This window comes from Oncorhynchus gorbuscha, linkage group LG15, assembly GCF_021184085.1.
Source record: "Oncorhynchus gorbuscha isolate QuinsamMale2020 ecotype Even-year linkage group LG15, OgorEven_v1.0, whole genome shotgun sequence".
Taxonomy (NCBI): domain Eukaryota; kingdom Metazoa; phylum Chordata; class Actinopteri; order Salmoniformes; family Salmonidae; genus Oncorhynchus; species Oncorhynchus gorbuscha.
The window spans coordinates 39,216,751-39,288,839 of NC_060187.1; the positions used below are offsets into that span (position 1 = coordinate 39,216,751).

A 72,089-nucleotide genomic window follows, 5' to 3' on the forward strand; every position below is an offset into this window, starting at 1 on the left:
TGTCTGGTACAGGTATACCCACCACACTTACCCTCTCTGTTCACCGTCTGCCCTGGTTGTCTCCCCCTGTCTGGTACAGGTATACCCACCACACTTACCCTCTCTGTTCACCGTCTGCCCTGGTTGTCTCCCTCTGTCTGGTACAGGTATACCCACCACACTTACCCCTCTCTGTTCACCGTCTGCCCTGGTTGTCTCCCCCTGTCTGGTACAGGTATACCCACCACACTTACCCCTCTCTGTTCACCGTCTGCCCTGGTTGTCTCCCCCTGTCTGGTACAGGTATACCCACCACACTTACCCTCTCTGTTCACCGTCTGCCCTGGTTGTCTCCCTCTGTCTGGTACAGGTATACCCACCACACTTACCCCTCTCTGTTCACCGTCTGCCCTGGTTGTCTCCCCCTGTCTGGTACAGGTATACCCACCACACTTACCCCTCTCTGTTCACCATCTGCCCTGGTTGTCTCCCTCTGTCTGGTACAGGTATACCCATCACACTTACCCCTCTCTGTTCACCGTCTGCCCTGGTTGTCTCCCTCTGTCTGGTACAGGTATACCCATCACACTTACCCTCTCTGTTCACCGTCTGCCCTGGTTGTCTCCCTCTGTCTGGTACAGGTATACCCACCACACTTACCCTCTCTGTTCACCGTCTGCCCTGGTTGTCTCCCTCTGTCTGGTACAGGTATACCCACCACACTTACCCCTCTCTGTTCAACGTCGGCCCTGGTTGTCTCCTCCTGTCTGGTACAGGTATACCCACCACACTCCCCCCTCTCTCCCAAGCTTTCGCTCGCCTACAGCACACAGGCACTTTTGGTGCAAGTGACTCTGAACTCACAATGGCTAGCCCCAAGTCGTTATATATTATATATTGCTATTTGCCTCATGACTCCTGCATGCTTTGTTGACTACGAACGTTCTTTACCCAACCATGGGACAGACTATGTTTGTTTTCACACTCGGGACTCTGACTCTCTATTGGTTACACAGCCTCCCATCCTATTCTAACCACCTCTCGCTGGCTTTGTATTCATGTTAACTGATGAAACTGCTGTACAATATGATCTTGTTGCCATCTGATGCACATTCAGTTGTCATAAATCAACACTGCAGAGCTCTCCCTGTACTATGCTGTGCCTTGATTGTATTACTCTTGATGATATCTGGAAATGTGCATGTACACCCTGGACCACCTACTGTTGCTAGCCCCAATTCTGACTTGTGCTCTCATATCTGCTTCACTGATTTCTGCTCTCGTAAAAGCCTGGGTTTTCTGCCCGTTAACACTAGAAGCTTATTACCTAAAATGGATCAGTTGAAAGTGTGGGTTCACAGCTCCAATCCAGATGTGTTGGTCATTACTGAGATGTGGTTAAGGAAGAGTGTTTTGAATACTGAGGTTAAACTTTCTGGTTATAACCTTTTTCAGCAAGACAGATCTTCCAAAGGTGGGGGAGTGGCAATATTTACCAAGGATCACCTCAGTGCTCAGTTGTCCATACCAACTCCGAGACAGGATTGTGTCGAGGTACAGATCTGGGGAAGGGTGCCTAAAAATGTCTTCAGTATTGATGGTCTCCAAAAACACAGTGGCCTCCATCATTCTTAAATGGAATAAGTTTGGAACCACCAAGACTCTTCCTAGAGCTGGTTGCCCAGCAAATCTGAGCAATTGGGGGAGAAGGGCCTTGGTCAGGGAGGTAACCAAGAACCCGATGGTCACGATGGTCACTCTGACAGAGCTCCAGAGTTCCTATGTGGAGATGGGAAAAACTTCCAGAAGGACAACCATTTCTGCAGCGCTCCACCAATCAGGCCTTTGTGGTAGATTGGCCAGACAGAAGCCACTCCTTGGTAAAAGGCAAGGAGTGGCTTCCTAGAGGAACTCTGGAGCTCTGTCAGAGTGACCATCGGGTTCTTGGTCACCTGCCTGACCAAGGCCCTTCTCCCCCAATTGCTCAGTTTGTTGTGGCACAGATCTGGGGAAGCGTACCAAAAAGGGTACCAAAAACATCAGGGGAGAAGGGCCTTGGTCAGGGAGGTGACTGTGTTTCGGTTCCTGACTTCCCTGAAAAGTTGCATATTGCGGGGACCATTCGATACTAGTGCAGTACGCCACAGGGTCTTTTTGTGCTGGTCAAGGGCAGTCAAATCTGGAGTGAAGCAAGGGCTATATCTGTTCTTAGTTCTATTTTTTTAAAGGGACATGCTTATTTAAGATGGTGAGGAAAGCACTTTTAAAGAACAACCAGGCATTCTCTACAGATGGGATGAGGTCAATATCCTTCCAGGATACCCGGGCCAGGTCGGTTTTACGGTTTCAGAAGTCAGCAAATGAGAGTGCCTGGGGGGGACACAGGGGTTAACCTCTACATCACCAGAGGAACAGAGGAGGAGTAGGATGAGGGTACGGCTAAAGGCTATAAGAACTGATTGTCTAGTGCTTTGGAAACAGAGAATAAAAGGAGCAGATTTCTGGGTATGGTAGACTGGATTCAAGGCATAATGTACAGACAAGGGTATGGTAGGGTGTGAGTACAGTGGGGGTAAACCTAGGCATTGAGTGACGATGAGAGAGGTTGCATCTCTGGAGGCATCAGTTAAGCGAGGTGCGGTCTCCGCATGTTTGGGGGGGTGGGACAAGGGGGATATCTGAGGCATGTTGAGCAGGACTAGGGGCTCAGCAGTAAACTAAAACAATGAGAGCTGCCCTAAACAACAGTATACAAGGCATATTGACATTAGAGAGAGGCATAAAGCAATCACAGGTGTTGATTGGGAGAGCTAAGACAAAAATGGGTCCGATTGTCCGATTAATCGGACAATTTAAATTAATTTTTATTTGTAATAATGACAATTACAACAATACTGAATGAACACTTATTTTAACTAAATATAATACATCAATAAAAATAGCCTCAATTTGGTTTAAATAATGCAAAAATAAAGTGTTGGAGAAGAAAGTAAAAGTGCAATATGTGCCATGTAAAAAAGCGAACGTTTAAGTTCCTTGCTCAGAACATTAGAACATATGAAAGCTGGTGGTTCCTTTTAAAAGGGGTCTTCAGTATTCCCAGGAAATAAGTTTTAGGTTGTAGTTATTATAGGAATTTTAGGACAATTTCTCTCTATACAATTTGTTTTTTATATACCTTTGACTATTGTATGTTCTTTAGTATTGCCAGTGTAACAGTATAGCTTCCGTCCCTCTCCTCGCCCCTACCTGGGCTAGAACCAGGAACACATCAACAACAGCCACCTTCGAAGCAGCGTTACCCATCACTCCACAAAAGCCTTGCAGAGCAAGGGGAACAACCACTCCGAGTCTCAGAGCTAGTGACGTTTGAAATGCTATTAGCGCGCACCCCGCTAACTAGCTAGCCATTTCACATCGGTTACACCAGCCTAATCTCGGGAGTTGATAGGCTTGAAGTCATAAACAGCTCAGTGCTTGAATCACAGCGACGAGCTGCTGGCTAAACGCACGAAAGTGCTGTTTGAATGAATGCTTACGAGCCTGCTGGTGCCAACCACCGCTCAGTCAGACTGCTCTATCAAATCATAGACTTAGTTATAGCATATTAACACACAGAAATACGAGCCTTAGGTCATTAATATGGTTGAATCCGGAAACTATCATCTCGAAGACAAGACGTTTATTCTTTCAGTGAAATACAGAACTGTTCCGTATTTTATCTAAGGGGTGGCGTCCATAAGTCTAAATATTCCTGTTACATTGCACAACCTTCAATGTTATGTCGTAATTACGTAAAATTCGGACAAATTAGGCGGCCCGAACTGTTGCATATACACTGACTCTGTGTGCAATGAACGCAAGAGAAGTGACACAATTTCACCTGGTTAATATTGCCTGCCAACCTGGATTTATTTTAGCAAAATATGCAGGTTTAAAAATATATACTTCTGTGGATTGATTTTAAGAAAGGCATTGATGTTTATGGTTAGGTACAGTCGTGCAACGATTGTGCTTTTTTCGCAAATGCGCTTTTGTTAAATCATCCCCCATTTGGTGAAGTTGGCTGTCTTTGTTAGGAAGAAATAGTCTTCACAGAGTTCGCAAGGAGCCAGGTTTGCAGGCAATATTAACTAAGTATGCAGGTTTAAAAATATATACTTGTGTATTGATTTTAAGAAAGGCATTGATGTTTATGGTTAGGTACATGTTGGAGCAACGACAGTCCTTTTTCGCGAATACACACCGCATCGATTATATGCAACACAGGACACGCTAGATAAACTAGTAATATCATCAACCATGTGTAGTTAACTAGTGATTATGATTGATTGATTGTTTTTTATAAGATAAGTTTAATGCTAGCTAGCAACCTACCTTTGCTTCTTACTGCAATCGTGTAACAGGCAGTCTCCTCGTGGAGTGCAATGTAATCAGGTGGTTAGAGCGTTGGTCTAGTTAACTGTAAGGTTGCAAGATTGAATCCCCGAGCTTACAAGGTAAAAATCTGTCATTCTGCCCCTGAAAAAGGCAGTTAACCCTCCGTTCCTGGGCCGTCATTGAAAATAAGAATGTGTTCTTAACTGACTTGCCTAGTTAAATAAAGGTGTAAACAACAACAAAAATATTCTGCCAAATCGGTGTCCAAAAATACCGATTTCCGATTGTTATGAAAACTTGAAATCGGCCATTCCGATTAATCGGTCGACCTCTAGCTGAGAGGGTCAGTAAGCTACACACAGGGCTTGAGTTTGAGGCTGGGGCCGACAGATAAACAAAATGAAGTGCTGTGTTAATGAATAGTTCAGCAGGTGTCAGCTGTGTAGCCGAGTGATCATAGGGTCCAATGAGAAGACCTTTGGGGAGAGGGCCATTCTTCTTACCGAACCACATGATCTTTGTTTTGAAGGTGTTCAGAGCAAGGTTAAGGGTAGAGAAAGCTTGTTGGAGACTAAGAAAGCTTTGTTGTAGAGCATTGAACACAAAATTCGGGGAGGGGTCAGCTGAGTATAAGACTGTATCATCTGTGTATAAATGGATGAGTGAGCTTCCTACTGCCTTAGCTATGTTGTTGGAGCTAGGTTTGGGACAACTATGTTTTGGTTTGTTCAGGTAACACTTGGACTGAAAAGTTGAGTAAACAAAAAAAAGGCTGTGTAAGCAGTTACTTCTTAATAATTAGTTGAAACAGCTAGATTTTATTTTACAGTGCAACAGACAGTGGTGCTTGATTCTCATCCTCCCCTCTCTCTCTCAGTCCCCCTTCCCCCGATTCCCCCCACCCCTCCTTCTCTCTCTGGGCTGGGAAGAGGCTTACTCAGCATGTTGTGATGTGACTGAGTCGTGATGTTTGGGACTGTGACTCCCTCAGAGTCATCCCACCAGCGTCTACGCCTGTGGGTACAGGTTCATCATTAAAATGCTTTGGCCTCACTTGCCTCAACAAGACTAGTGAGCATAATAACAACACCCTGTTTTTAAGAAAATAAGGCGCATCAGGTATATTGAATCACACAACTGTGTTTTAAACAACATTGGCATTTTTGTACAGTGTGCTCCAATACTTTATTGTTTTAATGTGAAGTGTGTTGCGATATTATATAGGCCTACACTTTAAATAAAGTTTGATTGGATTGGATTTGATACTGAAACAACACATGAATGAACAACAATACCTTTTTAGCCTACCATATACTGACTACACTGCAACTTACTGCATCAAATCTACTGATGGGCTTCATTTAAAGGTTTATTGACAAGTCTGCACACAAACTGACATCTCCACGTACCACATGAACAACGAGGGACTTGTATTCATGTATATTGAATGTGTAATGACTGTGTCAAAATCCGATTCCTGGTATAGGATTGCCATTGTTTGATGATTGCCAGGTATATTATCACCTGCAGAACTGGTCATTTGCTGAAATAACTTTTGTTTATTTTGTATTCAGGTGAGTTTGTAACCATGCACTGTGTTTTCCTACACTGGTTGCCAAGAGATTCTTTCTTCTTTGACTGTTTTCTTTCTTGTCGTCAGTGGAAGGTTACACCCCTGAAATCTTTTTTGTTAAAAAAAAAAAGACCTTTTTGTTAAGGTCGTAAGTCAGTTGAATATGATTTATAAGGACCTTGTCCTGAGAGGGGTTAAAGTTCTTACCTTTGTTTAGACTACCGTAGAGGCACTCCCACAGAGACCCTACCAATCCCGTGAAGCGATTTAAACCTTTGTGCAAAGCACATTCTTTCCGATAGTGGAGAACGAATCAGGCAGCAGGTCTTGGAAAGGAACTCGCATGTGAGGAGGAATTCCGTGGCTACCTTAAATCACATGCTGACATATCAAGAACCATTACTCTCCACCCATATCCGAGACCTAGAGGGCTAGGACAAGAGGTCCCTCATCTTCCGAATTGTGCTTGTAGTACAAAAGACACCGAAGCGCAAACATCACACGGAAGTTTTAAGACACTCAAGTGGTGAGCAAGAGGAATAGGCTACAGAGTGGTCCTTACTACAGTGAAGACTCGCAGATTTGTCTGAGAACTTACTGTCACAGTGGATGCTAACTGGACATACCTGTGTTTCTCAGTGTGGGAAGATTTACATGCCAAATCTGGGGAAACGTGTTTGAAAAACAAAAGCTTTCAAGTTCTCGCCACAGTAATTGGTAAGTTCCATTCCGACTTTGGAATCATGTCAAACCTATATAATAATTCATCATTTGTATAATGTGGTAAACGATGATTCTATAGTTTTAATAACTTTGACTCAAAGCGGCAATCTGCAGTTGCTACATTCATTTTTGGACTTGTAAATTAATGTGTACACATTGATTCTTGAGGAATACAACTTATAAATAAATGCCTCATAAGCTCAGTTCAACTGTCCAACCTCATCAGAACCCCAAATAAAGACAGTAACTGTAAACAAACACAATATAGCTTCAGAACATGGTTCAAACTATAACTGTGACATGGATGGTCAGTCCTTGCATCCAGAGCTCTGTTTATGAATTTGAGATTGGTTATATTTCTCCAGCCCCGTCAGATTTATACTGAAACAGGTGTGGGGAATGGCTTTGTTCATGTTTCTTACCTCACATTGGAGGTAAGTTACCTTTGGAAATGTATAAGCAAAACCATTTTTTTTGTAACGTTATAAAAGGCCACCTGAGGCACGTAGACATTAACTGAAACGAATAGCCGGCATTGCGTCACAGTTCGGGTTTGTTTTAGGCTACATGCATCACATTTCACTGTTGTTTTTGCCAACTTTTAAGAGTTTCAATATTGTACAACTACATTTAGGCTATTCAAGACTCAATTGATGTGTCCACTGATGCTAGCTGCCATCTGCAGACAATAACAGGGGTGGTTTATCCCTGACCTATAGGATAGCTGATGACAGCACCCGTAATGTCAATATAAGCAATACAGCCTATCTCTCTTTATAGACATCAAGCGCAGTCTGTGATATGATATCATTAGGCCACACCGACTCTGTCAGCTGTACCTATACTCAGAGGGTCATTATCGGTAGGCTAGCTTACTTCTATTGTCATGGGGCGGCAGGTAGCCTAGTGGTTAGAGCGTTGGACTAGTAACTGAAAGGTTGCCAGATCAAATCCCTGAGCTGACAATGTAAAAAAAAAAAATGTATATATTTATTTTTAAATCTGTTGTTCTGCCCCTAAACAAGGCAGTTAACCAACTGTTCCTAGGCTGTCATTGAAAATAAGAATTTGTTCTTAACTGACTTGCCTAGTTAAATAAATGACAAATTTGTTTTAAAAACACCTGCAACAATAGGCAATGTGTGCTTCAACATTGATTCCTTCTTGTCTTCCCTAAACACACTTGCCTTTCCTGAAAACAAGATTAAGTTCTTGTGGATTCGATGTTCTAACCAGATTATAGTGCCAAAAACCTGTTACAACAGGTGTGAAGACCGCCTAGGTCCTAGGGGTCAACAGGGTCGGGATTCACCTGTCAAATCAGCCTCACAAAGTGCCCACATTGACCACTGGAGGGCGAGCGAGTATCTGGTTTTATTCAGCGCCCTTTGTCGATATTTGCCCTACATAGAATACACATATACATATTTCTCCCTTTACTGTACATAGGTTAAGGTACAGTGGTGGCCGGTGTAAACATTCTCTCTTGTAGCTCTTATGGCCATGTAGCCCAAGCCAGTGAGATTTTCCAGGAGGAAAAATTGAGAAAGCACTTCTCTGAAGTAACCTGATGTCTGTGATATTTAGCAGTTGACACGCATAACTGTCGCCCAAGTATGGTATGTGAGTTTATGTTGCAGAAAGAAGGGTATGGGGCTTTCAGAGAAGTCCAGTGGATAAACATATGGATAGTTTCTAACCAGATGGCAATGCGCAATTACCTGTAGGCCTACGCACGGAATATCCGGTGGATCTGAGTAGCAAACATGGGCTCTTTTTCTTGTAAAACTGATTGTAGGGAATGCATGACGTAGGAGCCGAGCCCTGTTTGCCACCAGTGTCCATATTCCTTCCCGAGAATATCCCAAAGATCTGATGCCGAACCGCGCTTCCTGAAGAGAATACCCGGTTTATTGTGTTATTTGCATTCCGCGCGCGATTACCTCCTAATGGATTTGGATGCAGCAGGTTAGAAGGAAGGAAATGACGTCAGCACTGTACTATAAATGATGACGATGAAAGCCAACATGTGAAATTTGAGATTGCGCAACATTGAATATACATAACATAGTTATAGGATATGGACAATGTGGCAATCTACATTCATTGCGGCCATTGTAGTCTGCATAACCTATAATAAAACATCATCCTACATTTACATTTTACCCACATAAAGCATCTATGTAAGAATATTACATAGCTTGTTTTCATTACAGCAGCCTTTAGTTTAGGATTTGAAATTCCACCACTTATAGGGCTATATGTTGTGATTGTAATATATTATGAATGGCCTAAAATTGCCTGAGTGGGCTGGAACTATCGTATTATTGCGTGACGCTCCAAGGCCTAGCCCCCTTCAAACCGATTGGTTTTTGTGATCAAAATGGTGTGGAAGAGAAAAAACGAGACATCTGTCCTCCACGTGGGTGTGAATCTACTTTTGCCATTGGTTTAGATCAACAGCGTCCTAAAGGACTTCTCTTGTGATTGGGTAGAATGTCTGCGGACTGTAGGCGTGTTTTTGTCGTGGTGGAAGTGAGCTACTTTGTGACAATGCTCAGTGTCGATTTTTCATTGGAGCTGCGGTGGGCATGGGTGCGCAGCAGAGAGCTTTACTGTATTCATCTTATGAGGCTTATGCTTTCTGTAGGTCTTGTATTTGGCTTCAAAGGCAGTTTTCAGTCCCATTCATTTAAAACAATAAGGACAGAGAGGTATAGCCTATATTGCGCATTTTCTCTCAGAAAGGCAATAGTTCTAATTGATGGTCCTTGGCATATTCCCGTGATGCTAGTATAGCTGCCTGGCATTCATCCACCTCTGTAGCATTTAAAAATCTGGAACATTTGGAGTGGAAGTTGGAACATCTCTTGAGCAAGCCGCATTCACAAGAAAAGCGAAACAAAGTATTTCTCTATTAGACTCGTTCGGGGAATATTCTCATTATATAATCAGAAGAGGGAAAACGGGTTTATTCAGACTCGGTATACAGTGACAGAAAGACACCGGGAGAGAGATTATATTTCTGTCTTTTGAATGCAAGCAGTTTCTCTCTCTGAAAACAAGGGACACTGTGTAAAGGGTCTGCTCTTTCTCCCCAACCCCGCTCCACTCGCCTTGTCTCCCCCCTGACCACAAGCTATCGAATGGACCAACATCCTAGCGCCCGGAGCTGCACCAGCCGCGGGGCTCCGTCTTGCGAGGCCGTCCCGAGTGAACCCTCCATGAATTTGTACATCCATTCCACAACCGGCACACGCTTCGAGCTCTCTCTTCCCCTGGAGGAGACTGTGGAAGGACTGAAGAGAAAGCTTTCTCAGAGACTCAAAGTACCAAAAGAAAGACTCACCCTTCTACATAAAGAAACGTGAGTACATCTATAAACATCAGCATATCCTACGGTCAAATGTTATGTGCATACATGATATAGTAGACTACATTGTACACACATTTGCTCTGTACAAATCACGGATTTCTATTGATGTCTATATTTTGCACTTATTTAAACTGTAACACATTGTGTAGATCAAGAATGGCATAGGTGTCATGTCAGCAGCACTGTATTCAAGCTAAGCAGCTATTGCCCATTAAAGCCGGCCAGTGCGGCAAGTATCGAATTGCGCATGGGAGACGCACATTTGTCAGTCAAGGTTTGAAGCAGTATGTGTGAGGGAGTCGTGGGGCACATTGCATTGCCTCCTTCAGCGTTCATTATACATACCATTCCATTAATGATTAAATATATTATACAAATGATTAACAGCTGAACGAAATGCATACAGTGCATGTTTACTTTATTTATCCAGCTGCCGTTTGTCTGAACATAGGATTTGGTCTTAATTAAATACACAATTATTTAGAGGCTTTGGGTTTAGAATCGAATTGATGCCATATGTAAGTGGGGTGCACAATTGCATTTATTCCATTGTTGGGGTTATGGGAAGATTAGATGTGGGCGAAGCACAAGGAATCTCTTTAATTCCTCCTCTTTCATGATCTATGGTTACACCCAGCTTTCTACAATCTCCTCTCACACCAGGGAACGCATATGCACTGGTTTATGCTCACGTTTTATTACAAGGAACTCCCCTGGAGAAAATTGGGAGAACACGTATTTGCCATTTTGAATAGGGGAGCACTCGAGAACAATGGGGATAGTTTAACAACGCGTCACAATCTACAATTTATCTGCACTGTAATTATTGTTTTATTTAAAGCAAACGGAAATTGTAATATTTGCTGGTTTTCAATTGAGTCTGATTTTCGTGCGTTAAATGACAATGGAGGGGAGGGGAGTTGGTATGTTAAAGGTATCTTTGTACTTTCAAATCAACCAGTCGAATTGTTGTTTTTTTGTGTGCTTTTAAATAACACCCGTCCCATGTCTCCCGGTGTAATCGCCTCCAAATCACATCAGGCCTTAAAACCGAGAACATTTTTAAAATCCTCTCTCCAAATATACGTTATGCGCTGCTGACTGCCTTTCTCCAGCTGGAGGTGTGACTTTTAGTTCACACTGTACTTACTGTACAGTAGGCTTCTCACAACGCTTCCGCTTCCGCTTGCCTCGCGTTTTTTCCGCCTCTTTTTTTGACATGATGAGGTCCTCAAAAACGACCATTCAGAATGACAAATGACATGGCTGTTCAGTAAATAGGCCTAGGCCTACAAGTGTTCCTAAACGCGCGTTAGTTGTACAAAAATGCATTGTGCAGAAACAAATGCCCTGTTATGTCCAAACATTTCAAATGCAAATGATCACCCTATGGTTACATACCATTTCAATGTGTTGGAAAGTCTTTCCGGTCACTGTCATCGGAGAAAACACATAAACCTGTCTCCAGCCAATGATGAGTAGGGCATTGCATGCTCATGGTTCTCCAGTAGTGAACATGAATGGACCAAACTATGCTTTTTTTAGGGAAGTCAAATAGTAGGCTGTTAATTGAAAGATTTTCTACAAATGCAAACGCTTAGGTCTATTTCATGTGAATAAACACACATTATTCATCATTTCAAATGGAACATGCAATGTTTATGGAGAGTTCATAACCCTCAACTATCAGATTTTGTTGTCCTCCAAGAAGTTGTCATAACCTCCTGTCCAGCATCATGAGAGAAAATAGTCCTCTCCTTCAGGCAATGGCAGTGGGGTCAAATATCCACTGTTAACAGTTGTCAAGCCCCACTACTTGAAATTGAAATAGTGTATGACAGCGGATCAATATGCCGGCTCTCCGTCAAGCAGACTTTCGTACAGGTTGTTTTTCTAAATACATGTTGAAGACTCACCTAACTGCACAAAGGTTGGCACTTCTGAAATGTGAATAGAGTCATGTCAGTTAATCAGTTCAAATGCCAGTTTGACTGTAAACTAATATGGTTATTTATTTCTCCCCCTCAGGCGTTTGAGTTCAGGAAAACTCCAGGACCTAGGGATCTCTGATGGGAGCAAGTTAACCCTTGTACCTACAGTTGAAGCAGGCTTAATGGTAAGGATAATTATACACCTCATCTGTGTGTGTTTTGCTAAACGCCCTGGGGGGTTGTTTGGGTTCAAGATAATACATGTTAATAGCATCAGACAGATTAATGTAGGTAATTAAGTCTGTGTTGATCTCCTCTCAGTCATCTTTGAATGCACAAAGCTCAGCCTTTCTCCTTTGTCTACCAAGGCTTACCAGTAAATAATGTCGTTCTTCTTCTTCTTTCTTTGAAGTCTCAAGCATCAAGACCAGAACAATCAGTGATGCAAGCTTTGGAGAGTTTAACAGAAACTCAGGTAAGAACTCTCTCAAATAAGGGTATTTAAGGGACCTTCACGAGAAGAGCGTTGAGTAGCCCTGCGTTGAAGATCATCTAATGATTTCAGAAGTGCTTTGACATACCGCTGGTTTAACCTAAACGGATTGCCCCTGAAAAGAAGCAGTGTGTTTTAAAGTGCATGAGACCTGTTTGCATGTGAAGCTGGAGCAGTATAGAGAAGACCTCATATATGAGACAGGCTGCTGCTACACCAGACTCTTCCCATGTGTAATCTTAGCCTCTTAAACAAGCAAGCCCAAGCAAACCCCACCCAACATGGGCCTGATTGAGAGTGAAGTCACCCCCCCTCCCTCTCCCCCTCTTTGTGCAAAGCCCTGACTGGCTCTCCCTTCTGGCTCTCCTCTCACCACAGAGACTCAGAGAGATGTTTCCAGGAAGCCAACACATCTATACACTAAACTCATAAACAGAGATTCAATTGACAGATAGGCATTTCAATCAATATTAGCCTATCGTTCCTGGAAGCATAGAATGTATGCACGAGAACAAAGTGGCCAAGAACTCTATGTACCTCTCTGGAACTGTTGAAATACAGCATGACTATGAGTCACTGGTTTGGTCTGAGTCACTGATATGATCAATACTGAATGTAAAGTGATGAGATCTGATCTCACCTCACCTCCTCAACCTCAGAGAGAGAGAGAGAGAGAGAGAGAGACAGCGGTGACGTATCGTCTCAGCAGCTGACTGACTCAAGGTGTGCTGTGTCTCCGTGATGCACGTAATAGTTGCAGTAAAAAATATGTCACCAATGTTAGATACGACCTCAATAAAATGGACTGGTTGCACACCTATATTTTGAGGTTTTGTGTGACATTGAAGTAGCAAGTTTTCTCAAGTAACATCACGATGATAAAGATTGAGAACATAAAGCCTTCCAGCAGGGCTGCTGGTGAAGTCAAAAACATTAAACACATGTCAAAACCTCAGTGTGGCTTCTCTCCCGCTGATATTTTTACACTGGAAATCCTGGCTTTATTGTGTGTGTGATCTCAGCGCCTCGCCTGCCTGCGCACAGCACAACGGTGACGACAGATGAGTGAGTGTGTGTGTGTGTGTGTGTGTGTGTGGGGGGGGGGGTTGGTTGGGCTGGAAGCCTTTATCATAATGCGCTACGACTTTGCCGGGTGGCCAACACTGACTGTTTCCACTAGGCAAAGGCTTTCCCATAATTCAACAGTGCCAACATCAAACAGTCTGTGCCCTGACTTTCCACAGCTCTGTAGTCAAGACCTTTTGCCCTCGCCTCGGCTCTCCTCCCCTCACGGGGCAGGCAAGCAGCAGGAAAGGGCATGTACAGTAGTTAGGCCCTACAGTCATTATGAGTCACTTTGGTAGGACTTCCTTCTTCATCAAGCCTGCCCTTTGTTTCTCAAGACTTTACTGTAAGAACGTGAGATGGTGGAAATATTCATGTCTCCTTCGTGAGTCATTCAATGTGCTCATATGCACAGCCAACAATGAAAGTTTAGTAAAGGAAGAAACCCGTATGAAACAGATTGAATGTGGTTTTTTTTTATCTAGGAGAATTGATTCCCACTTCATAATTCATGAGGCGGAATGGGAAGATATAGATTGGGGAGAGATTACAGATACCGGGTAAGATTAGAAAATAGGAACACAAGAGCTTTCCTATTCATTTCCTCCTCCAACTTGGAGGCTATCAAAAATCAATCAATGCACTGAGCTCTTAAATGTGTCTGATAGGTTAACAGATACCCCTACGATCCCAAAAATAGCCATAGGGATAAGATGTTGTGGCTAGTTGCTGGCTAGTAACATTAGGAAAAGTGGTAGGTTAAACGTCCCCCTATGTCGCACTCTTCCCTCCCCCCAACTATGTGTAGTCTGGTCGGTATTGGAGATCAGGTTTTGTACCAGGAAGTTCAGTGTGTTCATAGAAGCCCAGCTGATAACGGCTTCCAGTATTCTCTTGCTTCATACTGGGATTCAGAGGAGTATGCCACAACCTGCCCAGCCAGGTGGCTTCCAGGGAGAGATCTATTTCGGACTTCCGTAGAGCGAGAGGGAAAGTGTTTCATGGAAAGGGAGGACCTTTTTTCTCTCTCTCTCTCTCTCTCTCTCTCTCTCTCTCTCTCTCTCTCTCTCTCTCTCTCTCTCTCTCTCTCTCTCTCTCTCTCTCTCTCTCTCTCTCTCTCTCTCTCTCTCTCTCTCTCTCTCTCTCTCTCTCTCTCTCTCTCTCTCTCCTTTCTGTTTAACAACTCGTCCATAGCCCTATCATTTGAATGTGCTGTGGTTTACAAGTTTTGTTCTCTACCTAATGCCTGCCCGCTGGTTCCAGTAGGCTCCTGCTATATTCAGACGGTGACAGAATAGGCTGGCCTCTATCAAGGGCACTGACTCCCTTAATTCGTCTTCTTGGCTTTCCCAGGAAAAATTTCTCCTGACATCTAATCTGCATTAAGCCACCACCTCCTGACAGTCCATCAAGACTGGGCTGGTTTTCTCCCTCTGTCTGCCAGAGATAGGTTTAGGTTGAGCCTGAGAGAGTGTATGTCTGTGCAGCAGGCTGTATTTAAGAGGCTTGCTTCTGTTGATGGAAGAATGAAAGCCCCCTTCGAGCTTGGACTCAGAGCGATGTAGCTACTGGTCTGTTTGTGAGAAATATGATAGCTATCTAGGGAGAGGAAGAGGGATGCTTACCGTGGTTGAGTATAATCAGCATCGTCAACTGTTACTGCCACTTAACCTAACCATCCCCCATGCACTGCCCTCCCCTTCCCCCACATCTCCCTTTGTTCCACATTTTAAAGAATAAACCCCATTCCAGTCCACAGAACCTGCCAAGCTGACCAACCCTCCAATACAAAAACAATGACTGAGAGTCAAGCCTTAGGTTAAGGTCTCCCCGATGACTCTGTTTTTCATGTAGGCTGGAGCCAATGAAGTAAAACTGTGCTATGATGCCGTTTGAAAATCAATGTATAGCCCAGCTGGAAGGATAGAGGGAGGATGGCAGGGAGGATGGCAGGAAGGATAGAGGGAGGATGGCAGGGAGGAGGAGATTGACATATTTTCCTGGAGTAAGAACACAGCTTGTCTTTGGGGAGGCTGTATGTTGGCCAGGTCCCTGAGGAGTACGTTGTTACATTTCTGCTGTACCTTTTCTCTCTTCCGTCCCTCTGTCTCCCAACACCCTCCTCCACCAGCCTCCGCTGGGCTCTGAAAAAGATTCAGAATTGTCATTGTGTCTGAAAACCGATAGATGCTAATAGTGGGATCTAACATTATGTGGAGGATCACCTCTGGGTCACCCCTCTCATCATTTCCACCAGCTCCCCTCCTCCAGGGAGCTTGGTGGGCCAGGCCAGGCAGGGGGGATGTGGGACGGAAAGGCGGGAGCCATAGGTGGCCTTGGTGAGTCACGGCGATTTGTTTTAGGGCGTTGTGGCGTGTTGTGTACAGGTTGTTCTGAGCCACGGAGGGAGGATGTTTGGAAGGACAGGCGTGACTCAAAGATGAGGAGATGAGCAGAGGGAGGGAGGGAGGGGGAGAGGAGAAAAGGTCACCTCTGAGGTAGAGGAGTAGAGAAGTGTTCTGAGTGCTGGTGATGGAGCTCCGATAAGGCCTTGTCTTGTCAAAGGGCTATAACTATATGGTCCGTTCATGCACCTCCACCTTATAGTCAGATGGTCCAAGTTCTTTTCTAGATAAGGTATACTGTTCATGTGTTAGAAGTACATCATAAACTGTGTGTGTGTGTGCGTGTGTGTGTGTGTGTGCCTGTCCGTGCCTGTGTGCCTAGCACACTGCTCAAAGCAATTGGTCAACATGTGTCTTTTTCCAGACCCCTGCTCTATACCCACCTCATCAAGATGGTAGTTAATCAGCCAGTCAGACACTACTGGAAATCATTGTTCTTTAATTGTATTGAGGATTTGGGAGTGGAAAGAATTGAAAAATGACTGACTTGCCATGTCAATATAAGAGCATCTCCCCATCTATAAAACCGGCCTGCTGTCTCCCTGTGTCAAATCAAAGCTTTTGTATACAGGCCTTCTCGTAATTGGCTCCATAAATAAATCATTTCGGAGCAGAATGTGTAAATCGAATTGTATATTATAAGACTGAAAGACAATAGTGAATAGAGGAACTATTTGTTTCTGTGACCTATAAATCCTATAGCCTGGGAGCGCATTAATCCGGTGGACTGTTTCTGCACCTTTGTCATCTCTTTCTGATACAGCCGGGCACATACAGGAGGGGTGCCAAGGTGTGTTTGAGAAACGGGGGAGATGGATTTGCAGATATGGTCTTTGTCCTATTGTTTCTGTGTGTTTGTGTTTGTGTTTGAGAGAGAGCGACAAAGATTGTGTGAGTGCGTGCGTGTGTGTCCAGCGAAAATAAAGTCTGTATTGTGTCGTGACCGTCATTGTTCTTCATCCGCTGGCCTCCTTTGCGCTTCAAGTGCCCCTGCAGCATGATGATCGCGACTTACTGGGCTAGCGTGTGGGAGGCGGTGGAAGCCAGGAATATCACAACAGATAGAAAAAATAGCCCAATGTCACATGTAGGTAATTAGCACAACACAACTGTACAGGAGGTGTTGTTTCTCACCGCCGGTCAAAGGCATCAAGCCTGCGGACTATGTCACGATCGGCCCGGCCCTCTGATGTACTCATTCTAAATCAGATGGGTTGAGACCCGTTGGACCTAGTGTAATTGTCATGTTTATTTGCTATGATGGCATCGCGTATAGCTTTCGTTTTGTACTCCCTCTGTGTAAATAGTACACGCAAACTCTACCGGCTGCCGCATCTCAGCGATGCCGAATAATAATGAATGGGGATCTACTCCAAATGTTGTTTTATTCATCTACGTTCCTTTCAATGTTGTGTCCTGTTGTAGAGCCAGCATGTGGTTAAGCCTGGCCCTCGTTCTCTCTCCCCCGCCACCCTTATCGCAGAGACTAGTCAGAACGTATTCATTCAGTTGGAATCAAAGACCTTGTGCATTGGTGTTGCACCATCTTTGATCTCCTAGAGAATGGAGAGTGTGTATGAGAGAGGGATGCACCCGCGATAGCAGCAGGAGGTGTAATACGGCAAGGCGAGCGAATAGACTGGATTGCTTTGCCTCTGTTGCCTTAGAACCTTCAAAGCCATTGTGCTTGGCTGCAAGCAGAGGTAATGTAGAGGGCCGGAGGGTTGGAGGGATTGGGGGGGGGTTTGGAACCAAGAACCTTATCATTATGAACTTTACCATTCTGTCTCTTTTTTTTCACCCAGCTGGGCAAATTCGCTGATAGCCAGCTGGTTCACTGTAACTCATTCACCCTCTTCGCTTTATGTTTTGATGGGTTAGCCATTGATGGGTCCTTTGAAGACGGGGCCTGCTTTTTAGGATTTGTGGCATGATTGATTTTTTCTCCTCTTTTGAGAATCGTGTTATTGCATCTTTACCCAGTGTCTGTCTGCACAAGGAGCGTATCAATAGTTTCCCAGTGCGATCAAAACATTTGGGTCGATAGGCAGGTTAATAAGCTGGTTTGTGACCTCCTCTTCCCCCCTTCACCTATCTGTTTGATAGGTTGACCAGGACCTACTCAGCCATAATGCAGCTGAAGGAGAAGGGCGATTCCTTCGCTTGAACCCTTCCACAGATCCCTGTCCTCTCTGGGCTCTGACGCAAATGCTGCTCAGTTGTTCATGAATGTCAGCTCAGTCCTGTTCCCAGCTCCCTCTCTCTCTCCCTCCCTCCTTTCATCTGTCTCTCCTTCTCTCTCTCAGTATGCTTAGTGTGCAAAGGAAGAACGCCTGCAAATGAGTTCCTTGAACCACAGGGACCCCAATAAATAAAACTGTCAACTGCAGAGTTGGAGAAAAAAAGAGAAAAGGAGGCAGAGTCACACTCTCACTGAATATTTCATCACCATCTCCTCTCTGACACCCTACCCCCATCCCCCCTTCTCTACATCCTCTCTTTCTCCCTCACCCCCCCCCCCATCCATCCCCTCTCCCTCCTCCCCAGTCTCCGCTTATCATATCCTCCTGTCACTGCATAGCAACCGAAGCCTGCTGCTACAGCTCCACAAAATGACACCCCAACAACAAAAACAAAATGGCAGACGGAGGTCATGTTGATCTGAACAGAACCAGGTGTCTCTGTATCGTCTTAAACACCCAGTTAACAGATAGGCTGTCATTGACTTATCACGGCACCGTTTACGAAATATACCGTTCAAGACGACGCTTTTGTCAGACAAACGCCCGCCTTGTTCTTATGGTTTGTCCTCGCTCTTCGCTTCCACATGCCACTCTCGCTGAGTCAGGGTGAGAGGAACAATGAAACGGCCATTCCTGTCTGTCTCAACGTCACGCAGGCTCACTGCCACCCCCCACTACTGGAGTGGCTGTCTTCCTAGGGCTTTGGAATTTGTAAAGACACCAAGGACGAAGGAAGGTGGAGGTTGAAGACTTAAGACTCTGACGGAGGCTCTTTGTCTGCTTAGTTATTTTTTTCGTCCCTGACATCAACCTCACACAGACTTGTCTCGAGAGAGCAGAAAGGCGTGTATGGACAGGGATGTGCCGTAACCACCAGTTAGTGAAACTCTATCTGAGCTGTTTTTACATTATGGTTTCAACATCCTCTCCTGTAGTATGTACGCCGCTGACTGTAGCTGTTAGTGTTACCTCCTATCTCTTAGGAGACTGACCTATTTCAGGTGTTCCAGTTCACAGCCCGTGGCTCCACCCCCGGCTCCACCCCTGGCCCCACCCCCGGCTCCACCCCTGGCTCCACCCTCGGCTCCTATATGCAGCCTGCCCCATTTCTCACCCTGACCTCCCCTTTCAATCTACCAGGAGGGCAGAATGACTAATCAGACCCAGGCTGAAATTCTGAGCCCAGGGGCTTATTTGGGTTCCTTACTTATTTCTGGAGGGGAAAATAAGGCAGGGACCACAAAGACCTGAGAGTAAGAGGTTTAAAGGGCAGGCTGAGAGTTCTGTAGCTCCTGCCATTTCTTAGGTCACTTAATGCATTTGTTTATGTGGGCTCGTGGCCTTTATCATTTATCATTTGATCTAATGGGAACATTGTGGTGGGCGGTTGGCGGTGTGTAAGCAGATGGTTAAAGAGGGGAGGTCTCCACACACACGGTGTTACGTGTGTGAAACACAGGCTGGGTCATGGGGTTTAGGTGAGAACTTCAGAATTGGCTTTATGAGTCAACCAGTGAGACACCAGGGCCAGGAGTGACACATGTACAGAGGGAGTGACGGAGTGAGGGAGTGAGGGAGTGACTGAGTGAGGGAGTGAGGGATGGAGAAAAACAGAGAGACAGAACAGGAGAGGGGAGTTTTGCGTATCTGACTAATTTGAGGTTTGCCATGCAGCGTTGGGAGCTCGGTATGAACGCATCATCTATCTCATTTTGGTGTGTTTTTTAATAATCCACACTTGTCTTTAAACGGAGATGGAATGCCTCTCTATTCATCTCTCTCTCTCTCTCTCTCTCTCTCTCTCTCTCTCTCTCTCTCTCTCTCTCTCTCTCTCTCTCTCTCTCTCTCTCTCTCTCTCTCTCTCTCTCCCTCTCTCTCTCTCTCTCTCTCTCTCTCTCTCTCTCTCTCTCCCTCCTCTCTCTCAACACAGCCACACTGATGTGTCATCCCCCGTGCACACTGCCATCTCTGCGCTCTACCCCCCCACCCCTAATCAAACACAGCTCTGTGACTCCCTCAAGGCCTTTGGCTTTGTGTGTGTGTATGTGTTTTGTTCTCTTTTGTGTGTGTGACAGGGTTTTGCAAACTGCCTAGTCATTCTCCTGACAGCTGTCAGTGAGGGACACAATCAACTACCCCTCCTGCCGTTCGCTCCCGCTCTCCTCTCTTCCCTCTCTCTTTTCGCCTGTCCCCCTTGGTTGACTAACAGGTGACCTTTGTGTGAGGAGTTTCCTAGAACCGTCTCACCCCTGTTCCTGTGCCTGCCCTTACCAAGAACAGCACCACAATGGTTCAGTGCTTGTATTTATTTTAGTCGTCATCACCATCATAGTCAGTCACTGTGTTAACATGGCATGTGATTAGGACTTGTGAATAATCTTGGGTTCATATTCCTATGGCAGTTCAATAGTCGTTTTGCTTAATTGTGAGATGCTGAGAGAAAGAGGTGTTGTGTTGGGTGACGTCCCCCCACCCCCTTTGTCCTCCCCCCTCCCTCGCTCCTCTCCTCCAATGTGTGTCAATACCAACGTGCAAAGGTCACCGTGGCTGCAGAGAGCCGGCGGTCGATAGAAAAATAAATAAGCAAAAGAAAGAGGGGAAAATGATGGAGGGCAGAGCCTGGTGATTCAGAGGGTTAAAAACAGGTCAGCACACACAAGCACATCCCAAAGGCTTATGGGTCTGGAGGGAGCGCTCCCTCTGTTCTCTGTGCTCTGTGCTCTGTCTCTCTCTCTCTCTCTCTCTCTCTCTCTCTCTCTCTCTCTCTCTCTCTCTCTCTCTCTCTCTCTCTCTCTCTCTCTCTCTCTCTCTCTCTCTCTCTCTCTCTCTCTCTCTCTCTCTCTGTCCCTCCCTCTTTCTCTTAGGAATGCACACAGGGCGTTGAAGTTTTTCGGAACCTAAGTGTCACATTGTCCTGATTGTTCTCTTGTTTCTACTTGGGAGAACCTGAGACGTCATTACCTCAGTGTACTGAGTGGTGAGTGGAGCTCTCTGACCCTTCAATGCTCTCCCATCATCACCACCACAACCCCCCATGAGTGGCCAGACCAGTAACAAGGCCCTGGGTGTGGGAGGGTGAGACACCATGGAGATTGTTGGAGCAGTGTGGGACGAATGTGTCCTCCAGTCCAAGTGGTGACACATCTCTCTGTGGTGTGTGTCCTGGAGTGAGTGGGTCAGTGCCTCCATGCTTGGCTCCGGGGCCCGTTCTCGGCGCTCCTAAGATGGGCAGCCCTTCCAGATCCGCCGTGGCCCCCGAACAATCGGGTATTATGAGCTGCGGGGCGGGTGGGTCTGACTTCCTGTTTCGAAGGTCTGAATTTTCAGGCCCGGGGCCAGACGGAAGGGTGGCCTTTGTATGTCTGGTGAATGGTAACGATGTTCAGACTCTGGATTATAGGGACAGTTAGGACAGGAGTGTGTGGGAGGGACAGAGTGTGGGTGATGGGGGAGGGGGGGGCATGAGTGTGTGTGTGTCTGCGTCCGTCCGTCCGTGTGTGTTTTCCAAAGGCTCCCTTCATCCAACCAGCAAATGTAAATAGCCCAGTGTTTCAGTGTTCAGGGCAGTGATTAATTACAAGATGGGATAGTGTGTTGTATCTGCTTCACCAGCCTCTCTGAGGAGGAATTCAATGCAGCTCAATGTACTATTATGTCTCTCTGTTCACATATCCATACATGTGCTTTTGTTAAACTCATTAACAAAGCCCCAAGCCTCGAAAAAAATGATAAAGAGCTAACAGACCTTCTCTTTTGTCAGTATGTGCACATGTACCTATATGTGGTATACTGGTATATATTTAGTTAGTATGCATTAATGTACTGTACGTGGCATTAGCATTCGATGTATAATGTTTTTGTTGTTTGTGAACTAGGTGACTCAACTCTCTTCTCTTCTTCCTGTCTCCAGGTCAGTGACTTCCTGTCTGGCCGCTCTCCTCTGACCCTGGCGCTGCGAGTGGGGGATCACATGATGTTTGTTCAGCTGCAGTTGGCAGCCCAGCAGTCTGGAGGGCAGCAGTTACAGCACAGGCACCTCATTGCCCGTGGGGGAGCAGAGGGCACCATGGGACAGTCCACAGGAGCATCTGGAGGGTCCACCAAGCGGGCATCACCCCCGCGTCCCCACCCCGCACCACCACCACCCTCATCCACATCCCCACCCCCAATCCCACTCTCATCCTCACCCCCACCTGTCCCGGCCCCATCCAGTGCCACCGCCTTCCACCAGCTCAGCAGCCTTCCCCCCTGCCCCCTCACACCAGCCCTCTCCTCCCATGTACCCCTCCTCCTCTTCCCTCTCTTCAAGTCACTGCAACACCCCTCCTGCTCCTCGTCCCTCCCAGCTGCCCGGCAGTATGTTTAGTCGCTCCCACCAGCCCTTCCCGGGCCGACCCAGCCCCAGCCCTGGCTCCGTCCCCCAAAGCACCCCCACTGCAGTCCCCTGCCCTGAGGTAAGACCCTTACCTACCAATCAACCTACCACTGCATTCTTAATGCTGTATTACTCACAGCGTACCACGGTTACACAAAGGAGGGCCAGAACACAGCAGGAAAGATGAAAGGATGAAAGATAGAGATTGAAGGAAGAGAGAGAGGAGTTAATGTGTTAGTCTGCGTAGGTTTTTGTCTTGTTGATCATCAGCCTCCTCGTTGGTAAGCAGGCCTCTCTTACTGCAGCCTGGAGCTAGGCTATCTGTCTGTCTGTTAATGGCAGCCTGGAGCTAGGCTATCTATCTGTCTTTTAATGGCAGCCTGGAGCTAGGCTATCTATCTGTCTGTTAATGGCAGCCTGGAGCTAGGCTATCTATCTGTCTTTTAATGGCAGCCTGGAGCTAGGCTATCTGTCTGTCTGTTAATGGCAGCCTGGAGCTAGGCTATCTATCTGTCTGTTAATGGCAGCCTGGAGCTAGGCTATCTATCTGTCTGTTAATGGCAGCCTGGAGCTAGGCTATCTGTCTGTCTGTTAATGGCAGCCTGGAGCTAGGCTATCTATCTGTCTGTTAATGGCAGCCTGGAGCTAGGCTATCTGTCTGTCTGTTAATGGCAGCCTGGAGCTAGGCTATCTATCTGTCTTTTAATGGCAGCCTGGAGCTAGGCTATCTATCTGTCTTTTAATGGCAGCCTGGAGCTAGGCTATCTATCTGTCTGTTAATGGCAGCCTGGAGCTAGGCTATCTATCTGTCTTTTAATGGCAGCCTGGAGCTAGGCTATCTATCTGTCTGTTAATGGCAGCCTGGAGCTAGGCTATCTATCTGTCTTTTAATGGCAGCCTGGAGCTAGGCTATCTATCTGTCTTTTAATGGCAGCCTGGAGCTAGGCTATCTATCTGTCTGTTAATGGCAGCCTGGAGCTAGGCTATCTGTCTGTCTGTTAATGGCAGCCTGGAGCTAGGCTATCTATCTGTCTGTTAATGGCAGCCTGGAGCTAGGCTATCTGTCTGTCTGTTAATGGCAGCCTGGAGCTAGGCTATCTATCTGTCTTTTAATGGCAGCCTGGAGCTAGGCTATCTATCTGTCTTTTAATGGCAGCCTGGAGCTAGGCTATCTATCTGTCTGTTAATGGCAGCCTGGAGCTAGGCTATCTATCTGTCTTTTAATGGCAGCCTGGAGCTAGGCTATCTATCTGTCTGTTAATGGCAGCCTGGAGCTAGGCTATCTATCTGTCTTTTAATGGCAGCCTGGAGCTAGGCTATCTATCTGTCTGTTAATGGCAGCCTGGAGCTAGGCTATCTATCTGTCTTTTAATGGCAGCCTGGAGCTAGGCTATCTATCTGTCTGTTAATGGCAGCCTGGAGCTAGGCTATCTATCTGTCTTTTAATGGCAGCCTGGAGCTAGGCTATCTATCTGTCTGTTAATGGCAGCCTGGAGCTAGGCTATCTATCTGTCTTTTAATGGCAGCCTGGAGCTAGGCTATCTATCTGTCTGTTAATGGCAGCCTGGAGCTAGGCTATCTATCTGTCTTTTAATGGCAGCCTGGAGCTAGGCTATCTATCTGTCTTTTAATGGCAGCCTGGAGCTAGGCTATCTATCTGTCTGTTAATGGCAGCCTGGAGCTAGGCTATCTGTCTGTCTGTTAATGGCAGCCTGGAGCTAGGCTATCTATCTGTCTGTTAATGGCAGCCTGGAGCTAGGCTATCTGTCTGTCTGTTAATGGCAGCCTGGAGCTAGGCTATCTATCTGTCTTTTAATGGCAGCCTGGAGCTAGGCTATCTATCTGTCTTTTAATGGCAGCCTGGAGCTAGGCTATCTATCTGTCTGTTAATGGCAGCCTGGAGCTAGGCTATCTATCTGTCTTTTAATGGCAGCCTGGAGCTAGGCTATCTATCTGTCTGTTAATGGCAGCCTGGAGCTAGGCTATCTATCTGTCTTTTAATGGCAGCCTGGAGCTAGGCTATCTATCTGTCTGTTCATGGCAGCCTGGATCTAGGCTATCTATCTGTCTTTTAATGGCAGCCTGGATCTAGGCTATCTATCTGTCTTTTAATGGTAGCCCAGAGCTTAGCTATCTATCTGTCTTTTAATGGTAGCCCAGAGCTTAGCTATCTATCTGTCTGTTAATGGCAGCCTGGAGCTATCTATCTGTCTGTTAATGGCAGCCTGGAGCTAGGCTATCTATCTGTCTGTTAATGGCAGCCTGGAGCTAGGCTATCTATCTGTCTGTTAATGGCAGCCTGGAGCTAGGCTATCTATCTGTCTGTTAATGGCAGCCTGGAGCTAGGCTATCTATCTGTCTGTTAATGGCAGCCTGGAGCTAGGCTATCTATCTGTCTGTCAATGGCAGCCTGGAGCTAGGCTATCTGTCTGTCTGTTAATGGCAGCCTGGAGCTAGGCTATCTGTCTGTCTGTTAATGGCAGCCTGGAGCTAGGCTATCTATCTGTCTTTTAATGGCAGTTGATTTCCACCAACTTGTTTTTTTTTCTTCTTTGCCTGAATTCAACTCTGTGAGTTTTCAGAAACAAAACCAGATGTGGGTTAGTGTAGTTTAGTTTGAGAGGCCACATAGAACAGTGAATAAAGGAAACGATCATTTTTCTTCTTCACTCTGAAACGTCTCCCTTCCTCTCCCTCTTAGCTCTTCCTCCTCCTCCTCCTCCTCCTGTGGGTTAGACTTTCACTTTCACAGTTTTACTTTCACAGTTCACAGAGCAGAGAAAGGACAAATAAAAGATCAGGGACGCGGTCTGATGTCAGGGACAGTAACAGGAGCTCTCAGGACACAGCTCAGGTTTATTCAGCGCATAATATGTCCCTATATGTGGACCAACATGGTTAATATTAGGGTCCATGTCACGACATGGCTGCCACAACATGACTGTCACGACATGGTTGTTACGACATTGGCTGTCACGACATGGTTGCCACGACATGGCTGCCACAACATGGCTGCCACAACATGGCTGTCACGACATGGCTGTCACAACATGGTTGTCACGACATGGCTGCCACAACATGGCTGTCACGACGTGGCTGTTACGACATGGTTGTCACGACATGGCTGTTACGACATGGTTGTCACGACATGGCTGTTACGAGTTTCAAGTCACTGCCTCATCAACTCAATAACATAAACTGTGATGAACTTTTCTATTTCAGTAGCATGTTTTATATGACCCCGTATTACATACATACATCTTACGGTCATAATTGAACTAATCACAATTGCTGTCGAGTGGATTTATATTTATTACCACTCACCGAAGGCAAAGTGTTGGTGTGTTGAAGGTTTGCCTCTAGTGTTAGACTGTCTCCTCTCCTCCACAGGCGAACTGTAGTGCTAAGAGCCCCAGTAACGGCACCAGTGCTTCAGCACGCTCCTCCTCCTCCTCCTCCTCCCGCAAACCAGGTGCCATTATCGAAAGCTTCGTCAACCACGCTCCTGGGGTCTTCTCAGGGACTTTTTCAGGTGAGTGAGGCCTAATAGCATTACACTAAGACTAAGGCTCCAACTCTCAGACTATGGCTTAGCACTGTCAGTGGCGCAGATTACTACTGTGTCTTACTGGGCTTGGTCTGGGGATGTGACATGTGGTTAGACTGGAGCTGAGGGGCATTGTAACACTCTCTCTCTCTCTCTCTCTCTCTCTCTCTCTCTCTCTCTCTCTCTGTCTCTCTCTCTGTCTGTCTGTCTGTCTGTCTGTCTGTCTGTCTGTCTGTCTGTCTGTCTGTCTGTCTGTCTGTCTGTCTGTCTGTCTGTCTGTCTGTCTGTCTGTCTCTCCCCTCCCTCCTTCCCTCCCTTAGGCACTTTGCATCCTAACTGTCAGGATGGCACCGGGCGGCCCAGGCGAGACATCGGCACCATCCTGCAGATCCTCAACGACCTCCTGAGTGCCACGCGCCACTACCAGGGCGTGCCCCCCTCCCTGACCCAGCTCCGCTACCAGACGCAGTGTGGCTCGCCCTCACCTGCCTCCCCATCGCCTTCACCCCCTCCCTCACCCCCAGCCACCACCGCTGGCATTGCCGGCATCTCTGCCAAAGCTACCTCGGTGCCTGCCAGCAGCCCCATCTCACCCCCCCTCCACCCGCTGGTGCAGTGTCAGAGCCAGATCCGCATGTGCAAGCCCCCTGGTGAGTAGTGATATCCACTCACGCGCACGCACGCACGCACACACACACACACACACACACACACACACACACACACACACACACACACACACACACACACACACACACACACACACACACACACACACACACACACACACACACACACACACACACACACACACACACACACACACACAAGGCCCTTCACTGTATTTGAGCCCCCGTGCAGCAGAGCAACTGATGTTGCTGCAGTTGTTGTTGTTGTGGATGAGAGTCATTGAAACGACTGTCGTCAAGAGCTTGAATTTAGATGAGCCGCTGGTATATTGTAGAGCCCAGAAGAGGATGTAGAGCCCAGAAGAGGATGTAGAGCCCAGAAGAGGATGTAGAGCCCAGAAGAGGATGTAGAGCCCAGAAGAGGATGTAGAGCCCAGAAGAGGATGTAGAGCCCAGAAGAGGATGTAGAGCCCAGAAGAGGATGTAGAGCCCAGAAGAGGATGTAGAGCCCAGAAGAGGATGTAGAGCCCAGAAGAGGATGTAGAGCCCAGAAGAGGATTCATCAGCAACTTTGTTTCTGCCGTTGTGTTTCTATTCAAATACTGTTTAACTGTTTAACAAATACTGTTTGGGGAGGCAGGTAGCCTCGTGGTTAGAGCATTGGGCCAGTAACCGAAAGGTTGTTAGATTGAATCCCCGAGCTGACAAGGTAAAAATCTGTCGTTCTCCCCCTGAACAAGCAGTTAACCCACAGTTTCCTGGTAGGCCGCCATTGTAAATAATAATTTGTTCGTAACTGACTTGCCCAGTTAAATAAAGGTAATAAAGAAAAAGTATTATCCCCACATTTGTTGCCGGACTCGAAAAGACAATATCCTTGCTCAAAAGGAAAGAGAAAGAAAGGGAATACAGAGGTTGGCAGAGAGGTTCTTGTGGGGGTTGGAAGGGTGGAGGAGAGGAGTATGAGGGGGAGGAGAGGGAGAATTCAGGCCCTCCATGGGAATGCAGCAGCTCTGCTCTAGCCTTATTCCATAAGGTTCAGATTTGTCAGGCAGCAGCAGCACCAGCAGCAGAAGTAGACCTGTCTTTGTCTTTGTCACTGTGCTGAGGGGATAGGTTTACCCCTCGGAGGGCTGGACTAGGGATTACTGCCCATCCACACAGAGGCTAGGACAGATACTCACCACGGATAACATTCACAGGCGTGTGTCAGGTAGTCGTTGTGCGGAAGCACATTGTCCCCACTCTGCTTTTTTAAACCTTGCCAGAGGAAATTGAACTTTTCTTCCATGAGCTGCTCTTGTTGCATGTTGAATAGAGTTGGATAGTCGGGGAGGATCTCTGAATGGCCCTGATTAAAGTTTTATGTGGACTCTTTGTTTGAATTAAAAACATGAATTCCATTGTCCATGGTAGACAAAGGCTGATAGCAGCACATGTATTGTAACTTGGCATTGCGATAGAATGGAGCACTTCATCGAAGCATGGACCAAAAGTTCACCCAACGTCCAGGGGACTCTGCAGTATCCAGTGAGCCCTTTTAAAATAAGTTCTGCACAGTTGAAATAATAAGAGCTTATTTTCTTAACCCAGGAAGCCCCTTTCCCTCGTTCCTCCCCCTCCCATTCCTCCACTCAGCCGTCATCCCCTGCTTTAATTCTCTCTTTCTTTGTCCCATTCTCCCCGTCTCTCCCGTCAATGGACCGTCCCACTGCTTCCTCCGTCGCTGTCCAAAACTAGCCTCATCTGTAAAAGCCATCTCTCTCTGGTCTCTTCCAAGCCTGCTCACCATCAATGGTCGCCTGTGTCCACTCAGACTTTAAATAGATAGATTTATACAGAAATGTGAGCGCTGAAAGAATGTGCATTGTGTTTGGAACGCTGCGGGAGGATGAAAAAACAACATACACACTAAGCCTCCATTCATAACATTGTTTTTATATCCGGCCGTCTGCTAACTGCCCACAGATTCATTTGTGCCGTCACTAGAAAAATAGACAGGCAAAATAAATGCCTTTCGAAGTCAGACCGGCAACCGGCCGAACTTCCTTACCAATTAATGAGTTGGGGCTTTTCTGTATGGACGGAAGCTGTCTGTCTGGTTGGCTGGCTGTGTGACTGTGGAATGCTTGGCGAGGAAGGCAGGTGACTAAGTGTTCCGGTAAAACCCTGAGACGACGTTCCCTGAGACAATGTTCTGGTGAAAGACTTGTCAGCTTAACTCTTCGCAGAAACCCGCTTCCATTGGCCTACAGGAATAACCTATGCTTACTGCTTAGTGCCTTCCCAGTCTGCTGTCTGTGTTACATTACCTCAGGTTGAGACAGCCTCATGAAAATGTCACATAGCGCTGCTATCTCCGGAGAGCCTTTACCCTTTCCACTGCAAGTTCATGTGGAGAGAGGGGAGGAGAAGGTAGGAGGTGCCGGTGAATAAAGAGCTTCGAGCCATCGGAGATAGCAGGACAAGTCAGCCGAGTGAGCTAGCTAGATTAGTTTGGTTTTGGTTGTGATGTGGCAGCGTGGCTGGTTGTGGTGGTGGTGACTGCTGAGTGCAGAGCTTTGTTAGGCCTAGGGGCCAATGCCTTTTTGTCCAAGGGCAGGGCTTAAGAAGGGGGTGTTAGGCTAATTGTTAGCTGAATTCCTTTGCTCAGTGGGACCCCCCCTTCCCCAGGGAACCAGGCTGCGCCATTGTAGGGCTGAGCGAGTGAGAAGGAGAGAAGGAAAGAGAAAAATTGTGAGGAAAAGAGGGAGTGAGAGAGCTCTCCATGCCTTAGGATTAGACCTAGCTTTAAGACCCACTCCCACTGCAGCTGCTTGGTTCAACAGAGAGGACAAAAATGAACAAAATGAGTCCCGAAAGAAGGGGTAGATATCCTCTCCTCCCCCTCCTGTCTCTTCCTCCCACCAATCTACTCAGTATCTGTCAGGTTAGTCTAGTTCAGGCTCTGGCTGCGGGAGGCAGGGTGGAGCGGTGGAGCGGTGTGGAGAGAGAGAGAGAGAGAGAGAGAGAGAGAGAGAGAGAGAGAGAGAGAGAGAGAGAGAGAGAGAGAGAGAGAGAGAGAGAGAGAGAGAGAGAGAGAGAGAGAGAGAGAGAGAGAGAGAGAGAGAGAGAGAGAGAGAGAGAGAGAGAGAGAGAGAGAGAGAGAGAGAGAGAGAGAGAGAGAGAGAGAGAGAGAGAGAGAGAGAGAGAGAGAGAGAGAGAGAGAGAGAGAGAGAGAGAGAGAGAGAGAGAGAGAGAGAGAGAGAGAGAGAGAGAGAGAGAGAGAGAGAGAGAGAGAGAGAGAGAGAGAGAGAGAGAGAGAGAGAGAGAGAGAGAGAGAGAGAGAGAGAGAGAGAGAGAGAGAGAGAGAGACTTGTTTAATCCAGCCCAGAGCGAATTACCTTTGCGGTGGGTGCATTCTACTGGAAGACTAATTTCTGTTCAAATGTTAACGCTCTGCCTCACGTTAGAGTTGTCAACATGGCTAATTCTGAACACCTAACTCTGTTCTAATGTGGTAGCCCTTCATATGGTCCTCTCCTTCTCTTTAACCTCTGTCTCAGTCCTCACTTCGTCTCTGGACTATGTCTCTTCTCCTCATTTCTGACCTGTGTGTCAGATTCAGTCTGACAGGTGTCCTGAGCCCTCACCCTGCTCTCACTGTCTGTCGTGCTTCAGCGTGGTTGACCCACCAAGGCTAGGACACCAGGCTAGGACACCAGGCTAGGACACCAGGCTAGGACACCAGGCTAGGACACCAGGCTAGGACACCAGGCTAGGACACCAGGCTAAGACACCAGGTTAGGACACCAGGCCACTGTATATAATTTATCACCCGACTGTCAACAAGCATGTAAGCAGCCACCCGGTGGCCAATGACACACACACTGCTGAGCAGCAGTAACCGAGCCATCTAACCCCCAGCCTATCTGTCTCGACCTATAGCAACGACAGCCAACCAACCGCGTCAGGTGCCCTTTCATTGTCGAATGACAAGAGAGAGCGGGGGGGGGAATGTAAATTGCGTCTAAAAGTCATTTAAGACCTCATTCCCCTGCAGGGTTGTCGATGCCCTTTCAACGCCTGTCAAAACGGGGATGTTCGTTCGCTCCCTTTGACTGGTCTGACTCCTTCAGTTTGGCCCCTTCTTTTCCATTGGGTTGCCTTTCTACCTCTCCTCTCTCTCTCTGTCTTCTTCCCTGGGCTCCAGATGGTTAGGATGGATGGCAGGACAAAGGCAGGGCTGTGTGCTGTCTATGTTTCCCAGGCCTGTGTTTACCCTCTGGGCTGTTCTCTGCTCTGCTGCTGGCCCAGGGCCCAGGCCAACCAGGAATGACATGTGGCTGTGTTGGATGATGGGCCTGTAGCTGCAGTGATTTATGGATGCCACAGGGATTAGGAGAGTAGTGGAGCACGGGGAAACTACAAGGCCTCAGGGGGTTGGCTCTGTGTCATGCTTTACTCAGAGAAGTAGGCCTGTATGAACACAGTGTTTTTTTCAGTGTTAGGTAAAATTACGTTTGATTGACTCTGGAATAGGTGGGGCTCCATTCCACTGCATACAAATGGAGGACAAGTATCAAGCCCCCTTCAGCTACTGCCAATTTCGGTGGGATGTACTGGAAGACCTTAAAAAGCACGGTTTTCCTGTAATTAAACCCAGGTTGTTTTCACTGTAGTTTGAGCCCTCACCCACTCCGCCTGATCCCCTGATGCTCAGAAAACACAGCTCTCCTTCTGTGAGATCACAAGAATTATCAAGGCAAACAAACAAACAACAACAAACAACAACACTTGGACAACTGTTAATGAAGCGGAATCTTTAAGGGATCAATAGAGGAGAAGCTCCTTTAATCTCTTCTGCATCCCTCCTACGCAGCCCTCCTCCTTCTCTGCCGCCCTCGTTCCCTCCCTCTTTGGCCAGGCTCTAGAATGTCATTGATTATTCATAGATCAGCCTCGTTCTCTCTCCCCCTCTCGTCTCTCTGCCTTGCAACATGGTGGTCAGTAGCTACTAAGACCAGCTGAAATACTACCCCAACCCCAACCTGCATACAGTACTGTATGTAAAATAGCTTGTGTGTTAGTGGGGTGTTTACAGTCATTCTCTGGCACAGTGGAGGGTGAGGGGTAGGGGGAGCCTCTCCGGTTGTTTTTCTGCTGGGTGGAGTTCAGGGATTCCACATGGGCTTTTGGAGTATTCTCCTTATGCTCACCCTATACACACACGCCAACAACCTCACACCCCTCCCTCTGGTTTCTTGGGGTTGGTCCACACAGGGTGAGATGAGAGGACAGGAGAAGGTACAGAGAGAGAGAGAGAGAGCGAGAGGGGGGTGGGGGAGAGGTAGAGAGAGCGGGATGGATGGTAAAAGGGAGGAGTGTGGGGCCAGGTGTACGTGGTTCTCATTGGTCTGCCCTGAGCAGCTGCACAGCAGGGGGAGTTGGAGAGGGTTTTGTCCTCATGGCTCAGTCAGCTACGGCTCTGTGTCTATGGTTTACTCCTGTCAATGCCTTTAGTCTCTGTAGGCTTTAACTGGGCCTGTGAAAGCCCTGAGTGTCTACTGAGGACACATACACACAGCTCCGCTCCAGGGGAGGACGGGTACAGACAATAAAGTGCTGATGGAGGAGCAGCACAGGGTGCAGGAGGGTTGCGTGACCAGAGAGGGAGAGAGAGTACATGGAAAGAGGGACCTGTCCCTTACCTAATATTTGCTTCTGGTGATTCCCAAGAAAATATGTGCTGTTACTTCCTTCTTTCTCTGTGCATAGTGCGTCAGAGAGCAGTGTTTAGGTCACAGAGAAACAGGAAGGAAGATGTGATTCTCCCTGCTGGTGTGTTTGTCCTTGTTTCCTTCCTCCCATCCACCTCTATCTTTCTATCAATTCAATTTCAATTCAAGGTATTTATTGGCATGGGCAATATATGTTAACATTGCCAAAGTGAAGTAGATAATAAACAAAAGTGAAATAAACAATAAAATTAACAGTAAACATTACACTCACAAAAGTTCCAAAAGATTAAAGACATTTCAAACGTCATATTATGTCTACATACAGTGTAAAAGGGAAAATAAACATAAATATGGGTTGTAATTTACAATGGTGTTTGTTCTTCACTGGTTGCCCTTTTCTTGCGGCAACAGGTCACAAATCTTGCTGCTGTGATGCCACATTGTGGTATTTCACCCAGCACATATGGGAGTTTATCAATATTGGGTTTGTTTTTGATTTTTTTGTGGATCTGTGTAATCTGAGGGAAATATGTGTCTCTAATATGGTCATACATTTGGCAGGAGGTTAGGAAGTGCAGCTCAGTTTCCACCTCATTTTGTGGGCAGTGTGCACATAGCCTGTCTTCTCTTGAGAGCCAGTTCTGCCTACGGCAGTCTTTCTCAATAACAAGGCTATGGTCACTGAGTCTGTACATAGTCAAGTTTGGGTCAGTCACAGTGGTCTGGACTCCCTCCAGTTCTATAGCTCACGTCAGCTCCAGCATCTATACAAGCAGGCCGGTGTGCACGTGTGTGTGTGTGTGTGTATGCTCTAATAATAACGGTGTTGTGTGGTTAATGACTAGCCAAACACACACACACACACACACACACACACACACACACACACACACACACACACACACACACACACACACACACACACACACACACACACACACACACACACACACACACACACACACACACACACACACACACACACACACACACACACACACACACACAGGTTAGGTCCTGCCTCAAAAACATTCCCAGGGGTCCAGCCAAGCCAAAGGGCAGACGAATGGCTGCACTGGGAATGCATTCAGGACCCCACACCACACTGCCCACCGCGAGTGTCTGTGTGTTAACGTGTGTGTGAGACTGGGTTAAAGTCAGTACGTGCGGCAGCCAAACTCACATATACTTGACATTTAAAAGCAGGGAAAATGGCTGTAGTCTTTACACAGTATTAAAGTGTGGAGACAGAGAGGTTGTGTGTCTGATGACTTGTAAAGAACCTCCGGAGTTTGTGTAACTGCATGGGCACATTGTTGGGCATGTGGGTCTGACTGTGTTTGTGTGTGTGTGTTTGTGTGTGTGTCCTATAATGAGGCCATGCCCCAGGCTCCAGTCCTTCCTCATTCAGCAGGGCTTGAGCTGTGTGACCCCCGCCTGACCAGCTTTTAGGTGCAGGAGACAACCCCACGCTTGTTTGAGACAACCCCACGCTTGTCTGTGGCTTTAGACTAGAGAGAGAGGGAGAGAGATGTAGAGCGAGCGAGAGAGAGGCAGAGAGAGATACATAAAGGGCAGCGGAAGGAGAGAGAAATCCCCTTTCTCTCATAGAAAGAGAGAGAGCGAACATAGAGGGGTTTCTTTCCTGTGTAAGAGACGACAGGAGGGGAGAGGAGGGGGGTGCGCAGGGGGAACAAAGCCCCTGGCAGAATGTATAGCCGTTGCATGCAGGCAGCTGAACAATGCCCCTAATGCACAAGAACCCCCTTGTTACTCTTATGCACGAGGCAGGAGATATAGTCCTATGGTATACGACACTCTTATCTAGTGTGGAAAACATTGAATACCATGTGCTGAATAGCCCAGTCCTTGTTCTGTTTAATGCAGTTAGTTAGTATGCACTGCCAGGACTAGTGAATATTTATAGCCAGAGAATCACTCTGCTCAATCCGATAAGCAAATGAAGGGAAGAGGTAAATTAAGCCCACACAGAGTCTGGAATTCATTCCGATGGGGGAAGAGGAGGAGGAGGAGGGGGGAAGGCACAATCGATTTGAAAAAAAAACGTCCACCTACCCCATTCCCTTCCCCATCACCCGTAGGGCGAAATTCCACAGCCCGTGCCCTTCCCCTCCACCCCACCTAGCCCTCTCTGGGGACACTGGCCCATGGAGGCGGGGGGGGGGGTAGAGTGGTAGGGGGAGGCAGTGGGGGGTCGAGGGGGATGCTGGGTCAATGAGCTGGAAGCAGGAAACTGCAGTCATAAAGAAGGAGTAGAGGGGGCAAAATATAAAATCCCAGGCTCTCTTCTCTTACCATTTCCATTCGCTTGCATTTTCTATTGAAAGCCAATAGCAGTGTCCTCGGCTGGAGATGGATGGCTGCACTGGAGCTAAAGTTTAATCAATAGGTCTTTTTCATTTGCCATCGATCCATGTTTAAAGCTACTGCTTCTGCTGCGGCTGCCGTGTGTGTTTGTGTGTCAGTGTGTACGTGCTTGTGTGTTTGGTGTGCGATGTGTGTAAGTGTGTGTGCCTGTGTGTGCCTCAGTGTGGTCGAGGGTGTCCTTGCATGTGTGCACATGCGTTTTGTGTGTTTGTCCGTGTGTTTGTCCGTGTGTTTGTCCGTGTGTGTGTGTGTGTGTGTGTGTGTGTGTGTGTGTGTGTGTGTGTGTGTGTGTGTGTGTGTGTGTGTGTGTGTGTGTGTGTGTGTGTGTGTGTGTGTGTGTGTGTGTGTGTGTGTGTGTGTGTGTGTGTGTGTGTGTGTTTGTTTTCGAGAAAGAGGGAGAGATGGGCTGTGCTTTGTGTTATTGACATTCTAGACCATTATTTAATTATTTCATTCTGAGACAGATACTAATGGAGCTAGCTAATTGATTGTGGTTGCTGTCCCTTCCTCTCCAGCTCCAGAATGTATTTCTAAATTAAATGAAGGCTGAGTTGGGTGGTGTGGGCAGGCATTCACAATGGAACCGAAGGCCTTTCCCTAGAGATCAGCCTCTGCTATAGGCACATCAACAGCCAGAAATGCACTTAGTCGCACAGCTATGACAAAGACACTCATTTGGGATGCCAGCCGTAGTTATGTGACTGCATATGATAGGAAGAAATTAGAGTGTACGTGCAGTAGTGAGTGTGTGTTCTCTCGGTGATTGTGCAATCTCAGGGAGACTGTCCCAGTTCTCCCAAACAGTGATAAGGGTTTGAGAAGAAGGAAACATGGCTAATATTTCACAGTGGGACATTTCATTACACACCCCAGACACTAACAAAAGTGTGCATGTGTGTGTCTCTGTGTCTGTGTCTGTGTCTGTGTCTGTGTCTGTGTCTGTGTCTGTGTCTGTGTCTGTGTCTGTGTCTGTGTCTCAGAGTCTACAGAATGATCACAGCAGCATGTCTGTTTCTCTCTCTCTGTCTGCACCCCGGCGTCATTACCAAACCAGCCTATGTTTTTTTGTCCTCTTCCTGGCCTTAGATAACACTGAACACACACTGAACGACACTGAACACACACTGAACACAACACTCTGTTCCCTCAAAAATACACTCTTCTCTAAGAACCTACATATGTTTTATTCATTTTTTATTTATTGAACTGTGCTCTGTTGGACTGTGCTCTGTTGGACTGTGCTCTGTTGAACTGTGCTCTGTTGGACTGTGCTCTGTTGGACTGTGCTCTGTTGGACTGTGCTCTGTTGAACTGTGCTCTGTTGGACTGTGCTCTGTTGGACTGTGCTCTGTTGGACTGTGCTCTGTTGGACTGTGCTCGGTTGAACTGTGCTCTGTTGGACTGTGCTCTGTTGAACTGTGCTCTGTTGAACTGTGCTCTGTTGGACTGTGCTCTGTTGGACTGTGCTCTGTTGGACTGTGCTCTGTTGGACTGTGCTCTGTTGGACTGTGCTCTGTTGGACTGTGCTCTGTTGAACTGTGCTCTGTTGAACTGTGCTCTGTTGAACTGTGCTCTGTTGAACTGTGCTCTGTTGAACTGTGCTCTGTTGAACTGTGCTCTGTACGTCTTGCAAAGCAGGGTGTATCAAAAGGTCATGGAAAAATATGACTGTTTGAAAAATGCTTGACCTTCTGTTTTCCTCTCCTCCCTCCAGGTGACCGTGTGCGTCAGACAGAGAACCGTGCGACACGCTGCAAGGTGGAGCGTCTACAGCTCCTGATGCAGCAGAAGCGCCTGCGCCGGAAGGCGAGGCGGGACTCCAGAGCGCCCTACCACTGGCTGCCCAACCGCAAGGCGGGACGCAGCAACAGCAACAGCAGCACGTCCAGCGAGGGATCCATGGACCTCGATTTCGACGACTCGGTGTGGAAGCCCGACGTCAAGGCCGACATGAAGACTGAGTTCGTCATGGCGTAATGACAAAGACGAGGGTGCTGATTGGCTGGATAATGAAGAGGCAGCAGAGGACTCGGGTTAAGGAAGTTGGGGATGGTTTCAGAGGTATGGAAAACAAGCTGGAGCCGAGTGTGGAGCATGAAAAACAGAGAGAGGGAAGAAACCTAGTCATCGTCTTCTCTCGCTGGGACAACGAACTGTCACACCAAAAGGCTCCCTGTTGTATTTCATCTTATCATGTCTTCAACAGCCTCCTACCATTAGAAATAGACAACAAAAACAACAAAAGATTTTTGACGTTTGGACTAGGAACGGATATGTATGGACTTACAAGACTACGTTATGCATACGGACTGCAAAAATATGTACTTCCTATGAGGAACAACTAAAACTGAACTGAGCATAGCAGACTTGGATGGGGGTGGTGGTGTTTTGGTCTTTTTATTCTGTTTTTCTGTTTTAGTTTTACAAGGAGAACTCTGGAGAGAGATTCACACTGGACTTCTGAGCAGGATTGTCGGTGGCTGGGGCCGTGGTGTAACTACACACAGGACAAACAGACAGACAGACAACCCCTGGCCCCAGAGCCATCCCTGGACTACTCTAATGGGCATTCCAGGTCTCCACTTCACCGACCAGAGTCAACTTTTTACCTATTGGGTTATCTTTTTATTTCCATTTTGAAACGTAATATTATTTTATTTTTTTCTAAACAAATATGTAGCATTGTTCAAAAAGCATTCAGGTTTTCATAAACAATTTAAAAAGTAGTCGTTGATTTGCACATTTTTCATGATTTTGGAACAGCAGGTCAGAGTGTGCAGGAAGTGGGATATGAGGAGCAATGACTCCTTGGAAATGGGGTTTTGACTAAGGTTTTGACTATTACATAAACAGCAACCTCAGTAACATACAGTAGGGTATTAATAGGAATGAATTAATGAATAAAATAAATAAATATTAATGGAGTGCTTCAGAAGATTTTAAAATCATGATTAAAAAATGTATATGGAAACAAATCTATTTTTATTTCACTTTTTATCTGCTGTTTTCAAAAAACAGTAGCCAAGTATGGCTTGGGTCAAGCCATTCAATAAATTGATAGCTAACAAACCTATTTATTCAATCATTCATCAGCTCATTCACTCATTAGGGTCATATAGCCACAAACAAATAATGGATAAAAATCCCATTGAACCCAACTACAAGCCTATTTCAAATATAGGTAGAGATCTCACATTTGTATGATATTTAGCAGGGGTTTATAAGCGTGTGCGTGTGGGTGTTTGTGTGTGACAGTGAAGATGGCTGATTCACCCCTTTCGTCACTCAAACAATGGAGGTTCAGTACAGAGAATACTCTCCGTTTCTCGCCATTCAGACGATCTAGATATCTTTCCCATGTATTCCTTTTCGAACCAACATCCCACTTTAACCAAGGCGTTTGTTAGAAAATGTTGATTATGTCAAGCTACTTTCTAGTAATGGAAAAGAGAGGTGGAAGAAAGCTAAGAGATCCCAAGCAGGGAACCTGTCTCCAGTTTCATCAACCAGTGCCTCCACCAATGGATTCCCTCACATATCAGATTAGGCCATTTACAGACTTACGAAGAGATTTGCTGCTACATGGGACTTTGATAGACGGGGGGAAAGTGACTTTTCTTTGCATGCAAAAAGTGTGAATTATCCTGACCTTTTTATTGTTGGAAGAAGAAATATATACATGAAACTGGTGCTTTGGATAATTTGGGGAGAAATAATGCTTAGCCGCTTTGTTGGTTAGGTTATTATTTCCATAGAACAGCAACACTGTCCTGCTCCAAATATTCTCAAAGCAAACCAACGCAGATGAAGTAAGAATGGACTCATATCTTGCTTACTCTGAACTGAACATTCCCTGGACAGTGATGATCATGAGCAAAGCCCTAAACGCTGGTTCAACCAACACCGTTCTCCTCGACATGGAGACAAGGACCCAGGCAGCAACCAGCCCTTAATCCTCTCAGCCTAACTCAATAACATAGTGTTCAACAAGGTGCATGTTTGGGACTAACTAACAGGGAAAACCATTGGACCAGAGTACGCATCGTCACCGAACCCAGACTTCTATGTAAAACACAATGTCTGACCCTACCCTACCTTGATTGCACTCAGAGTTTTCAGTGGGAGATTACCGGTTTGGTAAACCTTGTCCTTTTGTCAGTGGCCTTACCTTTCACTAAACGAGACACGAGGGGACTGGGGGACACGGTGGGGATGTGTGTTTGTTTCTTTACCTGTGTTTTGTGAAGACGCCATTGTCACTGAGGATTCGGGCATCTCTTGTTTGTGCTTTTAGCAGGTGGAGTCTCTATTATGTCAAGGCTTCTGTGCCTTAAAACGTTGCCCTTGCAGTGTGGGTCAGATATAAGATGAACAAATGATTTCCATTGATGAATTCATGAATGAATATAAAAGGCTGTAACCACATGGGAGCTGTAGTTTTTAGGGGTAAGCACGTTGAGTGAATTAATATCGATGTGTTTGTAATCTGTGTTTGTTCCTCAATCGGTCTTCCCATTTTCTCTCCAATGCGTTGCTGTGTTTGTCTGTCTTCTTTGTCCGAACACCCCGCTCTGTCCTGCCCACCAACTTTGACAAAACAAAGTACCTGAGGTGGAAGTTTTGACTGCAGAGTGCTACTATGGCAACAAACTGCCCTGACTCTGACTGGACAGGTGTCTTCTGAGGACGTGAGACCACATGACATGCACTTCCTGTCTCCTTGGACAAGACATTTCAAAGGACAATTCACCCCCCCCCCCTAAATTGAATTAGATTTTTGATATATGTATGAACTATACTCTGTGTGTGCCTCACTTATGTGTGAAAAAAAAACAAAAAAAACAACATAAAATGATGACATGGGATGAGATGATGGGACAAAAGAGGTGTGGGGAGGGCATTTACAAAACAGTTTGTAGGTGGAGTTTAAGTTGCCTGTTCTTTCTTGTAGCCAACCATTGAAAAATAATAACAGGAGTCAAGAATACAATTTACAATGTTCTAGCTATAGACCGGTGTAGCACATGTGTGACTGTATTAATTTATGAAACCAAAATGGTAACTGTGAATTCTGTATTTCTTTGTGCATTTTTTTAAGTGGGAGAAGGTGGTTGGGACGTAGAAACGACTAATGCCTATGTCCTATTTTGTTTTTGGTGAAATATAACGGAAATCATGTTTCCCCTAAAAAACTAAAAAATGTCTACATATATTTTTTTTCTTAAGCAATACATTTCAGTGTGACTTGTGATAGAACATTTTTCTTTTTTAGGTAATAAATAAAAAACAAAACGAGTACGCCCAATGGTCTGTGTCGGTGTTGTTCAAATCCCTATTGAAGAATATTTCATTTTGAGTATTGAGTGAAATGTACCGAATAAGAGTTGGGTTTCATATGAAAGTCTGTTTCATAAGGTAATCAGATAGGAGTGACATTAGGAAAAAGAAGAAGAGCTAGGAAGTACATTGATAAAGTATTACTTTACCCATCATATACAATGGCAAAGATTTGAGCTAGTATACCAGCTGGCTCACTCTGCCACCGGGGAGAATGATAGAAGAGAGCAAGAAAAGGCAGATGAGATCTCCCACTTATCCCCAGCCGGGCGGAGGATGAGAGGAAGTCGAGAAAAGAGAGCGAAGTGACAGATTGGAGAGAGAGATGGTAGTGCAGAGCAGTTGGTAAGCAAGTAGTTCATGTGAAATGAGCTAGCTCTCTAATTCCTGCAGTTAGAGTGTCAGGTTCTGAAGCACACACTCAGATTGGAGAAGGAATGCTGCTCAGAACAGAACAGAACAGCATGTCTTGGATATGAGGAAATGCCTGAAAGACTTGCACTTGAAAGGACCAAGCTACTGTATGTCAAGGCATTGCTGCTCAGAATGTGTCAGGCTAATGCTGCATCACATTCCTTGGATGGATGTTATTTACAGGGGAAAGCAGCAAAGCTGTGGGTGGAAAAGCTGTTTTGAAAGTGGTGTGTTGCTATAGTGATCTTGTAACGAGGTCTGCTAAATAAAGGAAGAGAATAATTTAGAGCTACTAAAGTTTGTGGATTACAGATGTAGGATCTTAATTTGATCCAGTTTGCTAGGGCAGGAAAATAATTCTGCAGCAACAGGAAATGTGAATTATTGTGTGGATTATAATTCATGGACATTTTTCTCGGGGTGATAATTTTTTTCTATGGGAAATTTCATTTTGAAATGTCAAATCTATTTTCAAAGGGTGATCAAATTAAGATCCTACATCTCTACATAAAAGAAGATAAGGGTAACATTTAGGAGGAAGAAGCAATTTGTTTCATTTTAGCATTAAGTGGTAAAGTGCTGTATTTTCCTAGGAAGTTCTGAGTCTTTTAGCAATCACTAATGATCCACTTCGACCAAATATGTGGTCTTTCCTTTCGTAGTATTTAGGCCTTGGATGATCCACACACTTTTATCTCTGACGTGGTATCAGAACGTGGTGCTTTTGTTATCCGATTAGAATGCAATAAATACCATCTGTGCCAACCTCCAGCCAGCAGATGTATAGCCTTGTTTAGACCTTGGCTATGGAAGATAGCTATGGAGTAGGACTGTAGAGGTGAAACTCCTCACCCCTTTCTTTCCCTGTGATGATAGATGCAGCTAATCAAACCCTCCCACTCGCTGCCCTTCTCTACACAAGCATATACACAGCCTACAGCAGGAAATAAATGCTTGACATGCCACTTTAATAAGGAATCCCACACGAAGGCAGAATATCGATGAAACTAAAGATTAGCCATTGATCAAACTCTGCCATTCGATTTAGGAATCAGTTCCCAGAACTAAACTCTCGATGGACCCTTTTAGCTGAGAGCAGGGATAGAGCTTAGAAAATATTGTGAGGGAAACCTCTATCATATTCATGGACGTAACTATTCCGATGATAGATATGCGAGTCCATTTGGGGAAGAAATATAAGGAGACACATTATTGAACCCTGGGGTACCCTGGAGTTATTGATTTGGTTACTCCTCAGAAAACAATAGAATGTACGGACGACATTGTCATCCAGTAGAGTAGAATTGGAAAGATCAAACCCCTAGCAGACAGACATCCCTTGGTGCAGGTGTGTAAGAAATGAGGTTTGCCTGTTACAATAACTGTCATCACTGTCTGTCTGTTCTGGCTTTTGATCTGATAGAAAAAAAAACCTATAGCTGTAAATGAACAAAAACACAGCTGAGAAAAAAAGATGTTGACATACATTTGCTGAAAATATTGCAAACCCAATTGCACCCCCTGTACCTTTTGTGTCTTTGTTGTTTGTGCATTCACCTTGCCACTGTAGCTGTCTATTACCCTGCTGTGTGAACCGAGAGCAGAGCGAGAGCAGAGAGAGAGCAGAGAGAGAGAGAACTATTATGGTCACACACTGGGTGCACAGTAATATTACAACCATGGGTTGACGGATTTCCCAGAAGAGGCCCTCTTTTTCTATTCTGACTTGGTAAACTTCTCTGCCTCCACACTGTGAGTGATGACGGCAGACCTGGTGTCACTATCTGTGGGGCGCGTGATTGTGAGTGTGTTTGCATGTGAGTGTGTGAGTTTCTACTCTAGAGTGAAACTGAGCAGGAGGGAAGAGATAGAAAGACCGTCTGTGTTCACTGAGACCACAACTGCCACCACAAACTGAAAATCCTGTGGTTCTGGGATACAAGAGGCTCTGTTCTTGGGTTTTCACATGTCGTCTCATTTCAGTCGCCTCAGCTGTACCCCGACATGTGACAGAGAAATGCGCACCAACGGAAAAACCTTGACATCTGACTAAACAACTATGCCCTTTTGTTGTTCAAATGTGAAATGATAGGACGCTAGGTTACATCCTCTACATAATGTTGCTGACTTTCTGGTTGCGAAACCAGGCTTTCTTTGAGATGGTTGGATACATTTGAATAATAACTCAAATCATTTGATTCAACTCAACTGTTTACGAAGTCTTCCTTCGTGTCCGATGGTTACACAACTCTGGGAATATCGCGTTGCATAAGAATCATGTCCACGATCAGAAAACAACCTCTTGTGATCACAAAGTCCTGGCTGGAATCAGAGTCTGGGTAATGGACTGAACACATTGAAAGAGCGCTCTCCTGGACACAAACAAACGTTCGAGCGGGAACTAATATCCCCCCAGGCTCTTGCGTGAAGCTGTAGTTCTCATGACTTCTGTCAGATGCTGCTGGGACTCTTTCCTTTTGTCCAGTTCTTGTTTGTCCCCTGCCCACTTAAAAGAGAAGAATGTTTGAAATATTACCTGGTGGATATTAATGCAGCCGTGAGCTGAGGGGACCTTTGATATCTGTTCAGGCTCTCTTCCTGCACTCGTCCGTGATGCGCTGCACAGAACATCACATGGAGAGTGAGTGAAACTGTGGGGGCAGCTGACCATTCACATCAACGAAGATTGACCCCTCAGAGCTGACCTTAACGCATGCCCTCCTGCCCAGTGGGAAGAGACACAGGGGTCATGGTTAGAGTAGACCTCGTGTAAACAGGATGTTGACTAACACAACCACGTACTGGCCGCTAGTCAACTGTCAACTGTCCATGGTTGGTTAGAAAGATAAAGGAAAGCTCAGACATTTCTGAGAAGGACCGGATTGAGCCATTGTCACTTTTAGAAATTGCATAGGAGCAATATAATGTGGGGGCCTTTTGTTAATTATGCATTGTTCAAAAGTACCACAAAGTGAAGGTGGGCTTCTTTTGATAATTTGGGTTCACATTTAGGTTTGACATTCTGGTCTGTGCGAGTACATCCAAGTCCCCACCTGCTAAAGACTTTGTGGTCGCTCACAGCAGAATTAGCTGGTGGCCTCTGCTGTGGCTGTCATGTGCTCAACACTATGTATTTTGAGGCGTTTCTTTCTCTTCTTCTTTCTAGTAAAGAGCAGGGCTTCGCGTACAGTTGCTCCGGTGACCTTTAGCAGCTGTGCTGAGAAAGATGGCGAGTTGAGCTGAGCTTGTTTCACCTCGACTGGCCCTGCTCCCATCCGCCCTCCTCTACACTCCGCCCGCCAAACTGCTACCACCTCTCGCCTGCAAAGCCACAGCCAGTCACAGGGTGCCTTTACAAATTAATAATCAGTGTCAAGCTGGCTGCTCGCCTGTTGCTCATCCTCCCATTTACTGGCTGTGACACGGGCCCTAACCTGACCTACACACTAGCCCTCAACACTCCCACCACAGTGTGTTCAGTGTAGAGGCTGAACCTCCGTTTGAACACTCAGGCTCCGTGACTATTTATGAAGCTGTCTAACTTAATGGTGATGTGTATTGCTGCTCCGAGCTGACCAGGACTGCTATACAAACCATGTGATTAATAGTGTGCTGCTCTTCTACAAGGGCAGAGTGAGGCAGGCATCGTTTTGGTTGCCTTCCAACAGGTGCTATAGGGCAGCCAGAGTCCAGTACTTTAGGCCGGCCTCGTTCGCATTTTTCTTTCCCAGAAAGCACCCCCCTCTTCCTCACCCCCATCATCAGTAAATGTGGCACTAGGAGTTATGGAATGGCATTACAGTGGGGAGAAACAGCTGAGGTCATTGATACAGAGTGCAGCACGGGGCTGGATGTAAGGGAACTGGCATGACTCCAACTCCACACTGCAGCCGAGGCTGAGGCTGAGGGAGGGTGGTCCTTCTGTCTGCCCCTCCCTCCCTCTCTGACGCCAGGGCAGGGATTCTGCAAACCAACCCAAAATACGTGGGATAATCGGCATAAGAAAACAGCATACGGCTGCAAGAATAGAATATCACAGCTTCTGCATTCTTAGATGCAGCATTGATTCTTTACCAGGGTGTCTGCCTCAAGGTTTTAGTCTCTCAACAGAGCTCTCTGCTGTGTATACACTGCTGTCACATTCTCAAGGCTCGCCTCAGTGGAAAATATGATAAACCCACACATAGTCAAATCTCTGCACCCAGCTCAAAGGTCTCGTTTTAGGCGTTGGAGTACGAGAGAGAGAGAGAGGCAGAGAGAGAGAGAGGGGGAGATAGAGAGAGAGAGGCAGAGAGAGAGAGGCAGAGAGAGAAAGAGAGATAGAGAGAGAGAGGCAGAGAGAGAGAGAGAGAGAGAGAGAGAGAGAGAGAGAGAGAGAGAGAGAGAGAGAGAGAGAGAGACAGAAAGAGAGAGGCAGAGAGAGTCAGAGAGAGATAGAGAGGCAGAGAGAAAGGGAGGCAGAGAGAGAAAGAGGCAGAGAGAGAAAGAGGCAGAGAGAGAGGCAGAGAAAGAGAGAGAGAGAGGCAGAGAGAGAGAGAGAGAGAGAGGCCTGTGTTAATGACATAACAGTTGTCTGCTCAGCAGTATTATGTTACCAGAGGAAGAGGAGGTGGCCGGGAAGACATATGGCTGTACGTACTAGTCGAGTTGACGCAGATCTCTGGTGAACGTCACAGACAGGCACAGGGAATCTCACACCATTTAAAATACACACGTACAACATGGTTTATCATTTGCAACCAGTGTTTACGTATTTAATGGTAACGTCAAAGAGCACTTTCAATCACATCAAAGAGCAGATTTTGACGAAGATATACCACTTTTTGGATTTGCATCTACAATTTCATGGTCTTTTGAAATAACATGTCTAAACATCTGCATTCCAGTAGAAAATGCCTGTTTTAAGCATAGGGATAATTATAGTAGTTGTATTGCAAATGGGTGTTGATGGGAATGTTAGACGAGGTTTGGGAATGGACAGAGTGGTGTGTGTGTGTGTGTGTGTGTGTGTGTGTGTGTGTGTGTGTGTGTGTGTGTGTGTGTGTGTGTGTGTGTGTGTGTGTGTGTGTGTGTGTGTGTGTGTGTGTGTGTGTGTGTGTGTGTGTGTGTGTGTGTGTGTGTGTGTGTGTGTGTGTGTGTGTGTGTGTGTGTGTTTGTACACAAGATACTGCCTCTGGTAATTGTAGTATTAAGGTTTAATGGCATAGATGAAGGAGAGCGACTATGTACTGTCTGTGATTTAGGGAGGTCGAGAATCCACTGCCTTGTTGTTGTACTTTATATGATGATTTGAGAGTAACTTTTGTGGATTAGCAATGAAAAAACACTTGAATGGCTATTTAGAAGAAAAAACAATCCTGGTTACAAATTGTATTTCCAAGACTTGGAAGATGCGACAAGATAAGTTGTATAATTTAAAGGTTTTTGTTTTTAAATAGTTTTTAATTCCTGTAGGAAGGCAAATATGTATGTATATACCATTAGCGGTGTGTGGGTAAAATCACTGGGGAAGTGAAGACAGGACAAAAAGACATATTACAACCTGTGTTGTGATAATTGTGTTGTTTGCTCTATAACCTGTTAGTTCATATTCCTTGACACAGTCATATATAGGCCTAAAGGCCGAAACAATAAGAAGACACAGTGGCAGAATAAATTCAACCACACCTTTGTTTCATCACAAAACCGGAGGACAACATCTGTCCTGTGGAGTCCACAAAGCATATTGCATGTAACAATCAGTTACATGACCTTCAGCATGATCAATCAAGTTAATGTTGCCAACATTTTCAGACTACTAAACAACTATTGATTTAGAACACCGGAGAGTTAAGTAAAGAAAACAGGAGCTACCTCCACTATTCCAGCAACATTTCAACATCATCTGATCACCTCATGCTTAGTCCAACACGGGGGCAACTAAAAGACACCAATAACTATTTAGTCCAATCAACGTAAGCTCAATATAATGTGGCTGTCCATGGTTCTGATTTGTGTGTGTGTGTGTGTGTGTGTGTGCGTGTGCGTGTGCATTTTTTTTAATCAAGGGAGGCCAAATGCTCATGGGCTTTCCTTGCATTCAATGCTACAAGTGTCAGTAATATCATACTCTTTTTGACCAGACAGGATCAGACAGATGGGCTACACATATCGAGACATTGGGACGCTGTTTCGCTCGGATGCTTTCCCCGGTGAGATACATTCAGCTTCCTGCAAATTGAAGGAAAATTATGAAACAAAGAGAGACGAAAGATACGTTATTTTTTATTTGTTTATTTCTTGGTACATGTTTTGGTACAAGCCTGTGGCACCCATGAATGCACACCACTGGTATGTATGTATGTATGTATGTATGTATGTATGTATGTATGTATGTATGTATGTATGTATGTATGTATGTATGTATGTATGTATGTATGTATGTATGTATGTATGTATGTATGTATGTATGTATGTGTGTGTGTGTGTGTGTGTGTGTGTGTGTGTGTGTGTGTGTGTGTGTGTGTGTGTGTGTGTGTGTGTGTGTGTGTGTGTGTGTGTGTGTGTGTGTGTGTGTGTGTGTGTGTGTGTGTGTGTGTGTGTGTATGTGTGTATGTGTGTATGTGTGTATGTGTGTATGTGTGTGCGTGCGTGCAATCATACAAAGCAATCTACGGTCAGGGTGTGACACATACATACGTACGTGCGTACGCACGCACGCACGTACGTATGTATGTGTCACACCCTGACCGTAGATTGCTTTGTATGTTTTCATTTTTCGTTTGGTCAGGGTGTGATGTGGGTGAGTCGCCCTTCACTCCGGCGCTGCCAGAGTTTCCCTTCTATTCGGGGCCCGCTGAAAGGGTCCCCAGTCCGGGGTCGGCGGTGAGGATCGCCGCTCCAAAGGCGCCACCTAAGTAGGCCCAGACTAAGGTGGAGTGGGGTCCATGTACTGCGCCAGATCCGCCACCGCGGACAGATGCCCACCCAGACCCTCCCCTATGGGTTTAGGTTTTGCGGCCGGAATCCGCACCTTTGGGGGGGGGATACTGTTACGCCCTGACCGTAGATTGCTTTGTATGTTTCTATTTTTAGTTTGGTCAGGGTGTGATGTGGGTGGGTATTCTATGTTGTATGTCTAGATGTTGTGTTTCTATGTTTAGGCCTGGTATGGTTCCCAATCAGAGGCAGCTGGTTATCGTTGTCTCTGATTGAGAACCATACCTAGGCAGCCTGTTTTCCCACTATGGGTGTGGGTAGTTGTTTTCTGTTGTGTGTCTGCACCAGCCAGAACTGTTTCGGTCGTTCGCTTTGTTATTTTTGTGATTTCAGTGTTCATTAAATAAATATGGACACATACCACGCTGCACCTTGGTCCTCTCCTTCCAACAGCTGTTACAGTATGTGGATATCCATGACTACATGTACGTATGTACTGCATGTGCACATATAACTATTATATTTTTGTTGTTGTTTCTGGCTACAGCAAATACAATGTACTATAAGTCCATGTGGGCTGTGCATCCTGAAGATTCTTGATACCATAATAATAAACTCAAATAATTCACAAATTCATGTTCACCAGGAAGACAGACAGGCTTACAATGACCATAGATGTGTCATTGACCACTTATATATAATTTAAGGAAAGCCCTGAGCTCATTGTTCATAAAACCCCTCATATTGTATTGTAAACACATCTTAGTATCTCCTCTGGAGTGCACGCACAAAAAAATGTATGAACACAGGAAGCCCTACTCTGGCAGGAAGTGGGGTGTGCTGCCATGGTAACAAACTGAAACCATAAGCAGTGAGGAAGGCTCGCCTTTCTCGTTCGCTTGACGTCATTTCTAGTACAGAGAGACTAAGAGGGAGCAGCTGCGGGAGACATAAAACAAACAAAGACTCTGAGGAACTTTTGAATGCTTACAGAAAACGATGAGAGCGCTGCCAAATGTTTTGACAGCTTTGTCCTTTAAGAAAATGGCTCTCTTGGCAAAGGCCATATGTTCACTATGTACTGTACGCAAATCAAGGACAGTGTTTAAATAGTGCAGTCTAAATAATGACAGCCATTACTTAAGTGTAACAAATAGAAATATGTTCTTGTGTAAACACCACAATAGGAGAGAAATAATAACAATGCATTGTGATTTTCTGATGTTATCATTTCAATGTATTATTCAAGTAACCTCAGAACCTTGTTACCCTGTTTGGACTTGTGATCTGTATAGAAAACACATATCCAGTCAGCCATTATCAAAATAGCTTTGTTTGCAATTGTGTCAGTGACGCTGGATTTAAGTCAGTGACAGTATTCACATAGCCCACTTCCCATCTCGTTTTATATAGCAGAAACAACTCTGTTGTATTCATTTGCATCATATACTGTATGTACTGAGGAAAGTAAGTAATTGAGCTGTCTCAGAGACGTGCTGATCTCGGATCTGGTCCCCCTGTCCATATAATGTTATTCATTATGATCTAAAAGGCTGAACTGATTCTATATCAGCACTCCTACCCTAACTATGTGAATAAATGCCCAAAACTGCCTCAGTAGAATCACTTGTATTGAATGCATATTATTTTGGAAGCTTAAGTGTTGTCTGTGTAACACAAATCATTCCCTAAAAAAACAATAACTGTACCACGTCATTGGAGCAGATGTTGCTGTATGACCCTGAGTGGTTGAGCTTCCTCTGAGGGTGCTGCTCCCTCTTGTCTCTGCTCCCCTCGCCCTGACCTCTCTCCCCACCGGCTCATTAAACCGCAGCACTCGCACCAACGCACCAAAAATCCCTCACTAATTATGGCTTCACTGATGGTAATTAGGCCCGGGCTAATGCTGATGGGGCTACTGGTCTATTAGCATGGAGGCTTGGAGGTGGGGCTCAGACTATATCTATAAAGGAGGCCCTACTTAGAATGGGAGTTAGGTGAAGGTTGGGCGGTGGCGTTGGTGGAGGGAGGGGGTAGAGTGGGGGAGCTGATAGTGCTTTGGGCACGTGGTGGAGGTGGGGGTTGCAGAGGGGGACTGCGCAGGGGGTCTGGGGTGCGGAGGAGGAGGAGTGGGATGGGGGGAAGACTTAACCCTGAGCCACCCACACTGAGCCTTCTCTGAAATCTGTAGCCTTGGTGGGGAGAGGGGGGTAGCACCTCAGCTTGGGTTACTACCCCCAAACACACAGAGATACACACACATGCAAGCACACACACACACACACACACACACACACACACACACACACACACACACACACACACACACACACACACACACACACACACACACACACACACACACACACACAAGCACTTACAGTGTGTACACACACCCTGCCCCTCACCCCTCACCCACTCACCACCTGCACGTCTGCTTGTTTGCCCCCTATAATCATCCAGACAGACTTGTTCTCCACCCCACCCCGCCCTCCTTCTCTCATTCCCTCCCTCCCTTCCCTCACTCCCTCTTTCTCCTCAAACAGCCAGTTGAAAGACGGGTGACAGGTGCTGGGGCAGCCTGGGTTTCACTCCTCTCAGAACGTGTCTTACACTCATTAGGCCCCCACTGAGCAACCAGATACTCTGGGATTCCACCAGGAAGTGATGCAAGTCAATAGTTCCAGAGTGTTACAATGACTGACCAATGAGTGTCAGTTATGATGATCCAACCAAGAACTTAAATCCACTCAGAAGACCAATCCTCAGAAAACATCTGTGGATGCTGTTTAGCATGGTCATGTTTCCGAGCTGGAACTGCCAAATTGGACTGTGATTAGAACTAGTCCACGTCATCAGGTTACACAGGACCACTTATCTTCAAAGGCCCAGCGGTTCTACAACACTGACGTTATTAAGGTCTTTTAATGCACAACAGTCATCATGACTTATCGTAGGAATCCTGACATAATGATTTCTATGAGTAAGATCTGTATTCCATTTCGTTCTATCATAGCTGAGGTATGCTCTGGGAATTGGATGACAATAGACGAAGCATTTCCCCCAGTGACACTTCTACTAACCCATCAAATGAATACCTCTCGTGTGATCCAATTGTCCACGGTGGGATCAGTCAGGACCCCCAGTGAGCTGTGCCTCCAACAATATGGAGCGTCTTAGAGGAGGGATAGGTACCCCCGCTGATCAATGGAGATTGTGTGGTGGGGCAGGTGCAGAATGGGAAGAGGTCCTCTGGATCGGGCAGATAGTTGTGACAGATGAGGTGCCAGGCCCCATGCACGTGGCATTGTGGACCCAGGGGTCTCCTGGGAATAGGTGTGTATTGGCAGACTCTGCAGAGAGGCTTTTTGTTACATCGATCCACAAATGTCAATTAGATGGACTCAAATAAATGTACCCTCCCCTGGCCATGTAAATGATACCAACACATTGGCCTTGTCACAAGAGCTGTGTTGCTGGGTGGAATTGACCGAGAGCTTTTTGCCATAGATTGTTCTTCAGCTTGACCCCATTGAAGGCTGTCAGATACACAGATGTCCTCGCTTATTGCTTCGACAGACGCCGGTTCTGTAAAAACAAACATAGTAATCTGTCGTTAGAAAAACTAAACCGGCCAAATAAACTGCTAAGGAGTGTTTTTTTTTTTCTCCTGGTATGGAGACTGTTAATTCTCAGTATGATTAGCTTACTGTAGACAGTTTTGCACTCATTTCTGGTAAACAACTCTCAGCAGGGCTTTAACAGTGTGACCTGTCACACTGGTAGTGGAAATAGGATAAGGTGAAATCTTGAAGTGAACGTGAACGTTCAGTATGTGACCTTTTATGTGGTTGAGGAATAGAGAACTACATGTTACAGTAAATGTATGTTATGTTGCATCAGGTAGATATGGCATATATTATTATTATTATTATTATATTATTATTATTATTATTATTATTATTATTATTATTATTATTATTATTATTATTATTATATCACACTGGGAGAGAATGAAAAGGATCCAAATGGCCTTTGTGTTTCTTTACCTGACAGAGATTGTTACACAGAGCAAAGCCACACATATCTTTCTAAGAAGAGAAGCTTTGTTCAAACACATATTTATAACGAACAAAAATACGAACGCAACATGTAAAGGGTTGGACCCATGTTTCATGAGCTGAAATAAAAGATCCCAGAATATTATTATTATTATTATTATTATAAATGTTCCTTAGGCACAGCAAGCGTATTTCTCTCAAATGTTGTGTACAAATGTGTTTACATCCCTGTTAGTGAACATTTCTTCTTTGTCAGGATAATCCATCCATCTGACAGGTGTGGCACATCTAGAAGCTGATTAAACAGCATGATCATTACACAGGTGCACATTGTGCTGGGGACAATACAATGGCGCTCTAAAATGTGCAGTTTCGTCACACAACGCAATGCCATGTAAGGTGTTGTGTGGGCGAGCGGTTTGCTGATGTCAATGTTGTGAACAGAGTGCCTCATGGTGGTGGTGGGGTTATGTTATGGGCAGGCATAAGCTACGGACAACGGACACAATTGCATTTTATGCAATGCACAGAGATACCATGACAAGATCCTGAGGCCCATGCCATCACCTCATGTTTCAGCATGATAATACACGGCCCCATGTCGCAAGGATCTTTAAACAATTACTGGAAGCTGAAAATGTCCCAGTTCTTCCATGCGTGCATTTTCACCAGACATGTTGAGGTTGTTTGGGATCCTCTGGATCAACGCGTACCACCACGTGTTCCAGTTCCCTCCAATATCCAGCAACTTCGCACCGCCATTGAAGAGGAGTGGGACAACATTCCACAGGCCACAATCAACAGCCTGATCAACTCAGCGTGAAGGAGATGAGTCAAGCTGCATGAGGCAAAAGGTGGTCACATTAGATACTGACTAGTGTTCTGATCCACGACCCTACGTTTATTTTAAGGTATCTGTGACCAACAGATGCATATCTGTATTCCCAGATATGTGAAATCCATAGATTAGGGCCTAATGAATTTATTTCATTTGACTGATTTCCTTATGTGAACTGTAAGTCAGTAAAATCTTTGAAATTGTTGCACGTTGCGTTTATATTTTTTGTTCAGTGTAGTTGGGTAAGATGGAAAAACAACTAACCGTTTCATTTCTATTGATATATGTGGAATTACTGCTTTATGTACAGTGCATATAAAGATGTCATGCCAGAGTCTGAAGAGGCTGGGGTACTGTTTGAAAAGCACAAGATGACCCCGTCAGCTATCTCCAGTAGACATGGGGGTAAAACAAACACACACGAACACACACACAAACACACGCACGTACGCACAAGCACACACACACACTTGCGCACACAAACAACTTTACAGAGACTGTCAAATTGACCATGTCCAAACAAGAACACTATTATGGAGATTCATTTTGAGGTGAAAACCTTTTAAGGTAATGATAGGGGAATCTGGCTGACCCTCTGGCTTCATGTAATCAACTGATACCGCATTCCCCCATCCCTGCTATATCCCCATCCTCTGCCCACCCAAACCCCTCTCAGCAACCGCCACCTCTCATCTCCCCCTCAGAGCAGACATTCCCCCATCCCTGCTATATCCCCATCCTCTGCCCACCCAAACCCCTCTCAGCAACCGCCACCTCTCATCTCCCCCTCAGAGCAGACATTCCCCCATCCCTGCTATATCCCCATCCTCTGCCCACCCAAACCCCTCTCAGCAACCGCCACCTCTCATCTCCCCCTCAGAGCAGACATTCCCCCATCCCTGCTATATCCCCATCCTCTGCCCACCCAAACCCCTCTCAGCAACCGCCACCTCTCATCTCCCCTCAGAGCAGACATTCCCCCATCCCTGCTATATCCCCATCCTCTGCCCACCCAAACCCCTCTCAGCAACCGCCACCTCTCATCTCCCCCTCAGAGCAGACATTCCCCCATCCCTGCTATATCCCCATCCTCTGCCCACCCAAACCCCTCTCAGCAACCGCCACCTCTCATCTCCCCTCAGAGCAGACATTCCCCCATCCCTGCTATATCCCCATCCTCTGCCCACCCAAACCCCTCTCAGCAACCGCCACCTCTCATCTCCCCCTCAGAGCAGACATTCCCCCATCCCTGCTATATCCCCATCCTCTGCCCACCCAAACCCCTCTCAGCAACCGCCACCTCTCATCTCCCCTCAGAGCAAACATTCCCCCATCCCTGCTATATCCCCATCCTCTGCCCACCCAAACCCCTCTCAGCAACCGCCACCTCTCATCTCCCCCAGAGCAAACATTCCCCCATCCCTGCTATATCCCCATCCTCTGCCCACCCAAACCCCTCTCAGCAACCGCCACCTCTCATCTCCCCCTCAGAGCAGACATTCCCCCATCCCTGCTATATCCCCATCCTCTGCCCACCCAAACCCCTCTCAGCAACCGCCACCTCTCATCTCCCCCTCAGAGCAGACATTCCCCCATCCCTGCTATATCCCCATCCTCTGCCCACCCAAACCCCTCTCAGCAACCGCCACCTCTCATCTCCCCCTCAGAGCAAACATTCCCCCATCCCTGCTATATCCCCATCCTCTGCCCACCCAAACCCCTCTCAGCAACCGCCACCTCTCATCTCCCCCTCAGAGCAGACATTCCCCCATCCCTGCTATATCCCCATCCTCTGCCCACCCAAACCCCTCTCAGCAACCGCCACCTCTCATCTCCCCTCAGAGCAGACATTCCCCCATCCCTGCTATATCCCCATCCTCTGCCCACCCAAACCCCTCTCAGCAACCGCCACCTCTCATCTCCCCCTCAGAGCAGACATTCCCCCATCCCTGCTATATCCCCATCCTCTGCCCACCCAAACCCCTCTCAGCAACCGCCACCTCTCATCTCCCCCTCAGAGCAGACATTCCCCCATCCCTGCTATATCCCCATCCTCTGCCCACCCAAACCCCTCTCAGCAACCGCCACCTCTCATCTCCCCTCAGAGCAGACATTCCCCATCCCTGCTATATCCCCATCCTCTGTCCACCCAAACCCCTCTCAGCAACCCCCACCTCTCATCTTCCCCTCAGAGCAGACATTCCCCCCTAAACTCCCCCAGACCCCCAGTCTCCATCGCTCACCCCCTCCCCCATGCTGATCATTAGTATTTACTGTGCACTCGCCCACAGATCGCAGCCAGCCGCCCTCTGGGTCGATCCAGGTCGAATTCAATTAGTAAGATATTATGTATTGATCTGTGTGCGTTGGCCCCCATGCAGGACGGACGATCCTTGACCCGCCAGTGTGACTGCCCCTGATCATCACAGAAGGGTCTCAGTCTCTGTCTGAGCTCCAGATCAGTGGTGTTCCTTCTGCTACACTATTAATGTACAGCTGTTGTTGATGACAAGTAGAGGGACCAACAGGGTGCAAACCAAGACCCAGTTTTGGGTGTTGACCTTGTCTGTCTGACAGAATAGAACTTGTGTGTGGATTCATATTGTTGTGTTTGAACAGGCAGGATCTTGAACATGGTGAGTGGTATGGATTGGATCTATTGCTTGTCAGAAACCGATGAATACGCATATTTTAATGTCCATTTTCCGTCAATATGTCTGAAATGCCCACCGGTGACTTCTGGTAGCAGGTTTCCTAGTTTCAAGATTTAATGTCACGTGCACCAGTACAGTGACATGCCGTTCTTGCTCCAGTAATCAATAACAATGTAATACTACAAATAACATAAGGAAGAACAAAAACACACAAGAAATAAAAAGAAGAAAGAAGAAGAACACGAGAACGTTAGAAGCTACATACAAGGCCAGTTCCATTACAATATTTACTGTAATACCAGTCCTATTCACTGGTCATACAGTAAGGCAGATGATATTTGATTTAATGCAGAAATGACTGACCTTTCCCTGTGTATCCAATCCTGTGTTTTGTTGGCTCAGTTTATTTGTGTGTTTTGTCTTTGGGGTGGGAGATAGCCAGACCTCCCTACATTGACATTCCCATTTAAGTATCCCAGTATGCCATTTAGCCAGGCAGCAGGTCCTAAATCTGTGTAATCAATATTTCTCCCTGAGGCACTCCATCACACTCGCAAGTAAATAATTAAAATGAGATAAGCCCCTTTGCAATATAAAATGTGGAAACATTTCTCATTGGGAGTTGGACATGCTATTTACAGTCCAACCATTCATCCTTTGGCCCTCCAGGAACTGGAGAAAAGGTTCCATAAATTTGCAGGTTAAATCAATGATCGGTTGACACGATAAATTGAGATTTGAAAAGCTTTCATGACTTTCCTATTACATTAACATCAAATATTTAGGGGCACCAAATCACTTCACCATTAGCAGATCTGCAGTTTTACAACGTTGTCAAAACAAAATGCTGCTACCCCCGGATGTGAATGCAATTCAGACTCCCAATTCTCCTGAAGATTTTGAATTATAAACGTATGAACAGAGGTCTCACATGGATGGCTTAGATAAGAAAAAAATAAGGTCACCATCTAAGTGAAGACAGTGTGCTGTGCGGAGGTAAGCAAAGACTATGACATTTCCCAAACTAGGCTAATCCCCCAGAACATTCACAAAGGGCACCATGGTTGCACACCATTGCATCATGGTGATATGTTCACCACCTTTCTCTTATAGTCGTGTTGCTCTTCACGTACAGATGTAGAATCTAAATTTGAGCCAGTTTACTACAGCAGGAAAACAATCCTGGAGCAACAGGAACTGGGAATAATTATGTGGGTTATAATTAATAGGCATTCTTGTAGGGGTTGATACATTTTTCCAAAGTGGAAATGAATAACTTCAGAAGCCTTTTTAAACCTCAAAAACACAATACACGTTTTAAATGTTCTGCAGCAGGGGGATCAATTTAAGATCCTACATCTGTATATGCCATTGTTTTTCAATGCTGTTCATTTTTCAAAGACTTGACACGAATCACAACAAAGAGCCCACAAATAATAACCCTGAACCGGAGGAAATATAATAAAACGGATTTCTCTTTGTTGTGTTGTCTTTGTTGTGATTGAAAGTTTCATATGATGGTATCAGAAAAAACGTAGGGCTTAATTCAATGAAACTTGAATTATAATATCGACACCATATATATTTTCCCAAGTAGGCCCAGATGTAGTTTGCAAACAGCATTTACATTTCTGTGATTTGATTGGATTTCAATACAACAGAAGGTTTAAATCACCATATCTGCCTCTCATTGGCAGACAGACACACTGACTTCCTTTGTCATGCCGAAAGGCCAGGGGACGGGGATCCCTCTGTGGAAACTATTGTGAAATTTCCATGCTGGTGTGTGGTGATGGCAGGGGTGGGATTCCCTCTGTTTACCCTCCACGGCCTGTCTTTGCAGGGAACCATGAGACTCCTCTTCGCCCCTCAACAGGAAACAGGAAGCACAGCCTGCCAAACACTCCCATGACTTCTGACTAACTACCGCCCAAACACCCAACTCTCAGCTCAAGCCCCAGCTCCTCAGAACCATGATGATTCAGTAGTTTGTGAGGGGAAATACATAGAAGGTAGGTATTAGGTAGTATTAGGTGGGCTAATGTGAAATTAATATGATTCGTAGCTTGGCCATTTTTAGGTCCTTATTTCACAGGTCAACAATTTAACCTTTTACTGCAGTGGGCTAAATCAGGGTCACACAGAGTGTTTCTTGGTAGTAATTAACAGATCTACTTTGAAACAAAAGTATACACCTCACACACAGTCTCTATGGGGTTGCCACAGGGTTCAATTCCCTGGCCGACTCTCTTCTCTGTATACATCAATGATGTCTCTCTCGCTGCTGGTGATTCTTTAATCCACCTCTACGCAGACAAAAAACATTCTGTATACCTCTGGCCCTTCGTTGGACACTGTGTTAACTAACCTCCAGATGAGCTTCAATGCCATACAACTCTCCTTCCGTGGCCTCCAACTGCTCTTAAATGCAAGTAAAACTAAATGCATGCACTTCAAGTGATCGCTGCCCGCACCTGCCCGCCCATCCATCATCACTACTCTGGACGGATCTGACTTAGAATATGTGGACAACTACAAATACCTGGGTGTCTGTTTAGACTGTAAACTCTCCTTCCAGACTCACATTAAACATTCCGATCCAAAACTAAATCTAGAATCGGCTTCCTATTTCAAAACAAAGCATCCTTCACTCATGCTGCCAAACATACCCTCTTAAAACTTACCATCCTACGCATAGAAAAGAAAACATAGAAAAACAACATAGAATGCCCACCCCAACTCACGCCCCGACCAAACCAAAATAGAGACATAAAAAAGGAACTAAGGTCAGGGCGTGACACCATGGCCTATTTATTGCCTTACCTCTCTTATCCTACCTCATTTGCACATGCTGTATATAGACTTTTTGTTTTCTTTTGTTCTACTGTATTATTGATTGTATGTTTGTTTATTCCATGTGTACCTCTGTGTTGTTGTATGTGTCGAACTGCTTTGCTTTATCTTGGCCAGGTTGCAGATGCAAATGAGAACTTGTTCTCAACTTGTTCTTAACCTGGTTAAATAAAGGTGAAATATATATATATATATTTTAAATGGGCTTTAAAAAAGAAGACACCAGTACCATCTCAAATACTGAGTTGAAATGTATTCAATTTTGAATTTCCATTCCAGTATGACTCTTTATACACATCACAGAAGACTGAAATATAACAAAACAGTTTGACATAGAATCACCAGATTTTAGGCAGATTTAAACAAATAAAATAAAAAGTTGATTAATTATGAAATTATCAAAAATATCAAAAATATTCCACCCGTGATGCCACTAGCCATTTGACTGCAGGAAAGGGCTACCCAGGAATTTATTTCAGTTGACTCTCCCATCTCCTCTGCTGGAAGCCTGAGAAAGCAGAACAAACCCCTTGAACTGTTTGTTGACTAGTGTGAGCTGGCTGCTGGACGGCCATTTGGCTGGTGGCTGAGTGGACTCTGAGATCCACTTCCTTCCTTCCTTCCTTCTTGTTGGTGTCTGTCTGTGTCTAGTGTCACAGGGCTGAGTATGAGGCACACCCACCACACACGGCAGAGTCTGGGCTGCATCAAACACAGACCAGAGCTAACAGCCGGGCCGGAAGACAAGCAGAAACAATAGGGCAGTGTTTAGAGCAGTGTCTGACCGCTGTGACCCTGTCCACCATCACCTCACAGAGGCCTCACGCCGCTGAGCTAGATGGTTGGGATTCTAAGATTATTTAAGCTGTTACATTCTATCTGGTTTATTTCAGTGTGCCAGGGTCTTCTGTTGTGCTTAGTTTGAACTTGAGAGAATGAATTAAATAAGAGATACACTGTTTAGCAAAGTGCTTGATAAGGAACAAGGTTCTGATACCAAGTTACAGCAAATCATATAGGTCAACACATGATGTAATATAAGATTTTAGCAGATTCTCTTATCCAGAGGAATAAGGGTTGAGTGCCTTGCTCAAGAGCACATTGACAGATTTTTCACCTAGTCAGCTGGGGGATTCAAACCAGCAACCTTTCAGATGTTTTTCATTTTTTTCTTAACCACTATGCTACCTGCCACCCAGGATGACAGCACAATCAATACATCAATCAATACATCTTATCTTTGGCTATTTGCCAAAGATAAGAATACTCCTACATTCATGTTTAAAAGGTACTGTGCACAGTCTCACACGCTAAGAAAGCACAACAGCGAAGAGAGGTTTCTTTCTTGTGGTTTCCCCCTCCAGCATGGTGACATTTCCCAAACTGGTCGTTGACTTAATGAATCATGAACATTGAGGAGCGACAGTCAGTCAGGTAAGTAGCTAGTGGTGTCGACTGGCTCCACTTTTCCTCCATCCATCTCACTCATGCCCCCTGTTGAGAGAATACAGCCAGTGAGTGACACTACACGACGTGGGCCCTTCCCCATCCCTTCTCCCCTCCCCTGTCCCCTATTCACAGTCAGTCAGCCCACACCTTTCACCCCGCATCAGTCTGGAGCTATTGATCCTCTCTGATTGATCCAGGGCCCTGTCCATCTGCCCAGAGACTGTGGCCATGGTAAAATCCAAAGAGGGAGGGAGGGAAGAAGGGAGTGAAGGAGGGAGAGAGAGAGAGGCCAGTCTGGACTGGACAGCTGGCCCTGATAACTAATCTGCCTCTCCCTGGCTTTTTGTAAAACATGAACTGGTCAACCTGATAGCATTCATTAATAAATGAAAAATGTCTCCTATTTCTCCTCCAACACTGAGCTCCCCTGTTCCATTGGGGTTTACTTACACAGTCACAATGGCTGTTCGGGAGCCCACAGGGGTAGTCTTACACAGAAGAGCAGCACAGACCTCTGGATAAGAGGCACTTGAACACCATACACGTCTGGACCATTGAGAATAAGGTCAGATAGTGACAATGCCATTGATCATACCTCCTCTAAATGTACTGTGGATATGAGACATGGTGATCTGTCATGCTTGTTGGGGAACGACTCAAACTCTTTATCGTTCTGCATTCTTTTCTTTGAATAGCTATAGAAGTGGTGTGGAATTTGGAACCATAGCTATACCTCAATAGCCTAAATGAACCCTTCCACCCCTCCCCACACTGCTATTCTCTTATCCCGGGGACACCTGCAGTAGGAGAGGCAGGGGTGGGGGCAGGAGTGGGGAGGTGGTGGAAAGAGAGAGGCTGTATTGTGTGGTCCCAGAGGCTGTCTGTGGGTCTGGTGTATGGCTAGGCAGCTGCAGCAGGGGTCTTGGCTGAGGTAAGCTTGGCAGGCTGGCCAGGCAGAGAAGAGCAAGCATGTGAGAAATGTGATGATTATCTGGAAGAAAACACAGAGAGCGTCTGTTCCTCCACCCTGCCTGGGCAAGAGGCAAGAGGCTGGCTCCCATAGCAGGTGTGCAGGGCAGGGAGGAGCCAAAGAACAGGGGAGGAGAGAAAAAAGAGGAGAGAAAGGGTAGACAGGGGATGGATAGATAGGGGCCTGGTAGCTGCAGGTAGTGGAGCGGGTGGAGTGCGGGTGGAGGGCGGATGGAGGGGTGAAGGGGTGGAGGGCGGGTGGAGGGGTGGAGGGCTGGTGGAGGCCGGGTGGAGGGGTGGAGGGCGGGTGGAAGGGTGGAGGGTAGGTGGAGGGGTGGAGGAGGCCGGGTGAAGGGGTGGAGGGCGGGTGGAAGGGTGGAGGGTAGGTGGAGGGGTGGAGGAGGCCGGGTGAAGGGGTGGATGGCGGGTGGAGGGGAGAGGCATGCAGGCCTGCTGGCAACTGTCCTATACTCATTAACCCTTTCCCATACAGCTCAGTAAGGAAATCTGACACACACCGATTGTGTGCCTCTGAGCATGACTTCATATCGTTAGATGTTAGATTGCTAAACAACAGCATATCAGAGAGTTTGTGGATGGCTGAATGGATTAATGGGAAGCCATGTGGTAACCTGATCTGGCTGACATTACACTGGCCCTCATCAGGACTCCCGCCATGTCACCTGTTTCCTCCACACACACACAGAAACACACGCACACGCATGCATACACACATGATTGTTTTACTATCCTTGTGGGGACCAAAAAATGTATTTCCATTCAAAATCCTATTTTCCATAACCTTAACCCCAACCCTTAACCTAACCCTAATCTTAACCCCAACCCTTAACCTAACCCTAATCTTAACCCCAACCCTTAACCTAACCCTAATCTTAACCCCAACCCTTAACCTAACCCTAATCTTAACCCCAACCCTTAACCTAACCCTAATCTTAACCCCAACCCTTAACCTAACCCTAATCTTAACCCCAACCCTTAACCTAACCCTAATCTTAACCCCAAACCTTAACCTAAAACCTAACCCTAATCTTAACCCTAAACCCAAAACCTAACCCTAATCTTAACCCCAACCCTTAACCTAACCCTAATCTTAACCCCAACCCTCAACCAAACCCTAATCTTAACCCTAAACCCAAAACCTAACCCTAATCCTAATTGTAACCGTGACCTTAAACCTAACCCCTAAGCCTTAAATATAATTTTCTTTGTGGGACCGGCTAAATGTCACCACTTGTCCAGATTTTCACACACACAGACACACACCTCAACCTCTCTTTCTCTCTCTATATCTCTCTCTCTCTCTTTCTGTGGTCCTCTGTAGGAAGAGCTATATAATGAAGATCGGAATTATTGACACATTTGATAAAGATGATCAAAAAATAATGTATAAAATAAATAATTCAAATACTGAGTTCCATTTTATGCCAAACAATATTTGACTTGCTCAGAGAAAGTAATCCCTTTTTTTCCTCACAAAGTTTGGGTCAAAATTGCTCACCAATCAGACCCGTTTTCAATACCTTTCAATACCTCACCTCGCAAGAATAATGGCACTGATAGTTTTTATGAGTTGGAGAACATTGGGAGGGATCTCAGACCATTCCTCCATATAGACTCCTTTCCAGAGCCTTGATGTCCATCGTCTGGTCTTATCGACTGCCCTCTTCAATTCAAGCCACAGGTTTTCAATGGCTTTCAAGTCTGGAGACTGAGATGGCCATTGCAAAATGTTGATTTTGTGGTTTGTTAACCCTTTCTTTGTGGATTTTTATGTGAGCTTGGGGTTGTTGTCTTGCTGGAAGATCCACTTGCGGCCAATCTTCAGCCTCCTGGAAGAGGCAACCAGGCTAAAATGTCCTGGTACTGGGTAAAGTGCTGTTGACCGTAACAAGGGCCCCAGGACCAGTGGAAGAAAAATTGCCCCATAACATCAAAGATACACCACCATATTTTACAGGTATGGGATTCTCTTGTGCTTATGCATTCTCATTTTGACACCAAATCCTCCACTGGTGGGCGTGGCCCAAGAGCTCTATTTTCATGTCATCCAACAAATGTAAACTCCTGGAGTTTACTAAAAAAGCATTGGCACTTGGATTGGAACCGGTGCTTTGGTTAGAGGACATGAAAATAGAGCTCGTTGGCCATGCACACCAGTGGTGAGTTTGGCATCGTAATGATAACTTTGACAAAGCCTCATTAATTCACACAGCTGAGTTTAAGAGGAACCTGGGACAACATGTCACTCCAGCCTAAGCCCTCACACACACACACACACACACACACACACACACACACACACACACACACACACACACACACACACACACACACACACACACACACACACACACACACACACACACACACACACACACACACACACACACACACACACACACACACACACACACACACACACACACACACACACACACAGCCAATGCTGCTTTCCCATGCTATAGAGACATTGAACCACTGGTCACTTCCCATTTCACACTGTGTATTTAAATACTGTATCCCCGACGTAGCTCATCATCATATTTCTACTACTGTACATGTATTTTAGTTACACTGTTTATACACACTGCATAATTATTTACACACTGGATTATTGACATAGCTCACTCTAATATATTGTATCTGCTGCTGTACATATCATTCTTAGCTGTTATTGTGTAAATTCAGAAAGTATTCAGACCCCTTGACTTTTTACACATTTTGTTATGTTATAGCCTTGTTCTAAAATGGATTAAATCGATTTTCCCTCATCAATCTACACACAATACCCCATAATGACAAAGCAAAAACAGAGAGAAAAAAACATTTTTGCTAATTTATAAAAAATAAATTAACTGAAATATCACATTTACTCAGTACTTTGTTGAAGCACCTTGGGCAGCAATTACAGCCTTGAGTCTTCTTGGGTATGGCCGAGCAGTCGCACATAAGCCTGAGATCACCATGTGCAATACCAAGCGTCAACTGGAGTGGTGTAAAGCTCGCCGCCATTGGACCTTGTTGTAGCAGCCAAAGAGGGATCAACTCAATATTAATGCCCATGACTTTGGAATGAGATGTTTGAAGAGCAGGTTTCCACATACTTTTGGTCATGTGGTGTATATACACCGGATGAATTTACACAAGATATACTAAGAATGGTATGTACAGCAGTAGATATATTATGATGAGTTATGTCAAAAGTATAAAAACCCCACAACAAAATTGATAGAATTGCAGGAATTTAGCTTCTGGGCTAGAGTCCGGAATATAAATATGCACTGAGTATACCAATCATTAGGAACACCTTCCTAATATTGAGTTGCACCCCCCCCCCCCCCCCCCTCTTGCTCTCAGAACAGCCTCAATTCGTCCGGGCATGGACTCTACAAGGTGTCAAAAGCGTTCCACAGGGATGCTGGCCCATGACTCCAATGCTTTCCACAGTTGTGTCAAGTTGGCTGGATGTTCTTTGGGTGGTGGACCTCGCAGCGTTGCAGTTCTTGACACCAACTGGTGTGCCTGAACAGAACCACCATTTTTTTTCCATTATGTTCCACTGTTCCAACCAGTAAAATAAAGTTCTGAACCAGTATCGTTCCTGTCTGTTCCTTTTCAAACCTGTGAAATCAATCCGTGCGGATAGAGCATTCAAGCTCATTGTTTACATAAGTGATGGATAGACAAGTGTAGCCTATGGCGCAAGATGTGACTGAAATGCAACTGGTGGTGAGAGAGGGAGAGAATTGAGAAGCAGGCTTGAATCGCTGGGCATCTTGTCATGACATGCACTATCTGAATTAGGTCCACAGAATTATACCTAGGTGGAGCGGCTTCTATGAAGGAACTTCCTTTGAGCTAGCAATCTAACAAGCTTTAGCTAACTACCTAACAAGCTTGAGCTACCTTGTGTGTGCAGAGCTGCACCAGAATTAAAAACATATCGTACCTTTCTGTAGTTAATAAATCCAAAGTGAAACATGATAACTAGGCCTATAGTACCCTTAGATAGCATTCTAAAAGTGAATCTATTCTTCTCTAGCTAATTAAAAATATCTCTCCCTATCTTCTCACGCTTCTAATGTCAGTGCAGTAACCTATGTTTCAGAGGGGGGAGGGCCAGATATCCTGAACACACACACACACTAGCAAAGATGTTTAGCTTGCAGGCAGACCGTGTGCCTTGTTAAAAGTTCATTTATGGAATTTCTTTCCTTCTTGATGCATTTGAGCAATTCAGTTGTGCAGTTACAATGTAGAGATGGTATACAGAAGATAGCCCTATTTGGTAAAAGACCAAGTTCATATTATGGCAAGAACAGCTCAAATATGCAAAGAGAAATGAAAGTCCATCATCACTTTAAGACATGAAGGTCAGTCAATTCGGAAAATTTCAAGAATTTGAACGTCTCTTCAGGTGCAGTCGCAAGAACCGTCAAGTGCTATGATGAAATTGGCTCTCACGAGGACCACCACAGGAATGGAAGACCCAGAGTTACCTCTGCTGCAGAGGATAAGTTCATTAGAGTTACCAGCCTCAGAAATTACAGACCAAATAAATGCTTCACAGTTCAAGTAACAGACACATCTCAACATCAACTGTTCAGAGGAGACTGCGTGAATCAGGCCTTCATGGTCGAATTGCTGCAAATAAACCACTACTAAAGGACACCAATAATAATGAGAGATTTGCTTGGGCCAAGAAACACGAGTAATGGACATTAGACCGGTGGAAATCTGTCCTGTGAGACACAGAGTAGGTGAACGGATGATCTTGGCATGTGTAGTTCCCCCGTGATGCATGGAGGAGGTGTGACAGTGTGGGGGTGTTTTACAGGTGCTTGAGCTACCTTGTGTGTGCAGAGCTGCACCAGAATTAAAAACATATCTTACCTTTCTGTAGTTAATAAATCCAACGTGAAACATGATAACTAGGCCTATAGTACCCTTAGCTAGCATTCTAAAAGTGAATCTATTCTTCTCTAGCTAATTAAAAATATCTCTCCCTATCTTCTCATGCTTCTCACGGAAAGGAAGACCCAGAGTTACCTCTGCTGCAGAGGATAAGTTCATTACAGTTACCAGTCTCAGAAATTACAGACCAAATAAATGCTCCACAGTTCAAGTAACAGACACATCTCAACATCAACAGTTCAGAGGAGACTGTGTGAATCAGGCCTTCATGGTCGATATTGCTGCAAATAAACCACTACTAAAGGACACCAATAATAAGACGAGATTTGCGAGCAATGGACATTAGACCGGTGGAAATCTGTTCTGTGAGACACAGAGTAGGTGAACGGATGATCTTGGCATGTGTAGTTCCCCCGTGATGCATGGAGGAGGTGTGACAGTGTGGGGGTGTTTTGCAGGTGACACTGTCTGTGATGTATTTAGAATTCAAGGCACAGCATCCTGCAGCGATACACCATCCCATCTGGTTTGCGCTAGGTGGGACTATCATTTGTTTTTCAACAGGACAATGACCCAACACACCTCCAGGCTGAGTAAGGGCTATTTGACCAAGAAGGAGAGTGATGGCATGTTGCATCAGATGACCTGGCCTCCACAGTCACCTGACCTCAAACCAGTTGAGATGGTTTGGGATGAGTTGGACCACAGAGTGAAGGAAAAGCAGCCAACAAGTGCTCAGCATATGTGGGAACTCAGAGAAAAGAGAAAATAATGAAAAAACCTTGAATGAGTAGGTGTGTCCAAACTTTTGACTGGTACTATATATAAACTGTGCAAAGCAGTATGTTAACATTATTAAAGTGACCAGTGTTCAATGACCATGTACATAGGGCAGCAGTCTCTAAGGTGAAGGGTAGAGTTCTGGGTGATAACCGGCTAGTTAAATTGTCTTAGGTTCAAGTCTGATGGCCTGGAGATAGAAGCTGTTTGTCAATGGTTGTCTATTTTCTTCCCCAATAAGAATAATGACAGAAACATACTACATTTATATTTTTTATGAAATCTTAACTTAGTGATCTGTAGGCTACAAGCTGTCACAAAAATAATGACAATGGAAAATAATAAGTCCGTTTTTTGCGGTGACATGGCAGAAGAGACTGCAGTGTAGGCGGCGGTCTATTTACATGTACAGGAACAGGACAGGCCTACAACACCTCAGTGAGTGTTTCTGCTGAATGACTTCTGGTAAAAGAGAAAAGCCGTGGGTGTTCGAGATCTCTCTCTCTCTCTCTCTCTCTCTCACGAAGGGAAGTGGTGGATTACGGTCTCGTTTTTGCCCTCTGTCTTGAGGAATGGCCAAACGCTACTTTCATTTTGAGCTGAAAGGAACGCTCGCAAGCAATTGCACTGAGTCACATGCTTCAGATGCATGGTTCTTTCCAGCACAACTGCGGTGTGGTCCTCAGCGGCTGGCGGATAAAGCAAGAATGAAAAATAAAGAGTCACTCCCCTGCCCCTGCCCCTGCTCCACTGCCAGGCACACATAGAACACAGCCACACTGCCCTCTGAAAGGCTCCCCAGCCCATATGTTTATGCAGCCCTTGTCCTTGCGTTTATCAATCACGGCCTATAATGAATACGCTCCACTGGAGTGAATGGGTTGGCTAATAAACCTCTGAATGTTCCTGGGCCCCTTTGTAATGCTCATATTGTTCTCTGTTGTTTGCTCTATTCGCTCCATTGAAATCCAGATCAATGTCAAAAGACAATGGATGACTTGTAGAATCAAATGAATAAACACTCATTTAATTAGAGGAGAAACGTCATTAATCCTGTTGGGTGTGTGTGTGTGTGTGCGTGTGTGTGTGTGTGTGTGTGTGTGTGTGTGTGTGTGTGTGTGTGTGTGTGTGTGTGTGTGTGTGTGTGTGTGTGTGTGTGTGTGTGTGTGTGTGTGTGTGTGTGGGTGGGTGGGTGGGTGGGTGGGTGGGTGGGTGGGTGGGTGGGTGTGTGTGTGTGTGTGTGTGTTTGTGTGTGTAATATGTGTGTCGCCTGACATCTGGCTTTATTTCAGGTTTCAGAGTGTTAAGATGTATTTCTTCTCTCTGACAGGCCCCGTCTATTTTCCTGGGCGAGTGTGACGCTTTCAGGCTGCCCATAGAAGCACAATTAAGATTCCATCAGGATAAAGGTAATGGTAAATTATTTACGTTAACGAGGGGCTCAGCTCACCTAAACATGCCAACACAAAGCCTCTGCTGAAAGCCGGGAACTGGAGCTTCTGTAAATGTAAGTACTTCTAATGAATGTGCTTGGCAGCCATACCCACTTACTTTGGTATGTCCCATGTAGTATAAAATACTATATGTTCTCAAAACGAGATAGAAAGTCCTTGATTGATTTCACATGCTTTTGACTCTCATCTGCCTTATGCAATACTCTTTGACGTAGTCACGTTGCATGGGGTCATTGTGAATAAATGATGACTAGGAGATTTGTTTGACAGCTTCCTAAACAAACCTGACTCAAAATTACATTTCGATAACATTCCTAAATTCATAACACCCCTTCAATTAGGTTTGTTTGGAGTTTATGCATGCAAACATGTGTGTGCTTCCTCAAATTTCTTGTGCAGTCTTTTTCCTTTGTTTGAGAAGGCATGAATGTTTGTTGGCAACGCTCAGTTACTGGCCAAGTAAAATTTTCTGAGATTTGCAAAAGGGATCTGGGTGAGGAGCAAACTGTACTTTACCAAAACCTCACAGTGTCACGCCCTGGCCATAGAGAGGCTTTTTATTCTCTATTTTGGTTAGGGCAGGGTGTGACTAGGGTGGGCGTTCTATGTTATGTTTTCTATGTTTTTGTTCTATGTTTTGCATTTCTGGTTTTGGCCTGGTATGTTTCCCAATCAGATGCAGCTGTCAATCGTTGTCTCTGATTGAGAACCATTCTTAGGCAGCCTGTTTTCCCACTATGGGTTGTGGGTAGTTCTTTTCTGTTTAGTGTGTTTTGCACCTGACGGAGTTGTTTCAGTTGTTTCAGTTGTTTCAGTTGTTTCAGTTGTTTCAGTTGTTTCAGTTGTTTCAGTTGTTTCAGTTGTTTCAGTTGTTTCAGTTGTTTCAGTTGTTTCAGTTGTTTCAGTTGTTTCAGTTGTTTCAGTTGTTTCAGTTGTTTCAGTTGTTTCAGTTGTTTCAGTTGTTTCAGTTGTTTCAGTTGTTTCAGTTGTTTCAGTTGTTTCAGTTGTTTCAGTTGTTTCTTTTGTTCCTTGTTGTATTTAGTGTTCAGTTTATTAAAATAATGGTGAACACTTACCACGCTGCGTCTTGGTCCTCACCTTCTTCCACCAACGGTCGTTACACACAGACCGAATCTGACAGTTCAATCATTTCCTTAAGTAAACTGAAAATACTTACGATCATTCTGTGACCATGCAATAATGTTTACCTTATGTTGCAGAACTGATCAAGGTTTACATTTGTCCAAAGTGACTTACTGCGTTGAAACTCTAACATCAATTTGGAATCGGAGTAACATCATATAGCGTATTGTATAGCATATACAATGCAATTGCTCCATGGGTGCTTGAAATGTGAACCATTTTGCATCGCATTGACTTGCTTGTAGCTCTTGAACTGCCCCCTTCTCTCTTACCCTGTATATCTCTATGATGTGGTGCCTGCCTGCCTGCTGGCAGTGGCGGCTGGGCTGCTTGGTGGAAGCTGTGACCTTGGTTAGTTTGATGGTATCAACCAAGCAGAATGGGCTGTGTATTTCAGCCCTGTCACAGTGTGTGGGAGGGGACGGATGCAGGTTGACGTACACTGTACTTCTCCATTTTTCATGAATAATCCTTTGTTCCCGTCAGGTGGGAAGGCGGGGTAGAGTGCCGTGACTCCAGGTTGCTGAGAAACCAGAGTGTCTCTGACCCCTTGTCGTTATGGGCTGCTAACTAGGGGGTGTTGCCCGCCACAACTGGAGGCGTTGGACCAAAATTTGCATATTCATTAGCCTCCCTTTTGACCGATAAAGACAGAAGTGAAATGCCAAAGTGCTCAGCAGACAGCCGAGGAGGAGACACAATTAGAGGAAGTGATTCTTGTTGTAGTCATCCTCCATGTTTCCTTCCCCTCCCTTGCGCTCTCTGTCTCTCTGTCCATTTCCTGTGTCCTACTTCCCACTCCCCCACTCCCTCTCCTCTCTGCTCCTCTCTCAACCCTGTCTTTGTTGGTCTCCACTCACAAGTGTTTGGCTGTGTACGCTGCCGAGCACAAATAGTAGTAATGTAGGTTGGGGTTAGTCAGATCATCATTGTTCTCCTGAGTCGTCATAGACCCACTGTTAGCCTACACATCCAACAGCAGACAGTTTATGAGAGGCTCCTCTTTAGAGAGAGGAAAGCTAAAGTGAGCTTCTCCCAGCAGTTGGTAGGCCACAGCTTTAAAGTAGTACAGTATAGGGCAGGCCATAGTTGCCTGCCCTATATTGCAGGATGCCTCTGTAGTGACCTCTCCCAGGGCACCACCCCCCCTGCCCTTTCCTCTCACACACACACATGAATTTGTGTGATGCGTTGCATTTTCTCTGTGGTGAGTGTGTGTTTAGGGCTAAACCTGCCCCGGGGGCAAAGCTCTCAGTCAGTTCAGCTAAGAACTCTGGGCTCCAGGCCAGGAGAGACTTCTCGGTCTGAGGTAGAGTGAGCCACAAAGGTGGAGGGGTCCAGAACACTGCACTGTATGGAACAAGGCATGTTGTGTATGTTCAATAGATTAGAGTCATTTTTGTAATTTCCTGATATGAGAGACAGTGAATAAGAGAGAGAGAGAGAGAGAGAGCGAGAAGGAGAGATGAACCATGAACAAAAATGTCTGTCTTACAATTATGTCAAACATTTCAGAGCTTGTAATTACACTCTTCAATAAGCTAACAGGGTCACTCACAAATGTAATTCCCCTATTCAAGTCCTTCCCACACACTTTGCATTGACATGTACCATGCCACATGTCCTGTAAGGATATTCTTCTCAGAACCTATCTGAGCAAAGCACACAAACACACAGACACTGAGACAATTAAGATCAGTCTGTCACAGTTCTAGCACTGCATCTCAGCACTAGAGGCAGCACTACAGACACCCTGGTTCAAATCCAGGCTGTATCACAACCATGATTGGGAGTCCCATGGGGTGGCACAAAATTGGCCCAGCGTTGTCCAGGTTTGGCTGGTGTAGGCCATCATTGTAAATAAGAATAGTTTCTTAACTGACTTGTCTAGTTAGATAAAAACAATTAAAGAAGGGGGGAAAAGGCATCGTTGTGCTTCACAACTGAGTTGGTGGATCGGACCATGACAATTCCTTTGTGGTGTGGATACGGAGGAAGCTCTCAACCCTCTCCACTACAGCCCTGTGGATCGGGGTGTGCCTGGCCCTCTGTTTACTGTAGTCCACGATCAGCTCCTTTGTCTTGCTGACGTTGAGGGAGAGGTTGTTGTCCTGGCACCACACTGCTTAGTCACTGACCTCCTCCCTATAGGCTGTCTCATTGTCATCAGATCTTCCACCGTTGAGCAGACCTATCACCGTTGTGAGGGGACCAGGCACGCAACCTCAGGGGCTCCCATGTTGAGGGTCAGCGTAGCAGATGTGATGTTGCCTAACCTCACCACCTGGGTGCGGCCCGTCAGGAAGTCCAGGGGAGAGGGAGGTGTTCAGTCGCAGGGTCCTGAGCTTAGTGATGAGCTTGGAGGGGACTATGGTGTTTAATGCTGAGCTGAAGTCAAGAAACAGCTTTCTCACATAGGTGTTCTTCTTGTCCAGGTGGGAGAGTGCAATAGTGCAATAGAGACAGCGTCATCTGTGGATCTGTTGGGGCGGTATTGTGAATTGGAGTGGGTCCAGGGTATCTAGGATGATGGTGTTGATGTGAGCCATGACCAGCTTTTCAAAGCATTTCATGGCTACAGATGTGTCATTTAGATAGGTTACCTTGCTGTTATTGGGCACAGGAACTATGGTGGTCTGCTTGAAACATGTAGGTATTACAGACTGGGTCGGGGAGATGTTGACAATGTCAGTGAAGTCACTTGCCAGCTGGTTAAGAGTACGCTCTGAGTACGCGTCCTGGTAATCTGTCAGGCCCTGCTGCCTGTCTGACCACATCGGCTACGGAGTGCGAGTTCAGACAGTCATCCAGAACAGCTGGTGCTCTCATGCATGGTTCAGTGTTGCTTGCCTCAAGGCATTTAGCTCACCTTGTAGGCCTGTATCACTGGGCAGCTCGTGGCTGGGTTTCTCTTTGTAATCCATGATAATTCGCAAGCCCTGACACTTCCGTCGAGCATCAGAGCTGGCGTAGTACGATTCATTCTTAGTCCTCTATTGACACTTTGCCTGTTTGATGGTGTCTTGCTCAGTGCGTATGTTGCCTGTAATAAACGGAATCTGGCTGGGATATGTGACCGACCGCCTTGATTCGGTCTTATGTAGCAACATTTTAAATTGTATTTTTTACATTGGATAAAAGCAGAGACACAGAACTACAAAACTGCATATCACTCACTGCATTTAAGAAACAATGGGACAGTAATTCTGCTTTGAAAGTTGAAACTTGTAACCTCACTTTTTGAGAAAAATGCCTTTTATTGTTTTGGCACCTACTGGAGAGATCTTTGTCTACAACCATTCAACATCATTCACACCCTATTAAGCTGTAGCTCTCATCCAAATTCAAACTGACCATTTTATTTGCACGGGCAGAGCTGGTTAGGCTGTTTTCATGTTATCTAACACATGTAGCTAGCTAGCTAGGAACCATAATCCCAACTCATGACGTTACTTCC

At 45.7% G+C, this 72,089-nt stretch overlaps 2 protein-coding genes across 2 annotated transcripts; both read left to right on the plus strand.

Moving 5' to 3' along the window:
- Nucleotides 1-6,436: 6,436 nt before the first annotated feature.
- Nucleotides 6,437-40,127, plus strand: midn (midnolin). The gene is given in 10 exon segments (XM_046301145.1): nucleotides 6,437-6,458; nucleotides 6,572-6,649; nucleotides 9,795-10,022; nucleotides 12,060-12,147; nucleotides 12,375-12,437; nucleotides 22,079-22,279; nucleotides 22,281-22,622; nucleotides 25,934-26,075; nucleotides 26,411-26,740; nucleotides 36,542-40,127. Coding segments are annotated over 8 exon segments (1,650 nt in total). The 5' UTR covers nucleotides 6,437-6,458; nucleotides 6,572-6,649; nucleotides 9,795-9,801; the 3' UTR covers nucleotides 36,805-40,127.
- A 12,594-nt stretch (nucleotides 40,128-52,721) lies between these two features.
- On the plus strand, nucleotides 52,722-54,655 carry LOC123997248 (proline-rich extensin-like protein EPR1). The gene is made up of 2 exons (XM_046301413.1): nucleotides 52,722-52,800; nucleotides 53,100-54,655. Exons 1-2 carry the CDS (start codon nucleotides 52,722-52,724, stop codon nucleotides 54,653-54,655), a joined length of 1,635 nt encoding a protein of 544 aa, XP_046157369.1.
- Nucleotides 54,656-72,089: the final 17,434 nt, after the last annotated feature.

Bases quoted from the DNA above. Each gene is read 5' to 3' on its own strand.
- LOC123997248 (XM_046301413.1), top strand. From the start codon at position 52,722: ATGCCAGAGTCTGAAGAGGCTGGGGTACTGTTTGAAAAGCACAAGATG. The intron at 52,801-53,099 runs GTAAAACAAACA...TCTCCCCCTCAG, and splicing joins TATCTCCAGTAGACATGGGG to AGCAGACATTCCCCCATCCC.